The following is a 72089-nucleotide window of genomic DNA, read 5'->3' as shown; positions in this document are numbered from 1 at the left end:
CACCAGAAATGTTCTATGGGGTTTAAGTCAGGTGACTGTGATGGCCACTCTCAGGACTTCTTCTGCAATCAAGCCTTGGTTGAATTTGAGGTATGCTTGAGATCATTGTCCTGTTGGAAAGTCCAATGAAACCCAAATTTCAGCTTCCTTACAGACGGCATGACATTTGCTCCTAGGATTTCCTGATACTTCAATTAATTTATCTTGCCTTCCACATGCTGCAGGTTTCCAGTGCCAGAGGATGCAAAGCAGCCCAAAGCATCACCATGCCACCACCATGCTTAACTACATGCAGAGTGTTCTTTTCAAAATATGCTTCATTCTTCCTCTTCCTGGCATACCACTGATCCATTGGGCCAAAAAGTTCCAGTTTTGTTTCATCTCTCTACAGAACAGAATCCCCAAACTTCTGTGGCTTATTTATATGATTTTGAGCATATTGGAGCCATCTTTTCTTGTGCTTTTGGGTCAGTAGTGGTGTACGTCTTGGAGTTTTGTCATGGAAACCTTCTACATTTAGTATGCGCCTTACTGTGCAAACTGAAACCTCAGTGTCTGTTGCCACCAAGTCTTGCTGCAGGTCTTTTGCAGTCACTCAAGGATTTTTCTCAACCTGCCTTCTCAGAAATCTGTTTGCAGCCATTGATAGCTTCCTTTTTCTGCCCCGTCCAGGTAGTGTTACCACTGTTCCTTTAACTTGCAAATTATGCTTCCAATGGTGTCTCTAGGAACATTCAGTGACTTTGCTATTTTTTTGTATCATGTTCCTTGTTTGTGAAGGGCGATGATCTCTTCTCTTAACTTTTTAGACCATTCTTTTGACTTAGTCATGTTTCTAACATGCAGTCAAACGTGACACTCAACAAACCCCTAGTCAGTTCAGGTATTTCATGTGTTCTAGCTCAAGCACGTCTAGTGCAACCATGATTAGTTGCATCAGGTGTGCTTGAAACAACACCTGTTTTGCATATTTTATATTTGTGCGGTTGTGAGGGATTATTTACGTTAAATAATTTTGAGACTGCATAATTCATTAAAAGTTGCATTCTCACTTGAATTTAAGGATTTATATATATACAGTATATGTATATGTATATATATATATATATATATATATATATATACAGTAAAGGTATAGGTAGACATTGTACCTACATACCATTGCACCAAAATACCATTCATAAATATGTATTTATGAATAAGTAGAACATATTCTTTTATGTGAAAAACATTGGAATGTGAAATTTTCATATTTCATGCAGGGTTAGCGCACTAGAGAAAATGCTATCGGGTTTGCGCTCAAGTAAGACTGTTTATTCTTTCACCCACTTTTCACACTCCACTGAAGTCTATGTAGGAATACATTAACACAGTCATGATATTTTTATTTCAGCTTTTTGCATGGGTCGGGTTAGCACTCATGTGAAAACATTTTACTGTCAACTTGTAATAAGCCTGATATGATATCTGGTCGCATGCAAAAATCCTCCGTTTAACAAAGTAAATGCACAAGCGAGAGTGCAAAGTAAATCTCCACTCGTAATCTAGCTCAATATGGGTATCTTGTCCCTATTTTAGGGTCAAAGCATCTTCCTATCTCAGTAATGTCTTTTTTAAGCTCAGGCAATTCAGATTTAATGAAGGACTTTAATTCTTCAATATCAGATTTAGAAGGAAGTCTGTCAATGTAGGATTGAATATGAGACATCTGCTTCTTTGGAAAGAGTGGAGAACCTTCTCCCTTTTTAGTGCCATATTATCTGTTTCTGCAGAGGGGTCCGTTCCCTCCTCAGGATTTTCAGTTAAGTGAAAATAGGAAGGTGGTGCCCCAGAGGATAATTTAGCTGCTTCATCAGATATAGTTAGTCTTCTTGCAGCCATATATACTGTATATAGCAAAATAGTAGCTATCTTTAGCAGGATTGTGCTGCCTTTCTGTGCTGGTTGGTAGTCCTGCCCCTCTATGTGACATACCATTAATCTCTGACATACTTTTCTCTGTATGAACATAGCTTTTTCTTGAAACATCTGTGTTCATACAGTGAAATGTACATTGGATATTAACGGCACATCACAAAGAGGGTGGGACTACCAATAGGGATGGGCGAATGTTTTGCAACATTCGAAAACCGACACGAATTTTAACACATTTGTTCGTTCTAATCGAATTTCGAATGTTTACATAACATTCTAACATTCGATTTTCGAATGTTCGGTTTTGAATTTTACGATTACATTCGAAAATATTCTTTTCAAAAAATTCGAATTTAGATTGTAATAGTGTTTCTAATGCTTTTTCTTTAAATGTAATATTCGAATTATGCAATACGTGTATTCGAATTTGAAAAATTTGAATTTAGATTGTAATAGTATTTATAATGCTTTTTCTTTAAATGTAATATTCGAATTATGCAATATTCGAATTCGAAAAATTCTAATTTAGATTGTAATAGTATTTCTAATGCTTTTTCTTTAAATGTAATATTCGAATTATGCAATATTCGAATTCGAAAAATTCGAATTTATATTCGAATTCGAAAAATTCGAATTTATATTCGAATTCGAAAAATTCGAATTTATATGTTTGTAATAGTATTTCTAATGCTTTCTTTAAATGTAATATTCAAATTATGCAATATTCTATATGGAAACATTCGAAATGATATATTTGTATCTATTATGTATCAATTTACTAGATTCCCGCCCTACCACATGAACTATTGAACTTCTGAATAGTATTTGTTAAATAGAATGTTAAATTCGAAATTTCGAATGTGGACATTCAATATAATTATAAACGTTCGAATTAGAAAGTGACATTCGAAAACTGTAAATAACATTCGATTTTCGAATTTTTAAGAATATTCGTTCTTATCGACATTCGGATTTAGAATTTGAATTTCGGTAATAACATTCGTTCTACATTCGAAATTCGAAAATGACAGGCAGCATTTTTGGTGAACTGTTTGCAATAGATTAATGTGATACTATCACTTCTTTGTAATCCTCTGTCACCTTTGCCTAAGTCCATGGTTTAGACCCTGACACAATTGCCTTGTTTTTAAACTATGTTTTTATTATTTAGAGCCATTTACACCTAGAGCTGGTCTTAGCTCTGTTAAATGTGAGTAGTGTACTTTACTTAACATATTATTAAGATCACCTCATATATACAGTTTAACACTATGAGATTGGTGTTCTCTTTTCTGTGTTTTATTTGAGGAACTTGTGAAAACTGACCTACTACAATCTAATCGGATACACATGAGAAACTATTACCTATAAGTATACATTTGCCCTCTACCATCTTTTCACAAAGTGGAGAGTTTTTTCACATATTTTGACACATTATTTTTGTTTTGTTGTATTCACTATTTTTTATTTATATACATGTATGTATCTTTATGTTAAAACAATTTGCATGCCTTTTTCTTCTAAGCCCTGAAACATATCTTTTGAGCCCTTATAACTTTTTATGAAATTTTTAAAATAATTTGTATTAGACAGTGTTAATATGAGTGTAACTGTGCTTTTAAGTGTATTATTTGTCTTGCGTAACAGTTGATCAGAGCGATATCACTCACGTGCAATACTCGTAATCCAGCCCTTAAATGGCAAATCTTGGCATGCTAAGCAGCCACAAGATGCTTTCAAAAACAAATTCAGATGGATTGATAATACTGAGGGATATTAAATTAAAATGTATTGAACTAAAAAGTATATATATATATATATATATATATATATATATATATATATATATAAGTTTGATAGTTTAAGATCAATAAAGTATATCCTGGCTTCCTTTTTTAAATCATTGCTTGTTAATGTATATACCAATCATATATACAGTTATCCTGTAAGATCAATCAATGTTAAGTAAAAAGTGTTTGCACAGTTGAGTTGTTGTCTCAGGAAAGCTCCTAATTAATAAAGTAAAGGTTCATTTTATGTGTGTTTCCTTAAAATAAAACAAAAAAACACCTTCATAGTGTAATACATTTTAATAGAATTGAATCTATAAATATCTCAAGAGCTCAGGTTAGATAATCACCTGTCTGAATCCTATTCATAAGAAGCATGGCCACTCATAAAAACAAAACAAAACATATATTATAATGTATAAATACATTTTAAAACATAATTAAAAAGTATAGTCTTTGCATATCACAGAAAAACAATGATTTTATTTACTGTACACATTTCTTAGATGGAATATCATATATGAATTATAACAGTAGAAATAATATTATAAATATAGAAAATAAATAATAATGCATAGCAAATTCAATAAAATTGTTTTCCAATTATGAAAATTCATGATTGCCTTTAATATTATTCTGCCAATTTTAAACAATGAAGAATGCAGAAAAATATATGCATGAAAGGAAAACGTACATGAACCATTGAAAAAGAAATGAGTCTTCTAATCTATAACTTCATAAAAAAGTACTTTCTCAATATAATCAACTCAGTCACATAAAACATTTATAAATAGAAACTAGGAACATGAGTTAAATATCTGCATATACAAGAAATCCAAAGCCGAATCAAGACATGGAAAAGCATCAAGTCAATGATTATCATAAACATGAACTGTCCATATATACAAAAACAGCCTATATTTGAAAATGAAAAGCACAATACTCCTGTTTTCTTGTTACAGGTTGACACCAGTATCTTCATACAAAGAAAACAGAAAGAGATATAAACAAATCAGCCAGAACAGTAAAATGTGCAGTACCAGAAATGGCTAAGACATCTAGAAACAAGGTTGAGTTTATGAAATATTTCTGCCATATTTTACATCTCCTTAAATTTGTGTTGAATGAAAGATTTCATCTCAAATTAATCTCTGAGACTGTGTGTGTTGAAATAGTCCAATCATTGAAATACATCAAATATTATTTGTACCACTAAGGTTGAGGAATATTGGTCAAAAAAGAGGCCCAGGATTATCACCTGATCAAGAGGCAAGATGTTAGGATGAAAAAAAGTTCTGATTTACAGCAACAACTCAGAACCATGTTTAGACAACATTTAGAAAAATAGCTTTTCTGGGACAAAGATAAATGTAAGTGTAGGTGTATCCCAGCGCCAACTAAACCTTGTATGCCCGGAGTGGTGGTACCTAGCTACCACCTAAGAGAATCAAGTGTAAGTAGTGTATCCAGGCGCCAACAATGGAGGCTAAGGTTAAAAGTATTTATTAATATCCGTGACAAATTCTTATAGTCTCTAATGATAATTAAAAACGTTAACAATAGTTTAGAACAATAAAATCTAGCAGAAAAGAATGGATCCACGCTAAAATTACGCTAAAATTACATAAAAACAATAAACCTGGACTGTTACAGGGTTGGTTATAAAAAATTATAACAATGGTATATTGTGCAGACTTGGTGCAGTGGTGTGTGTGAGAGCAACCGCTCCACACTATGTGAATACAAGAAAGTCCAGGTGGTGGTGGAAGTGGTTAATATAAATAAATAAAAAAGTCAATCCTGTGGAATAAAAATTATGTGTAACTTAAAAATTAATTTAAAAAGTCACTCCTGTGAGAACAAAGGTTCACTCCTGTGTGAAAAAAATGGCTCACTCCTGTTGGAAAAAATGGATGTCAATCCTGTGACCCAATAGTGTCCAATACTTGCTGTGCATTGTTATTTATGTCCCTTTGGTGCTATGTTCCAGAAAAAAAAATGTGACATATGTTGCAAGTTGTAGAAAAGTAAATGGTGAAAGACTTCTTCTGAGTCTTGATAAAGGCCTAGGAAAGGCCGAAACGCGTAGACCTGGTAAGCCTTATTTCATTAGGAGGGTATATTTGAGAAGTTTCTACACATTGTGTTTATTTTCTTTTCCACAGGTTTTCATTTGGCAGCACTTGTTTGTTATTCCTTGTTTCTTGTTTAGTCCTCTCTGGAGGGCATTTTTTTCACATATTTTTCCTGCATATTTTTTCTTTACGCACTTTTTTTGCTTTCACCATTTACTTTTCTACAACTTGCAACATATGTCACATTTTTTTTTCTGGAACATAGCACCAAAGGGACAAAAATAACAACGCACAGCAAGTATTGGACACTATTGGGTCACAGGATTGACATCCATTTTTTCCAACAGGAGTGAGCCATTTTTTTCACACAGGAGTGAACCTTTGTTCTCACAGGAGTGACTTTTTAAATTAATTTTTAAGTTACACATAATTTTTATTCCACAGGATTGACTTTTTTTATTTATTTATATTAACCACTTCCACCACCACCTGGACTTTCTTGTATTCACATAGTGTGGAGCGGTTGCTCTCACACACACCACTGCACCAAGTCTGCACAATATACCATTGTTATAATTTTTTATAACCAACCCTGTAACAGTCCAGGTTTATTGTTTTTATGTCATTTTAGCGTAATTTTAGCGTGGATCCATGCTTTTCTGCTAGATTTTATTGTCCTAAACTATTGTTACCATTTTTAATTATCATTAGAGACTATAAGAATTTGTCACGGATATTAATAAATACTTTTAACCTTAGCCTCCATTGTTGGCGCCTGGATACACTACTTACACAAAGATAAATGTAAAAAAGGGTCTCAAATTTAAATTATTCCCAAGACGTCTCAAATCTTATCTTTAGAAACATTGAGCTAAGCAGGAGAGCCTGAACATGTCCACTTTTAACAGATGCTCTATCCAACACTACCATTATATACATATATATATATTCCCTATAATTAGCTCATGAAATGAACTGATAAAGAAATACTTTTGCATGAGAAAGGGAAATTGTAGAATTGCATAGTCAATCACTAAGAAATTAATTTTCAATGAGCTGTAGATTTTTTTCTGACAAATTTCAAAATGTACGTCAGTTTGCCAGCCATCTATATCATATGACAGCTATCAGCCAATCACAGACTCATTTACGTATATGCTGTGATCTCTTGCACATGCTCATTAGTAGCTGGTGCCTCAGAAAGATTGTGCATGATAAGATAATAGAAGTAAAATGGAAAGACTCCTAAAACTGCTTGCTTCAATGTTCCATTGATATAAGAAAATTGCAATACTAAATTATTTTGCTATACTGAAAAAAAACATGAATTTAAATAAAAATAGTTAAAGAATTCAATGAAGTATTTAAAAGAATTGCCTGCGAGCCTGCAACCAAGAGTTAAGTCTTAAGGTTTAGTTAGAGGTTGAGTACGTCAGAAAGCCCAGGATAACTAATAAGCCTGAGTGCATAAGGTTGCAAGGAGGCAGGGTTATTATCTTGATGAGAACCTTGTCCGTATGAAGCTTAATAAATGGGGGCCTATGTACACCACAAACAAGCACTCTTGGGAAAAAATACAAGCATTTACCCTGGACCTCTTTATGCAGCAAAAACAGATTCAAATTTTGATTTGAAATCGTATTAAGTGAAAAGTTGAAAATGTTCATAATGTAACCACTCAGTGGTGGCTGGTGAATTTTTAGGATGGGGGTGCACAAGACCCTGCCCCTATTAGAAAGCCACGCCCCTTTGAAAAAAGCACGCCCCTTTTTAAAAGCCACACTCATTTTTAAAAGCCACACCCATTTGCAAAAGTCACGCCCATCAAATGGCCCCACCCATTTGAACCAGCAGTGTTTTTGATCATCGTCTTCTTGATTTATCCAGCTCCGGCCTGGGGGTAACTTCAACTGAAGTTTGTGACTGATTCCTCAACATTATTCTCAAGTGTCTGCTGATATTGAGTGGAATCCATGAGACCCTCAACAATATTCCCAGTAGTACAGGTCTTTGGAGGTGGTCTGTGGGCTGTTTTTGACCGTTCTTATCATCCTTTGCCTATCCGATATTTTACTTGGCCTGCCACTTCTGGCCTTAACAAGAACTGTGCCTGTGGTCTTCCATATCCTCACCATGCTGACTATGTTCCTCACAGTGCACCTGTCTAATTTTGTTTTGATGCATATTGCACATTTTCTGTTAATCCAATAAACCTAATTTCACTACTGAATTTTTACTGTGTCCTTCATTTATTTGATAGATCAAAATGAAATTACTGATCCAAACAGCCAATTATTTATAACTGAAAATCATGGAAATTGTCAGAGGTGCCTAAACTTTTGCATACAACTGTATATGATTTCATGCACTCAAACTGTATTAAAGTAATGTACTCAGATATGAAATATATTTTTATGAAATGTAACATCAATTATATATAAATACTATGCTCCAATACAGCTCATAGGCAGGATATCTAAAAAATATACAAAGGGAACATTTGTTAAAGTTTAAGCTTCAAAAGATTCTTTACTTCATCGCTTAATGAGATTAGATCTCTACAAACAAGATAACCATGTTACCTCTCTGGGGTGACAGAGAAACAATTCTGTACTTTAGTTCAGATATGCTCAATCTTCAGGAAAGTAAGTAATTATCCCTTGTATGATATACAAATTATGAGACTAACAATACTTTTGAAGGTGTGAATCCACATATACGTCTGGAAAGGTTTTCTAGCTCAGAATCGATGTAAGCATATAGAAGACAAAATTTCATATGAAATGACTTGTACCTAATTTTCATATAGTTTTATATACTCCTATACTTTATTAAGGAATGACTTCAAATATGAATATATTTATATTAAAGTGGGATAATAAGGAAATATAAATATTGTTACAATAAATTAATCACTACAGAATTCTAATTAAATGCAATGTAATATCAGAATATGAAATGATTAATCAATTGATTTGAAATAGTTAATAGTATAGCTGATTATTAGTATCATACTAACTAAGTATTAAATTACAATCCTTTTAAGTCTCCCAATATTTAATGAATCATCGCGTTCATCATGTCCTCTAAGTGAAAGCTCAAATGCGCCGGAAAATAGAATACAATTCATAATTTTGGAAAGAACATAACGATTTGTGGTTACTTGATCATTGTGTTTTTTAACATTCAAACAATATGAACTGACAAGTTGTTGGCGAATATAAATCCTTCATAGCAAATTAAACTCTAATGGGGAGTATAAATGTGATTAATAGCAATTATTTATATTTTTGGAGTTAAATGTGATAAATCGGCGACACCATAACTCACCCAACTTGAATCACCACTTTGTTTTTCAAACAGGAGACAATAAAAACAAGATCCTGTTTGCAAAATGACTATTAAGTTAATCTCTTAAGATATTATCAGTAGGAAGTATATATATATATATATATATATATATATATATATATATATATATATATATATATATTTATATATATATATATATATATATATATATATATTTATAATATTTAATATTATGACCATGTCTAATATTTAAATTAATATACAAGAATCCATACTCTTCAGTATACCCATGTTTAGTCTTAAAATATACATGCTCAGTTAAATTATATAATAACATATATATTAACCAAATGTTTAATCAAAGTTGCGAAATAATAAGTATCTTGAATGTACATATATGAAAATATATATATTCCTGGATTTAAAGAACCTTCCACTTTATAGAGAAATAAAACCACATCTCAATTATTGTTGCCCTAGCCCCCAGTGTTCGATATTAGGCAATGCAGCCAAAGGCCGTGGCAACATTAAGATAAATACACCAACATTTTACTTTCTACAAAAGAAGATTATTTCAATTACACTAGTGCTTAATAATTAACTTCAAAGGTAAAGATTAGAACAGAATGTTGATAACTCAAGTACAATTTTTGTAAATTAAGTCAATCCGCCTGTCTTTTTTTGAGGCAAATAAATCAATAACATTTTCAGTGAATGTAGGCATGTCATTGATCAATTGTTTTTCAATTGTGAGCATGGCTAGAGCAGTCAGTCTTTCTTCAGTCATGGTGCTCCTTAGAAATGTCTTAACTCGTTTTAAAGTTGAGAAACATCTCTCAGCCTCAGCAGTTGTCACGGGAATAGTCGAAATAATTTGCAACAGTTTGTAGGTCTCCAAGAAAGTACTGTCCAAGTTATTTTCTATTGCAAACTGTAGAAGACTGATGGCACCATTCATATTTCAGAAATCTGGTCTTCTGTAAATTACTCCTAGTTCAGTTTTCAGGCGATCTTTCTGTAATATGTCATAAACAGCTGATGTTTGTTCAAGAAGCTGATTTGGAAAAATTTTCTCGTAATCTGCAAATTTTTCAGCTTGGAGGAGAGAAACACCTGAGTAGTGAGTTATAAAAGAAAATCTATCTTTTACTTGATTTGTGATAACATCGCATATCTCTTTAGCTGCCACAGTCTGAGTAATGTGAATATTTTCTCTCTTCCTTTTCCTTGATGTTTCCTTTGTTTCTGATATCGTCATGATCACTGTGTCCATTCTTTTCCTTTCGTTTTCCATTGTCTGCTGGAAAGTGTTAACACGTTTTCGAATAAGTGCTGCGTCTGTTAGTGTTTTCTGAAGTTGGTTGTATAACACATCTACATGTGGCATAATATTGTGAAAAACTGAAAGCCAAAACACAAATACAGAGTCTTGTAACATACGCCAAATAGCCCCTGCTTGATATATTGCTATTTCTTTTTTCAATGTTGACTGAATTTTTTCCATACATTCAATTAACTGTTCCCTGTTTTCAAACACTGTATTGACGGTTCGACTCTTGAAATTCCACCTGGTGGCTGAACCATGAGGTATCCTTCTTCTAACAGTTTCATCTAGAATAGCTATCCTTTGTGGCGAGTTACTAAAAAAGTTAGTAATGTCACTTAGGTTAGAAAAAAATACTCAAACTTGTTGATTCTGACTGCTTGCTTGGCTGACAATCAAATTGAGTTGATGTGCGTAGCAATGCACAAAATGTGCATTCTTGTAGGTACGTTTAATTATAGCCTGAACACCTTCATGCTGACCATTCATCACGCTTGCACCGTCGTAACTCTGGGATATCAATTTTTCAGGGTTGTCTATAACTTTTTCCAAAGTATTTTGGATACATGTAGCTATAGATTCTGCATCATGTTCAGCTGGATTAGTGAATTCCCAGAATCTCTCAACCGGTTGACCGTTACCTATAATGTATCGAAAAACAACAACCAATTGGAAGGCAGATGAAACATCAGTAGTTTCATCTGCTATCACTGCTACAAAACTTGCTTTTGAGATTTCCTTTTTTACTTGGTTCTGGCAAACAGTAAGCATACAGTCTAATAAATCATTTTTGAATTTCTTTTGACGTTCCTTTAAAAACAGTGGCACTAGCGAGATGTTCTTTTAGAGATGAATCAAGTTCTGCTGAGAAGTTTATAAGACCTCTGAAAATGCCTGGATTTAATGAATCCTCGCATTCGTCATGTCCTCGAAGTGCAAGTTCAAATGTGCCACAAATAAAATACAATTAATTATTTTCGAAAGAACATAACAATTTTTCGTTACTTGCTCATTATGTTTTTTAATATTTAAACGATATGCACTGTCAAGTTGTTGTCGAATATCAACCCTTCCTAGCAAATTATTTGTAAACAATTATGTTTATTTTTTTTTTATTTAAATGTGATAAATCGGCACCAGAACTCACCCAGCTTCACCACTTTGTTTTGCAAACAGGAGACAATAAAAACAAAAGAGTCTGTTAGATAATTCACAGCCACAAATCCATGGATATTTATCATATACCTCGGGTTTGAATTCTCTTTTGAAATCTCTAGTTTTACATTTTGTCACCTGGATAAGGTTAAGCCTAGGTGTTGGCCTGAGCATTTTAATTTCAATTTTTCTTTCCATGGGTAACGTTGAAAAATGTAATTGCTTTAGCTCAGACACACTGTTTTTACTAAGTGCCATCTTAACTGTTAGTTTACACACAAAGAACAGTCCTTTGCTGTTATAAAAAAATATAACTTTAACTAGGTAAGTTGCCTTGCGGCTCTTATAAAATATATAACTTGTAGGTTAGTAGTTTTGCTGTTATAATATAGATATATATATATATATATATAACTTTGAGACAAGTAGTTTTGCTGTTATAATATATATATAACCTTTAGACAAGTAGTATTGCTGTTATAAAATATAAAACTTGACTTAATAGGCAAGTAGTTTCGCGGTTGTTATCAAATATATAACTTGTAGGTAATTAGCTTTGCAGCTGTTATAAATTATACAACTTGTAGGTAAGTAGCTGTGAAGCTGTTATACAATATATAATTGTTTTAAAAACTCTGAGACTCTCTGCAATCTGCTAATAATTCTAAACTAAAATAGTGTTTTAACTAGTATAATTACAGCAGGCAGCAGCCGTGACAGCCGTCAACGGGCAAGGTGAACTACAGTCTAAAACTAGTAGGCAAGTAGTTTTGCGGTTGTTCTAAAATGTATAACTTGTAGGACTGTAGGTAAGTAGCTGTGAAGCTGTTATAAAATATATAATTGTTTTAAAAACTCTGAGACTCTCTGCAATCTGCTAATAATTCTAAACTAAAATAGTGTTTTAAACTTTTAACTAGTATAATTAATTTACAGCAGGCAGCAGCCGTGACAGCCATCAACGGGCAAGGTGAACTACAGTCTAAAACTAGTAGGCAAGTAGTTTTGCGGTTGTTCTAAAATATATAACTTGTAGGACTGTAGGTAAGTAGCTGTGAAGCTTTTATAAAATATATAATTGTTTTAAAAACTCTGAGACTCTCTGCAATCTGCTAATAATTCTAAACTAAAATAGTGTTTTAACTAGTATAATTACAGCAGGCAGCAGCTGTGACTTTTGTAACTTGTAGGTAAATAGCTGTGAAGCTGCTATAAAATATATAATTTTTTTAAAAACTCTGAGACTCTCTGCAAACTGCTAATAATTCTAAACTAAAATAGTGTTTTAACTAGTATAATTACAGCAGGCAGCAGCCGTGACAGCCGTCAACGGTCAAGGTCAACTACTGTCTAAAACTAGTAGGCAATAAGGCAAGTCGTTTTGCGGGTGTTATGAAATATATAACTTGTAGGTAAATAGCTGTGAAGCTGTTAAAAAATATACACTTGTGGTAATATAACTAATATAATTTATATTTTATAATAAATTATACAGTTAATATAGCAGCACAGCAACTTTTATTTTTTTTTGCAAAACTTGCAATCTACTAATGCAAAACTTGCAATCTAATTAATGATCTGCTAAATAAAATACTTAAAATATAAGAATAAATAAAGGCAATCAAATTGTTTTAAAAGTAAGTAGCACTCCCTAGTCCTACTCTAGTCTAATGATTCTAATCTAAGTATCTGGCTGCTGCTAATTCAAAAAGTAAAGGTATTTTTCTGAGTCAGTGTCAGTCACTACACTGACAGACTGACTCAATCTGACTAACTGTTCTGTTCAGGGGACAGGGCCCCAGGCAAGAACTAAGAAGCCTCTCTCAAATTATGTCCACCGTCCAGCAGGAGGGGAGCTAGTTTTTTTAAAAAAAATTCTGCCCAAGCAGCCCAAGTGAGTCAGTGAAAGTTCCTCCGGCTCCACTAACTTTCCCTCTCTACTAGTCTCTAGGCTCTAAATAACAGTCAGCAGACAGCAGTAAGTAGTAAGTGCTGTGTAACTGTAATTCAATAACAGCAGTTACAGCACAGCACACAGGTCAGTATTGTAAATAATTCAATTTTTGGGATCGTTAACTTCGCTCAGTTCACTCCTCTCCGCTCAACAGCAAACTCAACACTGATTTTTTTGCGCCGTTGATGCGGGGGAGGAGCCGGTGATGACGTCACCGGCATCATGGTGCAGCCTATCAGAGGGCACAGGCTGAACTTGGCTAGAACGCCTGTTGATGCGGGGGAGGAGCCGGTGATGACGTATCCGGCATCACCATGCAGGCTATCAGAGCACAGCTGAACTTGGCTCCTTGAACATGTCCCTCCCCACTCGCACAGTTCAGCTTGTGCGATCAGGCATCTATATAGAATCGCTTTGAGGCTGGCCCAGATGCCTGCAGTGAACATAGACATCACTGACAGGCAGGGTATAGGGCTCTATCACACGTGCGATTTTTTTAAAGACACACACACCAAAACATTTTCTTTTACTTTTATTTAAAAAAAAACATCAGAATTTTATTTTTGGGGGTTAAAAATAAAATATAATTTTTCCAATAGGGGGCTATTGGAAAAATTATATTTTATTCAGCATAATTTTTTTTTCTCAGCATCTGACAGGGGGGCACGTGCGCGAGTGCACAAATGAAGGAGCCTCCAAACCACTTAAAGGGACAGTCTACAGAATGTTTATTGTTCAAAAAGATAGATAATCCCTTTATTGCCCATTCTCCAGTTTTGCATAACTAACACGGTTATATTAAAGGGACAGTCTACTCCAGAATTTGTATGGTTTAAAAAGATAAATAGAAATAATGTTTCTCTGGGACACCGGATCCACATAAATGTCTTAATGTGCCCACTCCCCATACTTTACTTAATTATATGCAAGACACAAAAGACAACACTTACCTTCTGTCAACAAACACCTTTTACCACTTTAGGCCATCACGCCCTAGACCTGGATGATAGCATTAGATGATATCATACGAAGGCACTAGACATATTGTTTAGCTAAAGCTATGTGTACACTTAGATTTTGACCAAAAAAACATGGAAACCATAATTGTTCACTGTTTATCAGTTTTGTTTATTGTAAAAGAAAAATGTTCTTCTTTTCTGGAAATGGATGGCCCAGGTTGTAAGGGACTTTACATGCTTACTGGAGGGTGGAGCCCTTAAACCAGCATTCTCTTGAACTTTCATATGGACTCACTCTAATATGTTGCAAATGGACTTCATGTGAATAATAACCATGTTTCCAGATATGTTACTGTTTATTCCATGTCTGACTCATGTATGTTATAAGCTGAAATAAGCAATTTTTCTTTAAAAAAAAAAAAAAGAAGATAAATAATCCCTTTATTACCTATTCCCCAGTTTTGCATAACCAACAGAGTTATATAAATACACTTTTTACTTTTGTGATTACCTTGTATCTAAACCTCTGCAAACTGCCCCTTATTTCAATTCTTTTGTCAGACTTGCAATTTAGCCAATCAGTGCTGGCTCCTAGGTAACTTGAAGTGCGTGAGCACAGTGTTATCTATGAACTAATGAACTAATGCCCTCTAGTGGTGAAAAACTGTCAAAATGCATTCAGAAAAGAGGCGGTCTTCAAGGTCTAAGAAATCAGCATACAAGCCTTCCTAGGTTTAGCTTTCAAATAATAATACCAAGAGAACAAAGCAAAATTGGTGCTAAAAGTAAATTGGAAAGTTGTTTAAAATTACATGTCCTATCTGAATCATGAAAGTTTATTTTGGACTAGACCGTCCCTTTAATATACTTGTTACCTCTCAGATTACCTTGTTTTTAATCCTCTGCAGCATGGGCCCTTATTTCAGTTCTTTTGACAGATATTGTATTTTAGCCAATCAGTGTTAACTCATAAATAATTTCACGGGAGTGAGCACAATGTTATCTGTATGGCACACATGAACTAGCGCTGTCTAGCTGTGAAAAACTGTCAAAATTGTAAAGATAAGAGATGGCTTTCAAGGGCTCAGAAATTAGCATATGAGCCTACCAAGGTTTAGCTTTCAACAAAGAATACCAAGAGAACAAAGAGAATTTAATTATAAAAGTAAATTGGAAAGTTGTTTAAAATTGCAGGCCCTATCTGAATCATGAAAGTTTAATTTTGCAGAAAATTGGATATACAATGAATTCAGTATAAAGTAGTGCAGATAGCAAATATAAATATGTTAAATGTTATTAAAGAAAAAAAGAGGGCCAAATAACCTTATCACCACCAATGGCGTGAAATAGACAACAGATGCAATAAATCTGGGGAGAGATCAACCCATAACTCACTGTGTTGTCAGACTCAAAGTACTGAAGATTCATAGATTGTTGATTATGCTATTTACTTAAAGGGACATTAAACACCTCACCTCAATATATTAATATAAATAGTTTAATTACATGTAGTAAAACAACTTTACAATATACTTTCATTATTCATTTAGTTCTCCTTTCCTGTTATTTAATTCTGAATATTGTCGGCTTTCCAATTCATGTTAAACTTGGAAGTGCAGACATAGTCATAGGCTGCACACTCTAGTAAGCCATATACAGGGAGTGCAGAATTATTAGGCAAATTAGTATTTTGACCACATCATCCTCTTTATGCATGTTGTCTTACTCCAAGCTGTATAGGCTTGAAAGCCTACTACCAATTAAGCATATTAGGCGATGTCCATCTCTGTAATGAGAAGGGGTGTGGTCTAATGACATCAACACTCTATATCAGGTGTGTATAATTATTAGGCAACTTCCTTTCCTTTGGCAAAATGGGTCAAAAGAAGGACTTGACAGGCTCAGAAAAGTCAAAAATAGTGAGATATCTTGCAGAGGGATGCAGCACTCTTAAAATTGTAAAGCTTCTAAAGCGTGATCATCGAACAATCAAGCGTTTCATTCAAAATAGTCAACAGGGTCGCAAGAAGCGTGTGGAAAAACCAAGGCGCAAAATAACTGCCCATGAACTGAGAAAAGTCAAGCGTGCAGCTGCCAAGATGCCACTTGCCACCAGTTTGGCCATATTTCAGAGCTGCAACATCACTGGAGTGCCCAAAAGCACAAGGTGTGCAATACTCAGAGACATGGCCAAGGTAAGAAAGGCTGAAAGACGACCACCACTGAACAAGACACACAAGCTGAAACGTCAAGACTGGGCCAAGAAATATCTCAAGACTGATTTTTCTAAGGTTTTATGGACTGATGAAATGAGAGTGAGTCTTGATGGGCCAGATGGATGGGCCCGTGGCTGGATTGGTTAAGGGCAGAGAGCTCCAGTCCGACTCAGACGCCAGCAAGGTGGAGGTGGAGTACTGGTTTGGGCTGGTATCATCAAAGATGAGCTTGTGGGGCCTTTTCGGGTTGAGGATGGAGTCAAGCTCAACTCCCAGTCCTACTGCCAGTTTCTGGAAGACACCTTCTTCAAGCAGTGGTACAGGAAGAAGTCTGCATCCTTCAAGAAAAACATGATTTTCATGCAGGACAATGCTCCATCACATGCGTCCAAGTACTCCACAGCGTGGCTGGCAAGAAAGGGTATAAAAGAAGAAAATCTAATGACATGGCCTCCTTGTTCACCTGATCTGAACCCCATTGAGAACCTGTGGTCTATCATCAAATGTGAGATTTACAAGGAGGGAAAACAGTACACCTCTCTGAACAGTGTCTGGGAGGCTGTGGTTGCTGCTGCACGCAATGTTGATAGTGAACAGATCAAAACACTGACAGAATCCATGGATGGCAGGCTTTTGAGTGTCATTGCAAAGAAAGGTGGCTATATTGGTCACTGATTTGTTTTTGTTTTGTTTTTGAATGTCAGAAATGTATATTTGTGAATGTTGAGATGTTATATTGGTTTCACTGGTAAAAATAAATCATTGAAATGGGTATATATTTGTTTTTTGTTAAGTTGCCTAATAATTATGCACAGTAATAGTCACCTGCACACACAGATATCCTCCTAAAATAGCTATAACTAAAAACAAACTAAAAACTACTTCCAAAACTATTCAGCTTTGATATTAATGAGTTTTTTGTGTTCATTGAGAACATGGTTGTTGTTCAATAATAAAATTAATCCTCAAAAATACAACTTGCCTAATAATTCTGCACTCCCTGTATAACCATTCCTAATAAGCCTCAGTGTAACCTAGGTTACAATATGGCTCCGCCCACTGCTTTATGAACATTGTTTACCCTTATTTTTTCAATATTTAAACAACTAATATAATTTTTAAAAATACACATACAAATCATTATCAGGCTAATCTTTGCTCTGAATACATTATTCAAGCAATGGTTTATTTACTGTTTAATGTCCCTTTAATACTATTAATTATTTACATTGTTACTGGTTATTTTGAGGTTTTATTTAGTTATTGTATACACATCTGATAGTTTGCTAGACTGTTCTGTTTTTCTGTACTTGTAATTTTAGATTTTTGGAATTAATTTCTTTGAAACCAAGCATTATTTTATGCATCCCTGTAAGTCGAAAATCTAATGGGAGATTGGTTAAATACTTTGGAGTTATTAAAGGGACATTAAACCCTTTGAGATGGTAATATAAATTGATAAATTATATATGTAAGTCTGCAATATACTTTCATTATTTATTTTGTCCCCATTTACTGTAATTCTATTCTGTTAATTGTGAGCATTTAAGTTCCTGTTAGAAATGGAAGTGCATACATATACTGTACATATACACACACTACACATTCATACTACAGTACATTATACTACACATTTGCACATGACATACTACAATACATGCAATCTATTTATACTATACTCACACTTCAAATACACTACACACACACATGCTTACTACTCTCACACATCACACACAGCATACACTCATAGGGGCCTATTTATTAATGTGCGAACAGACATGATCTGATATTGCGGATCATGTACGCTACACATCAATAAATGCCTACAGCATACGCTCTCTGCATTTATCATTGCACCAGCAGTTCTGGTGAACTGCTGGTGCAATACCGCCCCTTGCAGAGCAGGGGGTGTCAATCAACCCAATCGTATTCAATCAGGTTGATGTCTGTCCGCTGCATCATAGCAGGTGGACAGTTTATGGAGCAGTGGTCTTTAGATCACTGCTTCATAACTTCTGTTTCCGGAAACACGGGGCATCAAGCTCCATACGGAACTTGATAAATATGCCTCATACAATCCAATCACAGTACATACACAAGCATTTTAAATAAAGAAAAAAAAGCAAAGTATAAAAGTTGCTGTATTTTCCCCCAACTTAAAGGGTATATGGCTCTTGTACTATCTTTTCTCTACAACACCAATTAATCTGATAACCCCTCCCATGTTGACACATTCCTGAGAGATCATCAGCTTTCCATTTCAATTCCCCTTCCTAGACCTGTATATTATAGCCATTTCATATGAGCAATGTTAAGAATAACTCTGTTCCTAAGTTTTTTTGATATATTTATTTAATATGTTCATCTTCCTTTTTAAAGCACACCTCTCTATAAACATCTTAAGGTCTCTAATTACAATTATAACAGGTCTGCTGCATGTATATTTGCAAAAAAATATAATATTATTTCTCTGCAATACTATTGTGGTTGAATATCCCTAGCACACATTAAATATATATGCCTGCTATTAGATGTACAATGTTTCTTTACAACGAAGATGGCAGTATGGGAGGAATTTTTAGAGTATTGCATTGGGATTTCAGCACACAATGCCCATTAACAATAATTGTGAGCATAACTCCCTATGCTCCACTTGCAAAATGTGCCCCTATGTGTCATTATAGCTCATTTACCATTTAGTATGTACATTTTAGCAGATGTGTGTACCGTTTATGAGCTACCTCCTTTCTTACAACAGAGAGTCTTTTCTGAAATAGGCATAAACAAAATGTGATTTCTCATTTTAATTTCTCTAACATAAAACACTGACAGACAAATGTGCTGTTTGTGTTGCCAACTGCAAGCACAGTAAGTACAATTACTATACTTTCCACTTCACTATAAAATCACAAAGGAAATTCTGAAAAGTTACTTAATCTGTTTTAAAGTATCTATGCTTGCTATAACCTATATGAGACTGATTTTTGTAAATAATCACAGAAGAATTTGTTGGCATTAATGGAATGGCACCCATTTCACTCCATTCGAGTTTGCTTTGTGAAACTTCTTATTTAAATCTTGAGAAAAGCCCATTTCTTTTGTTTTTGTTTCTTTACCGAATCTGAGTCTAAGAAAAACAAATTTCTTTGTTAAACTGAATATGTAATTTAGGCACCTTAAAGGGATACAAAAAGCAAACTTTCTAGAAGTATTATGTATTGTTTCAAACACCACTGCCATATTATGTTTAAGACATTTACACACTTCTGAGCCTACCTAGGTATTCTGTCATGAAAAAGTTTCAAAAATGATACTAAGAGATAGAATTTTGATAACAGAGGTAAAAGTTTTCAAATTTGCTGTTTTTTACTTATTGAAACCGCCACCCATAAATAACATTTAAATACTTAAGTATTGTGTCTGTGTATATAGAGAGTGTCATAGGATAATTAGGTCTGCTTTGTAGACTCAGCCCATTTGAATGGACATTTTATAGAGAACAATGGGTAGTTTTTTCACTTAGCAAAATCAGCTATTTCAAATATAAAACATAACCTAAAGAAACAGTTTGCCATATATTTGATATTCAGCAGACGGTATAAGACATTGGAAACACATTAAGCCTAAACATATTGCAGCAGAATGTAATTTTAAAGACTAAGAGCTACATTGTATTTTGGAGATTTAAATGGACATTAAACACCTTTTGTTTTTGTGTAAGTTATACCCTGTCCTACTCTTCCTATGAAGCCCAGAAAACAAAATATATAACCTAAGTTTTCAAAATGCAAGATGGTGTTTGACGTTCTATTAATGGTCTCAGATAAATGATTAAAGGGACATACCACCCACATTTTTTCTTTTATGATTTAGAAAGAGAATGCAATTTTATACATCTTTCTAATTTACTTATATTATCTAATTTGTTTTATTCTCGTGATATTCTTTGATGAAAAGCATATCTAGATATGCTCACTGGCTGCTGATTGGTTGCTGCACATAGAAGCCTCGTGTGATTGGCTCACACATGTGCATTGCTTTTTCTTCAACTAAGGATATTTAAAAAATGAACACAAGCAACTATTTCACGTACAAAACCTCCCTCTCCCTCATACTCCCCACTGGGAGATCAATCAGTGCTATTGCCTTCTATTTACATAATATTTCTAGATAGAAAACATTTGTTACTCTATATTTTCAGTATAAGTGGGGATACAACAGGCAGTAGCTGTTTCATCAAATAAATAAAGGGAAATTAGCAGTTTGCTAGCAATTAAATAAACTCAACCAGGTAAAATGGACCATTAAAGGAGTTACATTTATAGGTGCAATGCAGGGGTTAAGTAGAGTGGGAACGCATGGGAACAGAGTTCCTGCACTATTTTTGCTGGTGGAACTAAGTTCCCCCTGGAAAGAGAACAGAAACACTTCAGTAAACACTGCTGCTGCTGATGGGAGGAGCTGGATCACAGTCTGGTTAGAGGGATAGTGAGATCCTCTAGTAATGGGCAGTAACACTTCCTACAATACACTAAATTAAAGCCTGTCAGCAGTAATGCTGTGTGATCACCCTGCACTGTGTGAAACACATGGTTCTTACATTTCTGTGTGGCTTGCTCTCTGATATTTAGCTCCCCTCAGCAGAAATAGGACTATTGCACCTTAAATGGGTGAGACTCTGTGAAAGTGGAAGAGTCTCAGGCTCAAAGGCAACAATTCAACCCTTCATTAGCTTTAATTTGCTTTCATTAACCAAAGTGTATAGATTATATACATACAAATATAGTGTGTGTTTGTGTGTGTGTATATGTATATGTAAGAGTGTGTGTGTGTTTTTGTATAAAACAATATTAATTGTGAGGGGGTGAAAGTCTTGGTGAGTTCCCACACTTTCTTTTGTAGGACTTGACCCCTGGTACAATGTATCTTTAAAAGTTACACCTTTTAAATTTGTTTGCAGAAAAAAATATATTTTAAAACTTGTCCATTGACCTGTGATAAAAAAAAATCCAGGTTGAACCTCCATTTAAAGGTACATTCTACTTCAAAATTTGTATTGTTTAAAAATAGAGAGAATCCCTTTATTACCCATTCCCCCAACACAGTTATATTAATATACTTTTTACCTCTGTTATTAACTTGTATCTAAGTCTCTTCAGCTTTTTCCTTATTTCAGTTATTTGACAAACCTGTATTTTAGTTAGATATTAGCATATGAGCCTTCCTATGTTTAGTTTTCAACTAAGAATACAAAGAGAACAAAGCAAATTTGATGATAAAAGTGAAATAGAAAGTTGTTTAAAATTGTATGCCCTATCTGAATCATGAAAGTTTAACTTTCCCATTGACTGTAAATCCATTTAAAAAAAGAATTGACAACTTTAGTACAGATAGACAGGTGTTTACTCATTTGGGCAATTTTGGCTTAGGGTCACTGTGTTTACAAATATTCAGATGAGCAAACCTGGGGAGTTTTTATGAGTAAACTCATCACATAATGTTGATTTAAGCCTTTTAGCTACATTGCTTAATTAGGAATTTTTAATCATTCTATTTAAACATCTCTTCCTTACTAATGCAAATTCTAATTCATACTGTGATTGGCAACAAATCTGTTTTGTTTTGCTGTCTCACAGAAGTCACAGGACATAACTTATGTAAAAGCCTGTTCTGTTTGTGGTGTGTTCACAATATATACAAATGAACTGCTATACAGACCACATAAATCTTTTGTATCATATTGCAGGGGTACACATCTGAACCCACCAGAATCTGCTCAGTACTCTCAGGGTGGGGGAATCACATAATATGCAGAGTTAAATTACATGAAAATGGCTATTGTAAATATTGCCTAGCTTTTTAGAATGCTAGATTTAACATGTTATTAATCTTAAAAAAAACCACTTTTTTTTCTTTTATAATTAAGATAGAGCATAAAATTCATTTCCAATTTTATTACAAGTCCGGAGACTAATATTTTGCTTTCTTTCTTATACTACTTTCAATGCAGTTTTAAAAGTACACAGAAAATAAAGACAAATAACTGACAATATTTGAAAATGACAGCATACATCAAAACACAGACCAGTGACCAATAAAAAGGGAAGACTGGTTAAAATAGAACAAACTGACCAATCAGCTCAAACATCTTGACCATAAACTGTCCAATGTCAAACATCAAATCCTCTTTCTTTTACTGCTTGAAGGAGATTAGTATTGTGTTTTACACTCTCTAATAAATTTATATTATTGTTCTATAATTGGTTATTAATTAGTTTGTTTTTTTCTGTATTTATTTTTCTAGTAAGTTTTTGTTTATTTTCTGTTCTATATTTTTCCTTTATCTCCATTTTTATACTTCTTTAATTTTTTCTTTATTCTTTATTTTTTGGGTCATGTTTATTAATATTTACCCTCCGGTTTTTATTCTTATTACTTTTTTCCCATTTGTAGCTCCTATACCTTGTTTTTTGTGTGGTCTGTGTTTTTCCTCCTTGTCGCATCCATTTGCTTTCAAACCCGGTCTGGAGCGCATGCGCAGTAGATTCCATTTTCTAACTGCGTAGTTAGTATCGCCCTCTTATTTCCCGCCCTGTTCTTACCTCATATCGGCTTGTTTCTCCATATTGAGTACTCTGACCGCAATTGTGTTGCAAAGTGTCTCCAAAATGGTTATTTTCACTTTCGGTTATATATTTTTTTAACTTTATGGTATTTGTCTGCATCAAGTGACCATTTATTTTAGTTAATTTATTTATTTTGCATTACACTTTTGTTAATTTTATTATACAATTCTTATATAACATTTTCTAGTGTCATTACATTATATCCTTTTGCTCTTATACATATTTTATTTTATTTTCATTATTAACACTTTCACAAGGGTCTTTCCTTAAATAATTATATTAGATTAATTTAGTATATTAATTGTTAGAAGAAAAGTTTTATTTATAAAAAATTTTAACGTCTCAAATTTCTGAAGTTAACCCATCCCTCACTTCTGAGGGTGTTCAAAAAATGATAGATGTCTCAATTAATAAATTGTTCGGAAAAAATACTTTTTTAATTAATAAATCTAATGTTAAAAAGAGCAAGAGACCTGTCTCTAGTGCCATTAAGGCAAGTAAAAAGTTGGTTAAAAAATCTCACCAGCTTGTTTCTGGCTCTCATGTTCCTTGCAGGAAAGGAAGAAAACCCCCTGCTAAATCCTCTACTCCCAAAAGGTTACTGATAGGAGAGGCAATAGCAATAGCCAGTAAACTGACTTTGAATTTTTCTTCCTCCTCTGAATTTAATTCTGACAATTCTTCTTTTGAGTCAGATAATTCAGACAATTATATTACTCAACCTTCATCTGAGGATTCTACTGCCTCGCCAAAGGTTAAAAGATTTAAAAAATGTTTAAAAAAGACTAAACATCTTTATTCAGAGGAAGGAAACTTTTTTGATTGCTTGGGAAGTCAAAGATTTGATGCTGATGAGTTACACCATCCCAGATCAGCTGAATGGTGTCCTTCCATAGATATTGCTGATTTTATTGATTATCAGTTACGCAAACCCTTAAAAAGAGACTCACGTAATAAAATAAGGGCAGAATGCCCCAGGCCTATCCTTCCCAATAATGCTGGATGTACCCAGGAGGTTGACCCAAAACTTTTAGAGTTCAAAGGTACTACGGGTTTAAACTTAAAAAGGAATGGATAGGGCATGGAAAATATGCTAGGATAAAATGTTGGACACTGTAGGTCCTTTATCTAAACTTTCTGAGCTATCAGAGCAAGCCATTTTTGACAATTCTTTTTTAGATCCAGTCATTGTTAGAGAATGGCTCCAAAGAATGCTTAGTTTTTTTAGGTAATGCTAATTCACCTATGTATACTGAGTGTAGACGTTATATTCTTAGAAGGATTGACCCAAGGGTTTGTGACTTTGCAGTCAATGAGATCCATCCTGACACCAATGGTTTACTGTTTGGAGACACTTTTATTAAGGAATTAAATAATTATGTTAATACGTTTTCCAACCTTAATAAAGTAAGAACATCTATGAAGAAAATCTTCTATAAAGATCATTTTTTTGAAAGGAAGAGGCCATTTTCCCAGCCGTGCATCTTACCCAAATCGGTCTCAATTCACAAATCAACAATATCAATTTCAACAACAAAGACAGTTCCAGAATCCAGCCACCTCAGGTTTTTTTCCCTTCCAGACGGAGACCCTGGAATCCAGATTTCAATGTTTGAGGCAAAGATCTCGGGCCCCTCAGGGTAAATCTTCTTTTTTCTTCCCTCTCATGTTTCTTCCCAAATCATAATAGGAGACAGAATCACACTTTTTGCTCACAATTGGAACCTTATAACCACAGATAAATGGGTTCTTCGAACTGTTTCAGGTCTTTATATAGATTTTATTTCTATTCCAATCCAAATTTCACTTCCTCATACAATAACATTTTCAGATTCGGATAGAATTCTTGTTCAAAATTAAATTTCAGGCCTTTTATTAAAACAAGCCATAGAACCGGCAATAAATTCTCAAAATTGTTTTTTAAGCAACCTTTTTAATGTAAAAAAGAAAAATGGCCAGTTTCGGCCAGTAATAAATTTAAGATCTTTAAATGCCTTCGTTGTCTATCAACATTTCAAAATGGAAGGCATTCATCGTCTCAGAGATTGCCTTTTAGACAATTATTTTTTTCTGACCTGAAGGCAAGAAATGGAGTTATACTTGTATAACTTTCGGTCTTTCCTTGGCACCCTGGATTTTCACCAAATTAATGAAACCTATAATTACTTGGCTTCGTTTACGGGGAGTCCATCTTATTAAGTCCATCTTATTATTTATTTAGACAATATTTTGATTATGAATCAGAATTCTGTTACTTTAAAATCTCAACTCCATCTTATTATTCACATTCTAGAGAATTTAGGCTTTTTAGTAAACAAAAATATGTTTTTTCCCCAAAAAAATCTTTAATCTTTTTGGGTTTTCTCATAGACGCCTCGAACTCTACCCACAGTCTTCCCAGGGAGAAAATTGTGAATATGAAGAAATACATTTCCAAACTCTTTCTTTATATATGATTACCATCAGGACTATAGCCAGAATAGCTGGGTTACTCTCATCCTCTATTCAGGCTATTTTTCCTGCTCCTCTGCATTACAGGGAACTAAAAAATGTTCATCTTCAGAACGGTCTATCGTATTCTCATCTTATTCCTCTATCTCAAGAAGCCAAAGAAGACCTTTCCTGGTGGCTCTCCCATATAGAAGCTTGGAATGGGAGAGCCATTTTTGGGAAATCTCCAGATTTAATTATAGAATCTGATGCCAGTCTTTCGGGTTTGGGCGCTCATTGTGGTCCCTCGTTTATGGGCAGAAAATGGTCTTCAGAAAAAAGATTTCATATAAACTGCTTAGAACTTTTGGCAGGCTCTTTTGCAGTCAAGAGTCTTGTCAAAGCTTCTCCTGTGTCCATTTTACTCAGAATGGACAATATTTCTGCAGTATGCTATTTGAATCGTCTCGGTGGTAAGAAATCTAGAGATTTATCCATTATTACGAAAGATTTCATTCACCTTTGCTTGGACAGAAATATTTCTGTCAAAGCAGAATATATCCCAGGACTATCCAATATTGCAGCTGATTGGGGGTCTCGTTATCTGACAGATTCAAGCGAATGGAAACTACACATTCAAGTCTTTCATTCGCTTCAGTCTCTCAGAGGTCCCTTTTCAATGGATCTTTTTGCTTCGATACTGAATTTTCAAATTCGCCCTTACTTCAGTTGGCATCCAGATCCAGAAGCATTGGCGATCGATGCATTTCTCCATCCTTGGCCTCATCAGACAGCTTATGTGTTTCCTCTGTTCTCCATGATTCAGAGAACAATCTTGGTAGTCCGACGGGATCTCCTATCAATTCTTCTCATCACTCCCATTTGGCCATCTTGTTGGTATATTACTGGGTTACAGAATTATTATTTACTTTATTTATCTTAGCAGTAACCTCCAAGAAATGTTGGTGTACTTATCTCAGCAGTTGCCAACCAATAAAAATGTATATACGTGACAATATATTTATTGAAAATCAATATTTATTCCTTAGTTCTTGATTAGTTAGCTTTATAGACACCTTGAATTATATTTATGTAGAAACTAGATTATGAATCAATTATGCATGCATATTCCATTACAATATTCATACAACAGATCATAAAAATATATCTCCAAAATTAACCTTACTCACAATAAATCGCATTAAAATATCACAATAAAAGCACTAGAATATGGACCGCTAACTTAACAGTGTTTAGTTAAACAATATAACAAGATACTTCACACAAATCTTACTAAATCTCAATAGATTTAAGATAACTTCCAGACAAGTATAATTAAACTATTTAGCTCACAAATGGTTCTATATAACCTCAATTAAAACAGCAGAAATTATATATATTATTAATGCAACAGCCAATTTATATGCCAATATGTCTGTCCTGGAATAACCTCTTATTCAGCCACAATAAAATAAATTCTAAAATATAAATAGCAATAGCTGTAATTAACTTATGATATTAAAATACAAAAAATAAAATAACCAGTATGAGAATTCAGCTTCTGGGGTTTCTTGTAGGTCATATAAGAAGGTTTTATCCACTATTCGCAAGGGTACAGGCCTCAAATTATTACCTTTCTTCTCCTAAGAAAGTGTTCCAAAATTGCAGAGAAGATACTTGGCACAAAATCTGTGTGTTTCTCTCTCAGTCAAAGTTATTCTGCTTGTTTGAGTCTGTCATTTGTCTAGTGTGTGTGGCAAAATGTATCCCAGTTAAACCACTACTTCTTTTCTTAAATCATTCCCACAAGAATTTGATAGGCCCTTACCGAAGCTTGTCTTTTTGATAGGCCCTCTGAAGCTGAAAATCTCATTGGCCCTCGGAGAGGCTGCAATACCATTTCTGAACCATTGGTGGCAGCAGACACTGTCAAACATTTCACTATTAAATACTGCTAGTTTAGTATTTGATTTAAAGTGTTCATTAAATACATTGATAATTTCCAGTATTAATAAATGATATGTCCAATATGTGTGGGACCATATAATACAATTTAAACTGAGTATTTTCATACTAAACATGAGTATATTACTTATATTATTTTAAAAATTTGTTTAAAGGTCAATTTTCTATGAAAGGATTATAATACTTTTAGCATGGATCTAATTAATCTTTTTTCAGTTTACAATTGTTATCCTTTCCAGTTATTTTAATATTTAGTGCATAACTATATGATATGACTCATGGCACATCATACAGGCAATCCTGCATCAGCATCTATTAGCCCCATCCGGAGCCCAATTTGACCCTCAGATGTCTGGAATTTTAAATGGGATTATTACAATTGTTTAAATTTTAAATCTTCAAGACTTTTATGCTTTCAAAGAACACATGCTTTAAAATATTTTTCTTAGCTACCTTGGCCTCATTAATATATCAAAAATAAGGTTATTAGACGATAAGTCTAGGTTTCTGTGTATTCAACTCAGGGTGGGGTAATTAACTTTTGCATGCAAAGCGGTTTATTTCCATGAAAACCTGTTTTTTGTGCATACACTTGTGCTTCAAAGAGCTGAATATTGTAGACTGACTTCATGTACAGAATTTTTGTCTCTGTCAACCCAGGGGGCATCCTGGATTATGTAATTATCAGGGCAATGTTTACCTTCCCTGTAAAGCTTTGGGCTTCAAAGGTTTAGTGATCTATCTTCACTAACTGAACAATTGCATCATCCCTTTTGCTCTCTTAGATGTCTTGAGCAGCAAGGGGGGTTGATGCCACCCGCTTTAGTGTCATTCACAGTGCAGCTAAATCAATTCATAGTAGAAATTAGCTAAATGAGATATTAAATTATGTGATATCCAATGCCACTCAGCCATACCCTGACAATCTCAACCATGATACCCATCTCTCCTAGAGTTATCTGTCGACCATCCTATTCTTCTTCCTCTTTTCTCTCTTCTTCTGTCAGACCCAGAAGGTTTTCCTCATGATTTAATCATTTACGGGTCTCTTTGTCTCATAGCTTGGACAAACTTCATCTCTCCAAGGCTTATCACAACAAGCTAAGTCACTCTCTGGCCCCTGGTACCAAAAATGCTATTTTTCCGCATTGTTCAGATGGTCTTGCTGGTGCTTGGAGAGATGTTTGGATCCCCTTTCAGTTGTTTTAACCGCTATTATTAATTTCCTTACTTCCCTTTTTGATTTTGGTTTAGCGTATAGGACTATCAATTTCTCTAGATCAGCTATTTCTGCTAAACATTCTTTTATTTATAATTTCCCTGTAGGTCAACATCCTTTAGTTTGTAAATTAATGAAAGCCATTAAACTTAAAAGACCTCCTGCTCCTAAATACTCTTCCTTTTGGGATGTTGATCTTATTTTTTATCTTTTTAAATCTTGGCCTTCTAATGATTCTTTATCCTTGAAACAAATTTCTGTATCTGATGTTAGAGCATTCAATTTTAACTCAAATGTTTTAATCCTGAAGGTGTTACTTTCTTTATTTTTAAAATAACTAAATCTTTTTCCACTTCTATATTTTATCCTTATTTACCTTCTGAACCTTCTCTCTGTGTGGTTTTATGTCTCAAAGAATATGAACTTAGAACCTCTTCTTTTCGTACTTCTTCTAATCAACTTTTGTTATCGTTTGCTCCTCCTCATTATCCTGTGTCTTCTACCTATATTGCCAGGTGGGTAAAAGAGGATATGCTGGTATTGATTTATCTTTTTCTGCTTACTCTGTTAGAGGATCAGCCGCTTCTAAAGCATTTTTGATAGCTGCTACCCTTCAACAAATTTTGGATGCAGCTGACTGGTCTTTAGATTATATTTTTAAACTATTTTATTTTAAACCAATTGAACATGCCTCTTTAATATTATTTTGTTAGATTGCTTTAAACTAGCAAAATATGAGTCTCTTGTCTTGTAATAAAATTCAGATTATCCTAACTTGTGAAGGTATAGTCTCTGTGTCTTTAATAAAAGCTAGATTATACCTTCACAAGTTAATAATAATGATAATAATTAATAATCCAAATTTACTTCTATTATAAATTTTGCTTTATTCTCATCATAGTATCATTTGTTGAAGGAGCAGCAATGCACTGCTGGGATTTAACTGAGCACATCAGTAAGCCTATGATAAGAGGTATATATATATATATATATATATATATATATATATATAGATATATATATGTGTGTGTGTGTGTGTGTGCAGAAATCAGCAGCTCCTGAGCCTTACCCATGTATGCTTTTCAACAAAGGATGCCAAAAGAATGAAGCACATTTGATAGTAGAAGTATATTGGAAAGTTGTTTGAAATTGTATGCTCTATCTTAGTCATGAAAGAAAATGTTTGGATTTCACATTGCTTTACAGTTACTTGACTTAAACCTTGTACAGGTATGTTAGGTATCTTATCTTATTTTGTTATATGACCTGTACAGTTTTATAAGGTATTGGGGAAGTTCATAAAGAGCTCTGATGATATTGATAGATAATCAGTAAAACAGACCAATAACAAATGAAATATTTTCCATCAGACTTTACAATCATACCCTGAATTATGATTTTAAAGGAATATTGTGGTTTTAAATAAACACATTTACACAATTTTCTGTAGTGAATCTTCTTCCTGGAGCTGGCAAGTCGTTCCAAAGGAGGACCTAGTGGTTACAAAGTATTATTGTCTTTCTTTCTCATAGACTAACATTCAGCTTCATTCTCCATCTCTATCACTGTCTTTCTAGCTTTGTGTTCTCTTAAAGGCACATTTTTTATGACTCAGAGAATACAATTTTAAACAACTTTCCAGTTTGTTCCTGTTTTCAAATTTGCTTAATTCTTATCATTGATGGAATAGCAATACACCACTGGGAGCTAGATGAACACATTGGGTGAGTAAGAGACAAGAGGCGTACATTTGCATCCACCAATCAGCAGCTATCTCCTAGTAGTGCATTGCTACCCCTGTACCTACCAAAGTATGCTTTTCAACAAAGGATACCAACTGAATTAAGCAAGTTAGATTAAATAAATAAATTGGATAGTTGTTTGAAATTATATACTCTATCTGAATCATAAAAATAAAGGTTTGGGTTTTATGTCCCTTTAAGGTGGATTATTAATGTAGAGTTTCATAACACATAAAAACATTATTTGCAATAACAGTGAGCCTCTTAGATGGTTTAGTTATGTATTTTATTAAAGGACACATACAGAAATCAGCAATATTTGCTTGTGTAATAGCTCCTGGGTAGAAGTCTGCATTTCCAAACCTATGGAATGTGAGCTTGTAACAATATGAATGTATGGGTTAGTTTAAGATAAGCGTCAAGTTGTTATCCTTTAGCTCCCTCACAGGTAATCTTCCCTATGATTACCACTTTATAGTACAAACAAAAATCAATTATTAAAGTTTTTTAGCGCAATTTAATAATTTATTTTTGTTTGAACAATATGAATGTGTCATGTATATATAAGAATACAAATATGTGTATACAAATATATTTATATTTAGCTATATAGTGGTAATTAGAAACATGTATTAAATATGAAATATGTTTTATGACACTGCATGTGTTGTGGTTGTAGTGGGTTCTTTTGTAATGTAAGTCAGGGAAAAATGTAAAAAAAAAAAACATGACAACAAAATAAATAAAAAATATATACACATTTGACAAAAGCTGTATTATTAATTGCAAAATGCTTCTCAAGCATGAAGCTGCAGCTTCCAATTTATAGGGACAGTAAATTAAAAAAAAATTGATAGTTTTTTGTTATGAAGCTTGTCAATGTCCCCCAATAGATATTCAGAGTTTACTTTATGATGCAGTGAGCTACGGTAATGCAGACCAGCAATACACATCCTGTTATTTTCACAATCACAAGCTTTAACTTAAAGAGTCAGTAAAGACAAAATAGCAGATAGCAGAACATGCTATCTTAAACAACTTCCCAATTTACTTCTATTATCTCATTTTCTTTGTTCTCTTTATATCCTTTGTTGAAAATCCTACCTAGGTAGAATTTGGGAGCAGCAATGCACTTCTAGCTGATGATTAGTGGCTTCACATATATGCCTCTTGTCATTGCTTCTTTGTATATGTTAAGATAGCTCCCATTAGAGCATTGCTTTTCCTTTAACAAAGGTTACCAAGAGAATGATGCAATTTTGATAAAAAAAAAAAAAAAAAAGTAAATGGGAAAGTTGTTTAAAATTGTTTACTCTCTCTGAATCATGAAAAAACATTTTGGGCTTCATGTCTTAATATTTTTAAAACATACATGATAGAAGTTTGTTGATGTTAAAGTGAATGTAAATTTTAAAGCTAAAGTGCCCGGTTTTTAAAAATTCGATTAAAAACAGGGGTACTTTAATTAATCAAAACTTACATTTCGCGTGTGTTTTAAAAAATACTTACCTTTTAAACTTGACAGCAGCTCCAGCTTCCTCCGGTTGTCGCAAGCTATTTCTGACGTCAGAAATGATGGATAGGTCATCCTCCAATCACAGCTTCCCCCCCCAGGGGAATCAGTGTCTGATTCAACGGCGTGATTGGAGGAAGCCGGATTCCTCATTTTAGACCCAGGAAGAGGCTTTGCGACGGGTGGAGGAAGCTGGGGTGGCTGTCAAGATTAAAAGGTGAGTATTTTTTTCACAACACAAGTGAAATGTAAATTTTGATGAATTAAAGTGCCCCTGTTTTTAAATCAAATTTTTAAAAACCGGGCACTTTAGCATCAAAATTTACATTCACTTTAATGTTTCATTAAGATTTTTGATTCCACCATTAAAATATTCTAGAACATACATGATACATAAGAAGGTGATCTAGATCTGAGCTGCAAATCTTCTTAGCAAAAACCTTATGTGATGCACTACTTGAGGTATCAATGTTTTTAAAGGATTATGGAAATGTGTTATGAGCTCAGATTAATGTGTATTATAAAATAAAAATACATAAGTTAAATGTTTTTCTCAAAATTTGTTACACGCATGTATTATCCTCATTGTTGTCCTTATATAATGTTATATCATCAAGAGAATGTGTCCTTTCTGCTGATGACAGAATATTGGTATGACATCATTGCTTTACAATGCATTCCTACATCCACTTGTTTACATCTGAGTGTGCATGGCGATAGAACATTACTGGAGGTATGATTACGAGAACAGAAAGAAGAACAAATTGTGAATTTCAAACTATGGGGTTGATCACAATCTGTTTATCCCAAGCATTTGTTTTTTATTTTTATTTTTTTGGTGAAAATGGTCATATACTTGACATGTGCTAGTCCTGTTTTGTTGAACATAAAACAAATTCTCAATTCTTAATGACACATTTGCAAGACATTTTTCACTTATCTAATTCAAAAGCTAAAAGGACTTGATCAACTCCAGAAAAAACTTTTTGTCTTTTTACTCATTACCCACAAAGTTTACAAATAAAACAATGGTTTTCAGTATGGGGAAAACATAACAAAACCCTCCATCTTATTGGCTGACATTAGGAACCATTACCAAACAGACACAAACACTACCTGTTCAATATAGTAATGTTAAAATAAAAATAAAAACCTCTTTTACACTAATGAAAATTAACTAAATTGATAAAACAACAGAGACACATGGCAGTATACCTATAATATCCTGTTCATATCCCTTTTAGACATTTCAGAGATGTAGCAGCACTAAGAGTATATTACAAAATTTAACTGAAGGAAATACATACAGAGGCAATGTGTCGGGATTTCTCCCTTAGTTTTTCCATATTCACATATCTCCACTTATTTATACCACAATATGAATTGTGTAACAGCGTTACCTATGGTTCATGCAAAAGTATGCTAGAGAGTTCCTGCATTTAAATTACAAAAATTACATAAAAATATATACTAAAAAGTCCAATCCACAATTTATATCAATTTACAAAAAACTAAACCTAATTCATAAGTACACTGACATATCAAAAACTCTCTTAATTCCATGTGGTTCCAAAGTATTTAATGAAAATATTGAAAATGCTTCACGTTGTTTAAGGCGTTACTTCCCCTTCTTAACCTGGGGACACAATCAATCACTTGGAACTGTAACTGACTAATGGAGTGACAATAGTATTAGTATGGATACTGCTCTTATGTTCTATAATTCTGTCACTTATCTTCAATGTAGTCTCTCTTATATAGGCCTCCCCATATGGGCATTTGATCATATATATAACATAACTTGGCCTACATTTCTTGCCTGTTATCATGTTATTGCAAAAATAACAACCATGGCAAGGAAAACAACCAGGATTCTTCCTAGTTATATACGGATGACTCATCCATTTAATATGGCCCAAATCAGTTTTAAATAGCCTTGACATTCTTGCCCCTTCTATATGATGGCACTGGCAAAGTGTGGAATTCAGGAATTTGGGGATTGCATGTTCTTAAAACCTCCCAATGCTTCCGAACACTATTTTAGATTTCTTTACTTTGGGAATTAAAATGGGAAGCAAAAAGTAACCAATTTGATTAATCCTTCCTTGATTTTTTTTTTTTTTTTTAAGCTATGATTCCCGAGGGATTTTCAAAACTTTATTTCTTTCTTTAAAGATGTGCATTCATCTACTTTGGGAGCTAATGAATAGGGAAGAAGGTGGCTACAAGTTGCATTTAGCTCTTTTCAAGATCTTAGTGTGTTGCACTTTTACAAGAATAAATCCGGCTCCTAAAAGAGCTGAATGCGGCTTGTGCCACCTTCTTACGCATTTGTTCACTCCCAAAGTGCACTAATGCCAATATCTACTCCACATACATGCCCTTCAATCTGTGATTTCCCAACTTTGTTGTTAATCTTGCATATTTAGTTTTTTTATTATGAAATTGTGAGCTTAATTTTCTAGATAACATTTGTTTTCTGAGAGGTAATGATTTTTAACTTCAGGAGTATTAATAGCAGATGCATTTTGGGATTGTGGTCACTATAAAAACACACAGACAATATCAGCCAAAATTCAGAAATTTTTATCTGCCAGAAAGCGCAAGATTGTGTTCAAATCCTATATCTTTCTAGTCCCCTTCTGAGAAAACATGGGAAGAAAATAATAAAAATTGGACTTTTCATGGGTGATGTATGTTTGTGAATCAATAAAGCCAGGTGAAGATTAAGCTCACCCGAATTCTGAACATCATTTAGAGATCTTTAAATAGTAGACAGCTGTCTTTGCAAACATAAACTAAATTACAATCAACTGTACAATTTCTTTTAAACCATGAATATACACTTGGCAATGCCATAAATCCCATGCCAGTGATAGTGTGGGAATTTTCTTCCTTTTTATCATCCTAAGCAATGTAACCTTTAAAAAAAAAAATGTATTCACAAATAAATTTTACTTCAATATGAATCAATTAAAAAAACTCTAACACATTGAGATAATTTTCCAGGCAAAAAGAAAAATAGAATGTTAATAAGTTTTTTTTTATAAGAACAGATGAACTGATGAACTGGATTTCTGTCTCCATAGATGTAACAGTAAGTGGTCTCCAACCAACAGATTTCTTAATCCCATCACATTGTTGTTGTTATTAATATTATGCAGTACTGAGTACATGATTACAAAAGTATACAATACATTGCAATTTGACTTAACAATAAGGGAGGTGAAGGCTCCTTTCAAAATAATTTATAGTAAGTATGGGAACATATCATTTGAATTGGTTAGTGATTACAGTAACAAAATTTACAAAATGACAATTATATAAATATATAATTGTAAAGCTCTTTCCATTAGTTAAAATTAGTGATGTCGCGAATTGTTCGCCGGCGAACATAGCTTGTTCGCGTTCGCCGCGGCAGGCGAACATATGTGATGTTCGATCCGCCCCCTATTTGTCATCATTGAGTAAACTTTGACCCTGTATCTCACAGTCTGCAGACACATTCCAGCCAATCAGCAGCAGACACTCCCTCCCAGACCCTCCCAGCTCCTGGACAGCAGCCATTTTAGATTAATTCGGAAGCTGCATTCTTAGTGAGAGGAGGGACAGTGTAGCTGCTGGTGATTTTATAGGGAATTGATAGCTAGGCTAGTGTAATCAGTGTCCATTACAGTCCTGAAGGACTCATCTGATCTCTGCTGTAAGGACAGCACCCCAAAAAGCCCTTTTTAGGGCTAGAACATCATTTTTTTCCCTGTGTAATCTAATTGCAGTTGCTTGCCTGCCAAGCCACTTGCCCAGTGCCACCACTCATATCTGGTGTAAAAGTAGTGTAAATAATTTAAACAAAAACAACTTTTTTGACTGTGAAACATCAGTCTGCTAGTGTAATCTAATTGCAGTTGCCTGCCTGCTAGCGTGTGTGCCAGGCCCACTTGCCCAGTGCCACCACTCATATCTGGTGTAACAGTAGTGTAAATAATTAAAAAAACAAAAACTTTTTTGACTGTGAAACATCAGTCTGCTAGTGTAATCTAATTGAAGTTGCCTGCCTGCCAGTGTGTGTGCCAGGCCCACTTGCCCAGTGCCACCACTCATATCTGGTGTAACAGTAGTGTAAATAATAAAAAAAAAAAAAAACTTTTTTGACTGTGAAACAACAGTCTGCTAGTATAATCTAATTGCAGTTGCCTGCCTGCTAGCGTGTGTGCCAGGCCCACTTGCCCAGTACCACCACTCATATCTGGTGTAACAGTAGTGTAAATAATAAAAAAAAAAAAAACTTTTTTGACTGTGAAACATCAGTCTGCTAGTGTAATCTAATTGCAGTTGCCTGCCAGCGTGTGTGCCAGGCCCACTTTCCCAGTGCCACCACTCATATCTGGTGTAACAGTAGTGTAAATAATTTAAAAAAAAATATTTTTTGACTGTGAAACATCAGTCTGCTAGTGTAATCTAATTGCAGTTGCCTGCCTGCTAACGCATGTGCCAGGCCCACTTGCCCAGTGCCACCACTCATATCTGGTGTAACAGTAGTGTAAATAATTAAAAAAAAAATCCAAATTTTTCTGGCCTCTGGTGCTGCACTGTGGCTTCAAAAACCACACCACTCATATCTGGTGGCACAGTAGATTGCACGCGCAGTGCCCCAAATTTGAAGTAGGAGGACCGACCAAGCATCTTTTTCCATCTCCCGGTTCCTAAAATCCATGCCATATACACGTCCCCTGATAGGGGACGTAACAGGGATTAAACTGATCAGAATAGTACTACTTAACACACCATTCATATCTGGTGGCACAGTAGATTGCACGCGCAGTGCCCCAAATTTGAAGTAGGAGGACCGACCAAGCATCTTTTTCCATCTCCCGGTTCCTAAAATCCATGCCATATACACGTCCCCTGGCGCCGCAACTGCCTCTGGGAACCTTACCATGGGTCCCAGACGCACGTCTTGTAATTCTCTGTCTGGGAAATTATCTATCTATCAAATCTATCTATTTATCTATCAAATCTATCTATCGTATCTATAAAATGTATATTGCATCTATTGATCTATCTATCTAATATATGTATCTATGTATCTATCAAATCTATCTATCTCATGGTTGTGCAAATGGACTGTTTGCGGTTGTTTGCGGTGCATTAAACGGGGAGTTTGGTCTGTCACTGTGAAGCGGGCGTAACCCTTACACTACCTGATCGATACAACATCATATCTGATGTTTTAAAGCATGTTATTCCAAACAATTTAGGAATGTTAGGTGATTTATGCCCTTTATGGATTAAAACCAGACTCTGCATCAACTATGTAATTTTCCGTGGGAGTTTTGCCATGGATCCCCCTCCGACATGCCACAGTCCAGGTGTTAGTCCCCTTGAAACAACTTTTCCATCACTATTGTGGCCAGAAAGAGTCCCTGTGGGTTTTAAAATTCGCCTGCCTATTGAAGTCAATGGCGGTTCGCCCGTTCACGAACAGTTGTGGATGTTCGCGTTCGCAGTTCGCGAACTGAAAATTTTCAGTTTGCGACATCACTAGTTAAAATTTGGTCAATGTGGTCTACAGGAGTGGAGGCCTCATGAACTTACCTTCTGAAGAAAAAAAAAAAAAAGAATAGTTGTGATAAAATATGAAGCAGTGAGTGATTGCAGGTGTGAGATTACAGACATTTCAAATGAGAAAAAACAGTGGGACTTCCCTGATTCAGCTCAAATAATAGGTAGTGGTATTTTTATTTGAAAAGCAGGAATGTACGCTTAAGAAACGTCCCATTTTTGTTTCAGCACCCTGAGTAGCTCATGTTGATTGGTGACTACAATTACAGGTTCTGAACCAAAAATAGCCAGCTCCTAAGCTTACAGTATTGCTTTTCAAACAAAGAAACCAAGAGAATGAAGAAATGTTGAAAATAGGAGTAAATTAGAAAGTTGGTTAAAATTCCATGCTCTATCTGAATCACTAAAAAGTCATATTTCTTCTTGTCTCTGCTTTGGGTTGCAACTTTTCACTAGCTCTATGTAGTTACTGCGTGTGAATCTATATACTCCTAAGTCCCTTCAGGTTTTAAGAGAAAGAAGGTTAAAATTACATGATAATGATTAAAATAGAACATGCAATTTTAAACATCTTTCCAATTTACTTTTGTTATCTAATTTAATTGATTTCCCTTGTATCTTTTATTGAAAAGAAAATCTAGGTTGGCTCAGGAGCAGCAATGCACTACTGGGAGCTAGCTAGTGATTGGTGGCTGCACATATATGTGCTTCTTGTCATTGGTTCAACCAATATGATCATCTAGCTCCCAGTAGTGCATTGCTGCTCCTTCAAAAAAGGATACCAATATAATGAAACAAATGCTAGCAGGAGTAAATTGTGTATCCTACCATCTGAATCATGAAAGATACATTTTGGGTTTCATCTCCCTTTAAAGATGCTTTTCTGGACTGGAAAACCAAAATGGGATGAATGTATATTATCTGTAAATTCTATCAACTGCCCCATTGTTTATGATGCATCCCTGACTGGTGCTTCTCCAGAACTTTATCTCACACTTGTTTTTTCCAGATCTTTTAATACAATCATCTGTCAAGATCATTTGCATGCTGTCTTCAGAGTATAACTCTTATAAATTATATTATTTTGGGGACCACCCATACCATGAAAGAAGCCACTGGGAAATTGTACCTCATATAATCCACAGAATCCATGTGACTCTCTATTAAATTAAATTAAATTGAGCATCTTACCATTAAACTTTTGGCACTTAGAATGAGCTTTACAGTGAAAAAAATAAAGGCATCACTTAATGCCTCCAAAACATTACATGACAAATCAGTTCAAATAGGAATAAATTGCCCTTCATAAAACAGTAAATTTTATGATATCTATACTATAATCGCGTTTGTAACACGTCTGTCAGTGTCGCCAGTTGCGCATGCATCCTCAAAGGAATGTTGACTGTGAAAAGAATCCACCTGGATGCAGCAAAGCTACATCCCATTGAATTCCGAAAATGTCAGGGTGGATTCTTTCACCACCCTGCCATTTTTGGAATCCACCTGGATGCAGCGTAGGCAAACCCAAAGCCCTAAAAAAAAAAAAAAAACACCCCCGCATGAAATAACAAAAAACATGTAACCACCCGCAAGAAATATAAATAAAAACACATAACAGCATGTACAAAGTATATATATATATATATATATATATAAATATATATATATATATATATATATATATAAAAAACTCCCACATGAAGTATTAACAAACACCTAAACCGTCAACCCCCACATCCCAAAACAAACCCCTAATCCGCATATAACATAATTCAAATATTAACCCTCTAACCGTCAACCACCCACATCGCAATAAACCTAATTAACCCAATAAACCTAATTAACCTATTAACCCCAAAACAGTCACCCCCTACATCGCAATAAAACTAATTAACCCACTAACCCCTAAACCGGCAAACATCCACATCGCAATCAACCAAATTAACCTATTAACCTCAAATTAACCTATTAACCCCCCCACAACGCAAATAACTAATTTAATTACTAAGCCACCTAGCCTAACACCCCCTAAATTAACCCCAATTACTACTACATTATAATTAAAATAAAAAAAAACCTAACATTAAATTACAAAAAATTAAAAAGTCTAACATTACAGAAAATAATAAACAAAATTATTAAATATAATTTTTTTTAAAAACCTAATCCCTATGAAAATAAAAACACCCCCTAAACTAAACTACCAATAGCCCTTAACAGGGCCTTTTGTAGGGCATTGCCCTAAGTTAAACAGCTCTTTTACCTCTAAAAAATACTAAGTCCCCCCTAACGGTAAAAAAAAATAAAAAAAAATAAAAAAAACCACTAAAAAAAACTAAACTATCCATTGCCCCTAGGGCATTAAGCTCTTTTACTGCCTTTAAAAGGGCAATCAGCTCTTTTTCAAGCCCAAAAATCCCCTAATCTAAAAAAAAAAAAGCCAAAACCCCAAATAGGTACTCACTGTTCCTGAAGTCCAGCGGAGAAGGTCTTCTTCCAGGCTGTTCCATCATCTTCTATCTTCATCCGGAGCGAAGGCAGCGCAGAGCGGAGGTGCAGAGCTGTCTTCCTGATGCCTGTATCCTCAGCGGCGGTCCTCAGCGGCGGAGGTCCTTGGTGGTGGTGGTTCTCAGCGGCTTGTAGGCTCCTCTTCATGCGATCGTCCGTAGCACACTGAAGATTGAATGCAAGGTACCCCATATTTATTGGGGTACCTTGTATTCCTATTGGCTGACATTTTGAAATCAGTCAATAGGATGAGAGCTACTGAAATCTTATTTGTTGATTTGAACAGCCAATAGTATTTCAGTAGCTCTAATCCTATTGGTTGATTTCAAAATCTCAGCCAATAGGAATGCAAGGTACCCCACATTGATTGTGGTACCTTGCATTCAATCTTTAGTGTACGACGGACATCGGATGAAGAGGAGCCTCCTTGCCACCGAGGACCACCACAGTTGAGGACCGACGCTGAGGATCCACGCGTCGGGGAATACAGCTCTGCACCGCAGTTGAGGACCGCCACTGAGGATGCACAGCTCCACACCTTCGCTCCATGCCGCTTTCGATCCAGATGAAGATAGAAGATGATGGAGCCGCCTGGAAGAAGATCTTCTCCGCTGGACTTCAGGAATGGTGAGTACCTATTTGGGGCTTAGTGTTAGGATTTTTTTTAATTTTTGTTTTTGTTATTTTTAAGGTTAGGGATTTAATAGGCTGGAAAAGAGCTGATTGCCCTTTTAAGGGCAGTAAAAGAGCTGAATGCCCTTTTAAGGGCAATGCCCATACAAATGCCCCTTTAGGGGCAATGGTTAGTTTAGGTTTTTTTAGTGTTAGTTTTTTTTATTTGGGGGGTTTGGTGGGAAGATTTTTTATACTGTTAGGGGGTTATTGGTAATTTATTTAGGTAAAAAAGCTGTTAAACTTAGGACAATGCCCTACAAAAGCCCTTTTAAGGGCTATTGGTAGTTTAGTATTAGATTAGGGGGTGTTTTTATTTTGGGGAGATTTACATTTTTTATTTTGGATAGCTTTGATTATTTTTTTCTGTAATTTAACATTTTTTATTTTTTGTAATTTTAGCTTTGGGGGTTGTAGTTTTTTTTAAAATAGACTGCCCTCTGGGCAGGCTTATCGCCTAGTACATAAAATCAAACATAAAAAAATATAAAAGAAAAATTAGACAACCTTGTTAGCTTTTAAAAAGTGAAGCACAATAAAACACTTCCCATTGGAAATAGTCTTTATGAATTCTGTATGTTTAGCATTAGTGTAGGTAAAAAATCCAGACCACACGGAGAACAGCCCTGAATACAAGATAATGTCAGCATTTAGCCAAGACACCTCTCATTCAATTACAAAACAGACATGCAAATATTTCTTACTTTAAACAATTTCAATCAATTGTGTTTTAATCAGGTTTCCAAAGCTGATGTGTTTGTAATTGTATTATATGCTTAGTGATAGAATAGAATTTTTTTCATGCGCAACGTGTCATCTGTTGGGTAATGCAACTATAGGTGTCAGGAACACCCACTAATGACTCTGCAGGAAAATATTGGTAAAATGATGTTCAACAAATATGAAACATGATCTCACCTTCACAGTGAAGACTCTTAGCACCTCACACATATCTAACAATCCATACATATATACAGTATATATATATATATATATATATATATGTATATATAAATACAGTACTGTGGAAAAGCCTTAGGCCACCATTAGATTGTTGTTTTAGCAAAGTTTTAATGACCAGCTATATTAATTTTTCGGTCTCTTTATTAAGATACAAACAGAAGATACAGGAAATATGTACACTAAATATATAAACAAAATACAATTTTCACAACAAAATGGCTTCTTCAGGCTGAATACAGTATTTAGTGTGACCTCCCTTGGCGCTAAGCACATCTTGAACTCTTTTGCGGAGACTGTCCTGAAGTTTTCTGAAGTAATCTCCTGATATATTATGCCAGGCTTCTTTCAGCACTTCCCAGAGTTCTTCTTCAGATTTAGGTTGTCTTTTATTTCTTTCTCTGTCCAGGTGATCCCATAATGCCTGTATAATATTAAGGTCTGGACTCTGTGGAGGCTAGTCCATGACTGTCAGTGTTATATCAGCTGTTTTTCTCTCCAAATATGATTTCACTGCATCAACAGTGTGTTTGGGATCGCTATCATGCTGAAAAATAAAATAATTCCCAATCAGGCGCTTTCCATAAGGACTGGCATGATGAATTAAAACCTGTCTGTACTTTTCCGCATTCATGATCCCATCAATTCAGACAATATCATCAATTCTACTGGCAGAAATTCAGTCCCAAACCAGGACAGACCCTCCACCATGTTTCACTGAAGGTTGCAAGCACCCAATCTTCCATCGCTCTTTAACTCATATATTGTTGACGATTGGACCCAAAAATTTCAAACTTGGATTTGTCACTCCCTAATACTCTTTTCCAGTGATCTTTTTTCCAATCTTTGGGAGCTTTAGCGTATCTTACGCCCTGATTTTCAAACCTTCTCCACTCAGGTGAGATATTGTAAAATGATCCTCCAGCATTGCAAGATCCCTAGTGAAATATTCAAAAGGCAGATTTTGCTTTGTGAAGAAGAGGCAAGCCCAGTACAATATAGCATTGCATGACATGAGAGTTCTGCTGCATTCACACTTGCTTTCTATTTTATATCAATTTACCCTTCAGATTACAATTTTATTACATTTAAACTTTGCACTTTCTATTTTGTATTTTATTTTATATACAGCACTGCATTTAGGATTGTTATTTTTCAAATTCTGATTATGCCTTCACAGTTTCTGTGTAACTTTAACAAATTAGGCTCACACTTAGTGTGTGTGTGTATGTATATATATATATATATATATATATATATATATATATATATATATATATATATATATATATATGTATATATATATATATATTTATATATATATATATATATACACACACACATAGAAAAAATTAAACAGAATGGCCGGCACTTGCTTCGGTTAAAAAGTCCAACATTATTCAAATTTTTTTAAAAGGAAATGCTGCAACAAGCAGTTAGCAGCAAACAGCAAAAATCAATTATCTTTTATAGTATATTTTATAAATTAGATTGTATTTTGCACGTCTTTATTTAAATTAAAACTGAAAAACTCTCAGCTTCAGTGTCCCCAAGAGTTTCATTACTTTCAATGGTCTAAATAATCAAAGATTATCTAGTTTGAGAGATTTTATACAGGCAGAACTCACTGAATCTTCTAAGAAAAGGGGAGAAACCTGTAAATCCCAGTGAGATGAGAGATGCTTTCTATAGAGAGCAATGAATCTGTCTGGGATGCAAAATTTCACATGGGCAAGAGAAGGTAACCGGAGAACCCCTGGGGCTGATATAAAGGCTCAGTATGCAGCAATTTCAAATTAAACTGAAATGTTTTGACTACAATTTATCTTGCCTTTTGTCTATATTTTAGTATATATTACTTTTATGTTAGTTAAAATAAGTGTATTGTGAATTTTGAGCAAACTTCACCTGCATACAGCTGGTGAGACAAATCGGTGAGTCCAGCTTGTTTAAAATGCTTAGAAATTTTCACAAGACTTGTGAGAGAGTTTTAGACACCCTGGGAACTCCCCTGTTCAGCCCAGGGAACTGCCCTCTCCTTCCCACTTTCTGAAACTGTTAGTTTACAATGGAGAGAATACAAAGTGCAGTGTAGTTTTATACAAAATATGATCCTAAGTTATTGAAGTAACACAGAAACTTTCAAAGCATAATCAAAATGTGTAAAATCACTGCTAGATCAAAATTTAAGGGCTTGATTACAAGTGAAGAACTAAACTATTGCACACAAGCAAATGGGAAAATGTGCTCATTTGTGGGCCCTCGAAAATTAAACAGCCATTACAAGTGGCTGGTTATTGCTATTGTGAGCTTGTGGTAACAATTAGCGCTTGTAAAATTAACCAGATATCAAATCTCTGATTAATTTTATAAATGTGCCCCAAATGCCCCCAAAATACTGTGTAGTGTATTTTGGCGGGGGTGCTTTTACATAACGGTCTATGGGAACTGTGTGTTCCCAGTAAATATATATGTATATGCTTATTTACATATATTTATGTGTTAATATGATTATACACATTTTAACACATAAATAGATATGCATATAGTCATATACATATATATTTATATTTGCTGCCATCACTGCGCTACTTACTCCCTTAGCTGCACTTATGTTCTGTGCCGTCTCTGACAGCATCAGAACTAGGCTCCCATTGGCGCCTATGGAAGCACGCTCTGGTGACAATTTGTCATCTACATTAGTGTGCGTTAGTATTACTCAATAGAGCACAAATATCGCTTTCCTGAAATAGATATTTCGGGAAAGTGATATTTAGCGCTGTCAGAAAAAAACCAGTGCATAGTTATACATAATCACTACTACCAGTGTATCTAAAAACATTCACAAGCTGATAATAATTGGCCGTGCAGCTTGCACACTATACATACAAATATCTAATCTAAAACAACAGATGGTTTAAAATTAAATACAGCGTAACCAATCAGGGCTATAGAATCATGTGCACAGAGTTACCATCTATACCCCTACGGTATAAAGGTAACCCCTGTGCCATCCTATTATCCATAACTTATAGCAACAAGCTAAGGTGCACTTATTCCAAGAGTACACCAAACCAAGGATTATATGCTTAAAACTGCATGACACAAGGAGTAGGTAGAAACTCAGCAGATGACTCCCACTGTTCATCACTATGGTTTATAGCAACAACCAAAGTCAATATTTTTATTTAGTCCTCGGGGGGTAACCGTGTCAAGGTTGAAAATCTATTGGGCTTCCAAACGTAATAAGGCTTGTGCCCTATTACCAACACGTCTGGGCCGAGGAACATGATCAATGAGCATTGTTCTGAGGAATGAAACTGCATGTCCCACGGCCAGAAAATGCTGAGCCACCGGCTGGTCTGAGCGACCCTTATCTAGCCCTTGCCGTATGGCTGTTTTATGGTTGGCCAGTCGTTCCCTAAAGGATGTCACAGTCTTTCCAATGTAATAAAGGAAACATGGGCAAATTATAGCATATAAAACAAATTCAGAGGTGCATGTTAGTCGGTGTTTAATGGTAAAGCGCTTGTTAGTGTGCGGATGATGGAATGTATTACCAGTGATTAAACTGTTGCAAGTCACACAGTTCCCGCAACGAAAGCACCCTAGCTTGCCTTTAGGTAGCCACATTCCCTGCTCATAGCAGTGTACCGGGTCATTCAGCACCAAAAGATCCTTCAGATTGCTTGCTCACTTATACACCATCTGTGGTGACGGAGAGTCATAGAACGGAAGACTGGTATCCGTGGATAACACCATCCAATTCTTTTTGCTGGTTGAAGCTAGAAATTCAGACCCCGGAGTATAGGTGGTAATAAAATTCAACCAGTTAGAGTCCGTACTAGGTGATTTCCTAGTCATTAGTGCCTCCTGTGTCCACTCTTCCACTTTAGTACATTGTTGTTTAATCAATGATTGTGGATACCCCTGTTTTTGTGACATCTCAAGTAATTGGTTGTTCTTACGGGAATCATCTGTATTGTTGCGTACGACCCGCAGGAGCTGAGAGGAACTGACCCCATCTTTTTGAAACTTAGGATGAAAACTACTATAATGTAATATAAAGTTTTTATCAGTAGCTTTTGATATAAAGTAGTCTGCAGACTAAACACATTCTTCAAAGAGATCTTAAACATTTCTAAATCCAGAAAGTGTATCTTATACAGATGAAATTCTATTTTGAATCTGATAGTAGAATCAAGTATGTTTAGAGTGTTAACCCACTCCAACAGAGCTTCTGGGGTATCACTACAAATCATAAACACATTGTCTATGTACTGACAATAAAACGTTATGGGGTTTTGCTCATAGAAGATGTTACACTGCTCATACATAGCCATGTAAATATTGGCGTATGATGGGGCCATATTCGACCTCATCGCAGTTCCCATGGTTTGCAGAAACGTAAAAAAAGTTCTTCTGTAAGCAGAATTCCATAAGATGAAGCAAAAACTCTATAGGAGGTCCTGTGTAGTGTATATTATTAATAAGCATCTGTCTGACCATCTCAATGCTATGTGCGTGGGGTATGACTGTATACAGACTTACAACATCCATAGTGACAAGGATGTCTGTGTCCTGTACCTGTTCCATAGTTTTCAACAAATTGATTAGCTCAAAGGAAACTTTTAGATGAGATTTGGTATTCTGGACCACTGTTTGCAAGAAAAAGTCTATAAACTTCACCAAGGGCTGTAAGAGCGACCCCCTAGAAGAAACAATCTATCTACCAGGGGGATTCACCAATGACTTATGAATCTTTGGTAAAAGATACAAAATAGGGCATATCGGATGGTCCACAGTCAAGTACCCAAGTGCATCATCATCAATAACATTTGCCACATGTGCAAACCCTAAGAACTCATCAATTTGTTTTTTAAAAGTCCAAGTCGGGTTAACAGACAGTTTACGATAAGTACTCTCATCCAAGAGTCGTCTCTGTGCTTCAAGTTTATACTGGGCGTAGTTAAGAACTACCATGGCACCACCCTTATCCGTAGGCCTGATGACTATATCTCTGTCCGTAGCAAGAGATTTAATAGTCTGTCTCTCGGCTCTGCTCAAATTATCCCTACTAGGGGGAATTACCTTTTGTATCTCAGTAAGCAATGAGGTGCATATTTGATGGAATGTCTTAATAGATGTGTGCGTGTTGGTGGGTTCAAAGACACTTGAAGGCTTGAAGGGTTTAGAAATATAATCCCCTTTATCCTTAAAAAATCTTTAAGTTTCAGTTGTCCACATTTAGATCAAACAAGTCACATTTCGGTTTAGGAACAAATGACAACCCTCTGTTGTGTACCTTAAGCTCATCAGTCGTCAGAGGGCGGGAGCTTAAACTATACACTATTGTTTGTTCTTTTTCTGTGTGTTCTTTCTTTTTGTATTTATTCCCCCTCCCTCCTGAGGCATCTGTGTCCGGACCCTGGGATAAAGGGGGCTTTTGTGCAGCTCTTGTACTCATGCCATTTTGGGGTTGTACTTGTGCCACTGTCTGTATGTCACTATCGGAGGAATCTCCTCCACTACTATCAACAGTAGAAAAATGTATCCGTCTAGATCTATTAAAGGGTTTTTTATTACCAAAACCAAGGGTTATTATCTTTCGCATAGACAGTTAAACGAAAAAGATGTATATCCTGTGCAGATGACAGAAGGGAAAGGGGATAGGGGATACCTCTAGCTCTCCTCAGCGGGTCCCTAGTGTACCCAATATAAAATAGAAAATAGAAGGGGGTGGAGGTGAGCGCCAAAAAAAGGCTGAGGTACGGAATGGGGACACCTGTTAGGCTGATAGAGAGGTGCCCGCTATGTGGGTTCTCTTGATGACGATGGTGGAGTAGATGTACAAATAGTCTAATAACTATAAATTGGTTACGTAAACTTTAAAATGTATATCAATGTTTAATCCACACAAAATGTTAAAATATCTGTGATCTTCTTAAAAACATACACAATCATAAACATAAAAATAAAAATAACAGTCATATAAAATCATGGATCCATGTTACAATAAGATAAATTCAAAAAAATGGGAATGCACAATAAAACCTTTTAACAAAGATTGATCTGATAGACCAAGTGTCCTAATTAGGCTAGTACATTTAGGAACAGTCCAGATGGTGATGAATGTTCTTATGGTTATGTTTATCCAATTAAATCGCAATATGGCAAAAAAAAAAAAATATTAATATCTTTGTCAGTGACCAATTCTGAAAAAATTCCAAAGCAGTGTGTGCCCTGTGCCTGAAAAAGTGAAAAATGAGAAAATACTAAAAATGTGAAAAATAATGTGATCACTTGATGTGAAAAAAATGGAGAAAAAATTGTAGAAAAAATTAGAAAAATATGAAAAAAATAATAATATGTGACCTTGCAAAAGATGTGAAAATCCTCAAGTTAATGTGGCAAAAAGTAAGTCTTTCAAAGGTGGTTAAAAAAGTGTCCAATGTGATATAGTGATTTCTGTGCAATGAAGTTGTCGCTCAGTTTGATGCAATAAAAAACAAGTAACACTGTGCAAAAACCTGTAAAGAAAACAAACAATACTATAATATATACAAACTGTTAAGTGGGTATATCAGTATTATGCTTACTCAAATCAGTCGACGCGTTTCGGCCATGTACTCCTGGCCTTTATCAAGACTAACATTGTGAGTAAGCTGAGAGAATTTATAGGAGCTGTTGCTAATGTTTGGGCGCCAAAAAGCTAGTAGGCCACGCCCCCTTCCTGTTAGGTGCATTGTGGGTATGGGCAAGAGTTTCGTTTTAAATTGTGCTGTTAAAAAGTTAAAATATTAATTTATGATTCTTAGCTATTATTGTGTTCTTAGGGCCATTCCTATTTGGGCTATTTCCTTTGCCTGTGTGCCCTTAGTTGACATACTTAGGATGATAGATTTGTATACCACCTACACTTCCGGTTTCGCTAGTGTTTATTGTGTTTACTTCCGGTTTTTCTTTTTGTTTACTAATAATGTCATACTTCGATAGTTCTCTATTTATTTGTTAACCTAACTCCCTTTGTATGTCATATGGCGGCTACTGTTGTCATTTAGCTGAAGCTTCCGGTCTTTACTTTCATTCTTTCTCTACGTTACTTCTGTTAAGCACATATTTTTACTTCCGGTTAGCGCATATTAGCACTTCCGGTTTCGCTATGTCATAGCACTTCCGGTTTCTGTTGTTTCCGGTATCATGGTTGTCTAATACTTCCGGTTTCGATGGTTACATGTTTACACTACTACACAGAGACTAGTGTAAGAATTAATCTAAGCTGCCTTTAGATGAATACTGGATGTATAGCGATATATGTTAAGTACACGAGTGAATATTGTGATGTTCACCAAATTCAAGTACATATCTTACTGTACTCGATGTAATGCATATGGAATACATATAGAGTTATTGTTTGGGGGCAGGGTGTATCAACTACTGATATGGCATGTGTCACCATACTCAGACTTATATAAATTAGTACAACAATTTAAAATAATTTAGAATAATTTAGTTTAAAATACCGTCCGCCAAAAATATAGTTCTCTCTTCTATCCATCTTACCCAGAAGCATAAATCCTATCAGTTCTTCCCCATCTAACAAGTGTAGGCATATTGAAAGCATGGATTCCCTTCTGTAAGACTGGTTTACTTACCTATGTGCTTAATAGAAAAGAGACCTCCACTGTCTTCTCAGTCCTCACCCAATATTGGAGCATCCCATACAGTGGCCCCATCCAGTATCTACATTATATGGTCCTATCTTGTTTTATAATCATGTTATATTTATAATTTTAATTTTTTAAAGAAAATACAAAGAGGATTTTATTAATTCCAAAATTCTGAAGATTTTTTGAATTTTTTAAAAGAATTTTTTAAAATAATTTTTTTAAGAATTTTTTGAGGGATTCTTTTAAACAAATCTAAAAGATTTTAGAAAAGCTTGGGGTATTTTAAGATATTTTAAGATATTTTAAGATGTTTGAACTCATTTTTATTGGAAACCACATTACCTGGTCATGATCTGGCACTATGTTTAAACATGAGCTTGAGCAGTTACTTGTACTATTGTCACTCTGATTCTAGGAGGTATTCAATGTGTATCAGCCAGTATTATATGGCAAGATGGCACTTTATTAGTATCAGCTTTATCCCGATTTTATTTTATTTTATGTTATCCTATTGTATTTTTAATGAACTATATTTTTGGCGGACGGTATTTTAAACTAAATTATTCTAAATTATTTTAAATTGTTGTACTAATTTATATAAGTCTGAGTATGGTGACACATGCCATATCAGTAGTTGATACACCCTACCCCCAAACAATAACTCTATATGTATTCCATATGCATTACATCGAGTACAGTAAGATATGTACTTGAATTTGGTGAACATCACAATATTCACTCGTGTACTTAACATATATCGCTATACATCCAGTATTCATCTAAAGGCAGCTTAGATTAATTCTTACACTAGTCTCTGTGTAGTAGTGTAAACATGTAACCATCGAAACCGGAAGTATTAGACAACCATGATACCGGAAACAACAGAAACCGGAAGTGCTATGACATAGTGAAACCGGAAGTGCTAATATGCGCTAACCGGAAGTAAAGATATGTGCTTAACAGAAGTAACGTAGAGAAAGAATGAAAGTAAAGACCGGAAGCCTCAGCTAAATGACAACAGTAGCCGCCATATGACATACAAAGGGAGTTAGGTTAACAAATAAATAGAGAACTATCGAAGTATGACGTTATTAGTAAACAAAAAGAAAAACCGGAAGTAAACACAATAAACACTAGCGAAACCGGAAGTGTAGGTGGTATACAAATCTATCATCCTAAGTATGTCAACTAAGGGCACACAGGCAAAGGAAATAGCCCAAATAGGAATGGCCCTAAGAACACAATAATAGCTAAGAATCATAAATTAATATTTTAACTTTTTAACAGCACAATTTAAAACGAAACTCTTGCCCATACCCACAATGCACCTAACAGGAAGGGGGCGTGGCCTACTAGCTTTTTGGCGCCCAAACATTAGCAACAGCTCCTATAAATTCTCTCAGCTTACTCACAATGTTAGTCTTGATAAAGGCCAGGAGTACATGGCCGAAACGCGTCGACTGATTTGAGTAAGCATAATACTGATATACCCCCTTAACAGTTTGTATATATTATAGTATTGTTTGTTTTCTTTACAGGTTTTTGCACAGTGTTACTTGTTTTTTATTGCATCAAACTGAGCGACAACTTCATTGCACAGAAATCACTATATCACATTGGACACTTTTTTAACCACCTTTGAAAGACTTACTTTTTGCCACATTAACTTGAGGATTCTCACATCTTTTGCAAGGTCACATATTATTATTTTTTTCATATTTTTCTAATTTTTTCTACAATTTTTTCTCCATTTTTTTCACATCAAGTGATCACATTATTTTTTACATTTTTAGTATTTTCTCATTTTTCACTTTTTCAGGCACAGGACACACACTGCTTTGGAATTTTTTCAGAATTGGTCACTGACAAAGATATTAATATTTTTTTTTTTTTTTGCCATATTGTGATTTAATTGGATAAACATAACCATAAGAACATTCATCACCATCTGGACTGTTCCTAAATGTACTAGCCTAATTAGGACACTTGGTCTATCAGATCAATCTTTGTTAAAAGGTTTTATTGTGCATTCCCATTTTTTTGAATTTATCTTATTGTAACATGGATCCATGATTTTATATGACTGTTATTTTTATTTTTATGTTTATGATTGTGTATGTTTTTAAGAAGATCACAGATATTTTAACATTTTGTGTGGATTAAACATTGATATACATTTTAAAGTTTACGTAACCAATTTATAGTTATTAGACTATTTGTACATCTACTCCACCATCGTCATCAAGAGAACCCACATAGCGGGCACCTCTCTATCAGCCTAACAGGTGTCCCCATTCCCTACCTCAGCCTTTTTTGGCGCTCACCTCCACCCCCTTCTATTTTCTATTTTATATTGGGTACACTAGGGACCCGCTGAGGAGAGCTAGAGGTATCCCCTATCCCCTTTCCCTTCTGTCATCTGCGCAGGATATACATCTTTTTCGTTTAACTGTTTATTCACCTAGTTAGTATACCCAGCAGCAGAACAGATTCTATCCTTTCTAGCCCATCTAATCCAAACATGGAAGATTTACACATATTAAGAAGAGAAATAAGTTTAGATATCCGTACTGATACGGACAGCTCACCTGACACAGACCCAGATCGAATAGACATGCTTTCAATATTCAGAGACTTAGAGAAATCTTTAGTCGCTGAAGTAAGATATAAAGCAGAAATCTCATTTTTGAAAAAATGTATAGAACTAGACCTCATCCCCCGAGGTCTGAGGATACATAAAGATTGTGCTTTCCCAATATCAGATCCATTATATGTAGAGAAATGGACAAATATTCTCTTGGAGGCATCTAGGAATCTAATTAAGCTTATCATAGAATATAGAAGCTCTCTTTTAACAAACTTAGACCTAGATATTAAAGATGATGAAACAATGCTAAACAACATTGAGGTTACAGAGGCAGAAGGAAAAGAGATTACTGAAAGAAAGAATACGATGTTCAAGAAAGTCACTAAAGTGAGGGAAGACATAATTGCAAAGAAGATGAAAAAGCTAAATAGAGAATTGGAGGGTACTAAGAGAACAGATCCCACTGAAGCCCAGTCAGACACACCATCTCAGATTGTAAAATCGAAGGAGACTACATCACACCAAGCAGGAAATAATGTGGACAACGACATAGAAAATGGATGGAATGTAGTGAAATACGGCAAGAAACAACCGTATAAGCATAATAAATCGAATACGAATTATCAAGAACCTAACCGACATAAGACAAGGAAAGATTCATATAATGTACAATTTCAAGAAAGAAACCATGAAAATTGGGACAGACCCGCCTGGCAATATGAGAGACGTGGCCACTATCAGAACACCTATGGCCACAACCAGTATTACCAAAAGAGGAGGGATAATGGATATTATCCATATTATGAAAATAAACAAAATTATTATTCAAATTCCTATTATCGTCCAGATCACTATAGAGGAAATCAACACACACCATACCATGTGAATCGCTATCAATATGAAGAAAGAGAATCTGATATACCCAGATTCCAACCAAGGTATGAAGAGGATAGGAGAAACCTTTACCCGGAAGATAGAGATGATGTGTTTGACCACAGGAGAAGAGACTTTGACCAGAGAGAACCGAGAGTGAATTTCGGCTACAACCACCGGAACAGAAGTACAGATCACAGCAGGAATAGAAAAGGAGGATACCATGACATTGCAGATCAGAGAGACCATCACCGAGACAAAGAAAGAAGGATGTCTAGGATGTATGGCCCAAAATTACAAGAAGAAAAAAACAAAGGTTCAAAATCACAAGAAGGATACGACACAGTGACATATACTACAAAAGTAGGAAACATGCCAGCCTCTACCTCAGAGTCAGCTTTTTTAGGGGAAAACCCCTTACCACCAAGAGTAAAAGAAAAAACACAGAGAAAGAGGAAAAACACAGATTCGGAAGACCAGGAATCTACCACACAACTAAAAAGAAGACCCGCAGAGGAAAGAGAAGCGGTACAGCACTAAAGAAACTAAAAATAACAAAATCAACGGAAGAAACGGAAGAAACGAGCACACACAAAGTGATTCCTCACACATCGCATACTGACCCTCCAGTCACAAAGAAGGTGACCAAGGGTATATATAATCTAAGTTCGAGAGAATTAACCAGACAAGAAGAAGCAATTTTATCTCATGGCCTAAGTTTCGCACCAACTAATTGCCTGAACAAATTTCAGGCGTTCATTAGCACAAAAGAATTCGTGAGGAAGTTAACACTGAAACGTTACTTCCTCAAGTCTCCAATTGAACGCAATTACACAGCTTCAGTTGAAAATGACCAATTCTTACACACAGGTCTAAGACCGAAATCCACCTTTTATCCGGTAGGAAGCAAAGGGACTGCGATTGAAACCTTTGAAACGAATGTCTGTAACGACATCAGGAAATTAAGTGAGAATAGACTTAAAAAAGTACGTTTCAATCTATCCAGATCCCAGATGAGCACTATTAAAAAGCTTGAGAAAGACCATCAACTAACCATTAAACCTGCCGATAAAGGTGGAGCTATTGTTGTGATCGATAAGAGCAAATATGAGGAAGAGTGCAATAGAATTCTGAGTGATTCCAAGACATACAAGAGGTTACTAAGTGACCCAATCGGTAAATTCACAAAGGACTTGGAAGACTTGACCACCAAAGCGAAAACACTGGGGATACTTAATCAGAAAGAATATAACTACATTATGGTCAAATACCCCATTACGCCAGTGTTTTACCAACTTCCCAAGATACATAAATCGGTGGTCAACCCTCCAGGAAGACCGATTATTTCAGGAATTGGGTCAATATCAAGTAACATGTCAGAATATGTAGACAAGATCCTTCAAAAACAGGTCACCAATCTTCCATCCTATATGAGGGATTCCACACAGATTCTGACAATACTGGAAAATCTGAAATGGGAAGAATCGTTTATTATGGCAACCTGCGATGTAGTTTCGCTATACACGAGTATACCACACGAAGGAGGCATCGAAGCTGTAAAGTTCTTTCTCTCTAAAGATTCATGTATTCCTGAAGCACAATGCACTTTTGTTTTAGACAGTATTTATTACATTTTAACCCACAACTATTTTAATCATGACAAGAAGTTTTATCATCAACAATGTGGAACAGCGATGGGGACCAGGTTCGCGCCAAGTTATGCTAATCTCTACATGGGCCAGTGGGAGCAAATCTTCTGGGAATCCTGCCCAGCTAGCGCGGACCTGGTCCTCTACGTAAGATACATTGATGACATTTTTCTCATTTGGAAGGGTTCTATGGAGGATCTGCATTACACCATAGAAGTTATGAATATGAATACAAAAAATCTGAAATTCACCTACGAATGCAATAGAAAGTCTATACACTTCCTGGATCTCAAGATAGATATAGAGAATGGTCAATTTGTTACTTCGACCTTCTTCAAGGAGGTCGACTGTAACAATTACATTCATAACGAAAGCTGCCATCACAAAGCTTGGAAGGAAAACATCCCCAAGGGGCAACTCTTGAGGCTTAAAAAGAACTGCTCGGATCCGATAAAGTGGGAAGAACAAACCCAGGTACTAAAACAAAGATTTATCGATAGAGGATATAAAGAGACATTACTGGAAGAAAAAATCGAAGAAGTCAAAGCCATTGATAGGAAAACCCTCCTAAAATATAAAACCAGAGAGAGGACAGTGACATCAGAAGACAGTATAGATGTCCCACTCATCACAGAATACTGTGAAAACAAACACATCATAGAGAAGATCTACAGAAAGCACTGGCCACTTTTAAAAGACGATGATGTCTTGGGAGAATTACTAACGCCACACCCGAAATTTATCTACAGGAAAACGAACAATTTAAAGAATAGACTGGCACCGAGTGTTCCTAAACAGAAAATGGGTGCAGTGGTAGGTCAACACAACAAGAAGATAAAAGGTTTTTTCCCGTGCCCGAATTGTAAAGCGTGCAGAAACGGCTGGAAAACAACCTTATTCTCATCTGTACATACGAAAGAAAAATTTATGATTAACGACTTAATAAGATGTGGGGATCATAATGTCATATACCTTATTGAATGTCCATGCAAATTACAATATGTAGGACAAACTTCCAGACAACTGAAAGACAGAATGAGGGAGCACATATTATGTATAGAGAAAAAAAGAATAGATACAGCACTATACAAACACTTTACAATTAAACATGGAGGAAACATCAGAGATATGAAATTCTGCGGAATAGAGATAGTGAGAAAAAATTGGAGAGGGGGGAACCACGAACATAAATTACTCTTACACGAGTCCAAATTGATTTTTTCACTGAACAGCCTGTACCCAAAGGGTCTGAACATTAGAGAAGACCTCTCGCACTTATTTAGCCTCACAAAATAGAGTTCAACCATTGATTAATAGAGGCACCTATCCCCCTATCCTCCATCAAATCACATCTCTCTTCTATCCATCTTACCCAGAAGCATAAATCCTATCAGTTCTTCCCCATCTAACAAGTGTAGGCATATTGAAAGCATGGATTCCCTTCTGTAAGACTGGTTTACTTACCTATGTGCTTAATAGAAAAGAGACCTCCACTGTCTTCTCAGTCCTCACCCAATATTGGAGCATCCCATACAGTGGCCCCATCCAGTATCTACATTATATGGTCCTATCTGGTTTTATAATCATGTTATATTTATAATTTAAATTTTTTAAAGAAAATACAAAGAGGATTTTATTAATTCCAAAATTCTGAAGATTTTTTGAATTTTTTAAAAGAATTTTTTAAAAGAATTTTTTAAAGAATTTTTTGAGGGATTCTTTTAAACAAATCTAAAAGATTTTAGAAAAGCTTGGGGTATTTTAAGATATTTTAAGATGTTTGAACTCATTTTTATTGGAAACCACATTACCTGGTCATGATCTGGCACTATGTTTAAACATGAGCTTGAGCAGTTACTTGTACTATTGTCACTCTGATTCTAGGAGGTATTCAATGTGTATCAGCCAGTATTATATGGCAAGATGGCACTTTATTAGTATCAGCTTTATCCCGATTTTATTTTATTTTATGTTATCCTATTGTATTTTTAATGAACTATATTTTTGGCGGACGGTATTTTAAACTAAATTATTCTAAATTATTTTAAATTGTTGTACTAATTTATATAAGTCTGAGTATGGTGACACATGCCATATCAGTAGTTGATACACCCTGCCCCCAAACAATAACTCTATATGTATTCCATATGCATTACATCGAGTACAGTAAGATATGTACTTGAATTTGGTGAACATCACAATATTCACTCGTGTACTTAACATATATCGCTATACATCCAGTATTCATCTAAAGGCAGCTTAGATTAATTCTTACACTAGTCTCTGTGTAGTAGTGTAAACATGTAACCATCGAAACCGGAAGTATTAGACAACCATGATACCGGAAACAACAGAAACCGGAAGTGCTATGACATAGCGAAACCGGAAGTGCTAATATGCGCTAACCGGAAGTAAAAATATGTGCTTAACAGAAGTAACGTAGAGAAAAAATGAAAGTAAAGACCGGAAGCCTCAGCTAAATGACAACAGTAGCCGCCATATGACATACAAAGGGAGCTATCGAAGTATGACACTATTAGTAAACAAAAAGAAAAACCGGAAGTAAACACAATAAACACTAGCGAAACCGGAAGTGTAGGTGGTATACAAATCTATCATCCTAAGTATGTCAACTAAGGGCACACAGGCAAAGGAAATAGCCCAAATAGGAATGGCCCTAAGAACACAATAATAGCTAAGAATCATAAATTAATATTTTAACTTTTTAACAGCACAATTTAAAACGAAACTCTTGCCCATACCCACAATGCACCTAACAGGAAGGGGGCGTGGCCTACTAGCTTTTTGGCGCCCAAACATTAGCAACAGCTCCTATAAATTCTCTCAGCTTACTCACAATGTTAGTCTTGATAAAGGCCAGGAGTACATGGCCGAAACGCGTCGACTGATTTGAGTAAGCATAATACTGATATACCCACTTAACAGTTTGTATATATTATAGTATTGTTTGTTTTCTTTACAGGTTTTTGCACAGTGTTACTTGTTTTTTATTGCATCAAACTGAGCGACAACTTCATTGCACAGAAATCACTATATCACATTGGACACTTTTTTAACCACCTTTGAAAGACTTACTTTTTGCCACATTAACTTGAGGATTCTCACATCTTTTGCAAGGTCACATATTATTATTTTTTTCATATTTTTCTAATTTTTTCTACAATTTTTTCTCCATTTTTTTCACATCAAGTGATCACATTATTTTTTACATTTTTAGTATTTTCTCATTTTTCACTTTTTCAGGCACAGGACACACACTGCTTTGGAATTTTTTCAGAATTGGTCACTGACAAAGATATTAATATTTTTTTTTTTTTTTTGCCATATTGCGATTTAATTGGATAAACATAACCATAAGAACATTCATCACCATCTGGACTGTTCCTAAATGTACTAGCCTAATTAGGACACTTGGTCTATCAGATCAATCTTTGTTAAAAGGTTTTATTGTGCATTCCCATTTTTTTGAATTTATCTTATTGTAATGGATCCATGATTTTATATGACTGTTATTTTTATTTTTATGTTTATGATTGTGTATGTTTTTAAGAAGATCACAGATATTTTAACATTTTGTGTGGATTAAACATTGATATACATTTTAAAGTTTACGTAACCAATTTATAGTTATTAGACTATTTGTACATCTACTCCACCATCGTCATCAAGAGAACCCACATAGCGGGCACCTCTCTATCAGCCTAACAGGTGTCCCCATTCCCTACCTCAGCCTTTTTTGGCGCTCACCTCCACCCCCTTCCATCTTTCGCATAGAGCCATCTTTAGACTTTTTATCTCTATAATCATTTTCAACAGTTGTAAATTTTTTATTCTTAAATGCCAGTAGGTCATGTTTGTATTTGTCAATTTGTGTTTTAAGTTTTGAAACCCAGTCAGTAGTCGAGTCAGAGTTGAGCACAGTCATTAAGGTTTCTTTAACAGTATCAATTTCTCTTTACTGATATTTTTAGCCTAGAGACCTCTTCAATGACAAGGAGCATGAGGTCATGAGAGCATTTGCTCAGAATTCCACACTACCTTCTACAAAAATCAATATTATTACATCCCAATGTAGGAATATTCTTGACTCGAAACCCCCTAGGAATAAACTTTAGCTTATGATATTTAGACAAATATACAGCGTGTAGATAAAAATCTATCTCCTTCTTTTCCAAATGTAATAACTTGTGGAAAATATTAATTGGGGTCTCACATCTAGTCGCCTGCAGCTCCTGCAGGTCAGCATCAAAATGAATACAAGCAGCATCCTCTTCCGTAAATGCAAAGTCCTCTATGTTGTCAAAAGGATCCTCAGGTTGTTTCACTTCTTGAGTGTTACAGGGCGGTTCCATCTCCCCTGTTTCACACACAAATAATAGTTGAGCTGTATTCTGAAGTAAATAAGAACAATATCAAGACTAGAGTCCTGAACAGTACTCCTCCATTAGTATACCCCTCCTAGGGCAAATAGAGTTCATATATGCAAATATGATTAAAGTCATGTTTGGAAAATCCTGTTTGTGCCTTCTCTTTTGATAGCCCTGGAGACACGGATGCCAACCATGGGGATTATCTGATTATCTGATATATATATATATATATATATACGTTGATTGGGGTAGCCGTGTTAGTCCAGAGATTTATATATCAAAATAACAAGAGTATTGCATTGAGCAATGATACTTTTTTTATTGGACTAACTATACATTTATAAGTTGACAAGCTTTCGGAAGAGTTCCTTCCTTTATCAAGTCTGAAGCAATACTGACCAATTCAATGGAATTTACAGATTGTATCTTAAAACACAGAATAGCCAAGAAGACAGAAAGTGCAGGGAGAGGAGGAGGTGTCGTAAAAATCATGAGGGGGGCTTAGGTAACAGGCAGACAGTGTCCAGTGTAGGAGAACAGACAGGGGAAATATATAGCTTTACATGGAGCATATACTGACATAAAGTTATATATCAACATTGAATCAATATCTATAAATATGTAAAATTGTATATGCAGGGGGAATACAAAAGTTAAAAAAAGACACATTGTATTGTATATTACATTACATTGTATATTCCACATTCTTTATACATAGGTACACAGGTAAGCCTATGTCCACACTTTTGTCTTTTTTTAACTTTTGTATTCCCCCTGTATATAGAATTTCACATATTTATAGATATTGATTCAATGTTGATATATAACTTTATGTCAGTATATGCTCCATGTAAAGCTATATATTTCCCCTGTCTGTTCTCCTACACTGGACACTGTCTGCCTGTTACATAAGCCCCCCTCATGATTTTTACGACACCTCCTCCTCTCTCTGCACTTTCTGTCTTCTTGGCTATTCTGTGTTTTAAGATACAATCTGTAAATTCCATTGAATTGGTCAGTATTGCTTCAGACTTGATAAAGGAAGGAACTCTTCCGAAAGCTTGTCAACTTATAAATGTATAGTTAGTCCAATAAAAATGTATCATTGCTCAATGCAATACTCTTGTTATTTTGATATCTCTCTCTCTCTCTCTCTCTCTCTCTCTCTCTCTCTCTCTCTCTATATATATATATATATATATATATATATATATATATATAGTTATATAGGTTACTCTGAATGAAGATACAGACAAATGCAGCAACAAAGTATACTTCAGAATCTCAAGTGGAGTGGAAAAAGTGAATTTTTCAGGTTTAAAAAACACATGAGAAGCAAACAATGACAATAAATTGCAAAGTAATTTCATTATGCATAATATATATATATATATATATATATATATATATAAATATATAGCAGTTTGTTAAAACGCACTAATTTAGACAATTCACAACTACCGGGGAGCTCAATGTAGAGGAATATGTAGACAATATTGCGGAGATAGACACAGCACTCACTAGATTTTTTTTAAAAAGTTTAAAATTTCACCTTTAATTAATATGATTAAAATCCATAGAATCCAGGCATTTTGGTGTCCATACTGACATCTTTATCAATGGCTCTATGAACAAAGCAGAGACAGCAATGTCCCATGTACAAATCCTAACAACTATTTATACACAATTACCAGTGACCTCATATCCGTTGCATTAACATCGGCTGCGTCAAACACGTCATGCATAAACCAAAACACACAGGCTCATGGCTTATTTGCATAGCCAATCATCAAAAGCCATGTGACACATCACACATAAACAAAAACTCTGTGAGTGGAATAACCGATCGTACGAATGGAACGAGGTAACTGATCTAGTGTGTGGGCCACAAAAGTTAAAATACAGAAAAATCACTATTGTTACATATTAAAAGCAGTGTTAAATGAACTAATAGCCCTCAACTTTGTACCACTTGTAGAATAATAGAAACTTGATGAAAAAAGTAAAGCAAAAGTCCCAATGTAGTGGTATCTTCAAAATCCATTCAGTATGGGTATTATAACAAGATGCTATAGTCCAACATATATGTTAAATATACAATAAAAACTATTACAAATTATCCTTTTTAGGCCCTATACATGGGCCATGAATGTGTCATGTTTTAAAAAATAACCTTGTTAAATTAGAATGTTTTCAATGTTTTTGACATTCAAATTAAGTACAAGATTACATTTTACCGCTCTTTAAATAATTCTAATTTACGATTACAGGAAGATACTTTACATTCAGATCATTAACTGCACATGAAATTAGAATAAAATTCACAAATGTTGCATTCTTTAAACAAAATTATTTCTTACGAATTCAGTACAGAAAATCTCAAAAGACATGTCCAACTAATCACAAAGCAAAAAAATGTAGTACACATTGCTAAACACAGATGCTTATTGAGAATGCAGCACTGAGTAGTACACATTGGCTTTGCTCTCTGCCTTTAGTTTGTACAGAAAAGCTACAGTATGAATCATTCATAGTTTCCCAGCTGAGAAGGGCTTCAAAGGGGGTGATTCTGATTGGAGGTCCTATGTGTATTGCCACGCTTCAGAATCCCTACACCCCGAGCACTGGAGGGCTGAGGAACTACTTTCATCTGTGCCTCCAAAGCGTTTCAGGTCACAGTTCACCAGGAGATAACGATGTAGATGTACATTCAGAATTAGCTGCAGAGATACCTGTGTAGTGCAGTGTAGAAAACTGAGCCAGCTATATCCCTTGTGGATGCTAAGAATCAATTACTGTATGCTGAATACAAGGTTGGCTGCAGGGGATAAACAGATGTCAGAAAATGTTTCCCTAATAAGACCCTTGCAATAGAGGAACACTGTCACTTTCATTTTGCATTAAGAAGATAATTTCCTCTTTATAAGACCGGTTTCATTACACATTCAAAGATATTATATGTAGTTCTTTAAAAAGTATGAATTAAACTAGCAAAGCTTTCATAAATACAGAACAAATGTAGCATATAATATTATAAAATGATTAAGCATCTGCTGAAAAAAAATCATATTTTTCAAAGATTTATATATAAATGTAGAGTAATATTACAGATCCAAATAATACAATTAATCAGGCTACTGATGCATAGTTTAACTTTCTGAAGTATCTATTACTGAAGACAAGTGATTTAATTGTCATGGCAGGAATCACATATTAAGGGACAATTTAATATTGCGAATAGTTCACCCTGAGTGAATCTTTTTTGTATTGCTACAAATTATGTTAATCAATGTAAGTATCCTAATATTGGTACTAGAATAGCCTTAAAATAAATGGTTTAGAGACATGATCCATCCCCCCCCCCCCCCTGGTAACACTGTATAATTATGATTTGCTGAATTTAAAACATTGGTTATAAGTAATAAAAAGATTGATAATAAATTAGGTTTAAGTTGCTGAAGAATATATATAAAACGATCTGCAACTTCAAGACCCTTAAAGGGACATGAAACACAATTTTTTTCATTATTAAGATAGAGAATACAACTTTTTTTCCAATTTACTTCAATTATCAAATTTACTTTGTTCGCATGTTATTCTTTGTTGAAGAGAGACCTAAGTAGGTAGAGTGAACATGCCTGTAGCACTACCTGACAGGAAATAGTGCTACCATCTAGTGTTAATGTATTACATTGTTGCAAAACTACTGCCATATAGTACTGGAGACACGTACACACTCCTGAGCTTTTCAGCAAAACATAACAAAAAATGAAACAAAATGATAATGGAAGGTAATTGGAAAGTTGTTTGAAATGTTATACTCTATCTGAATCATGAACGAAAAATATGGGTTTTATGTCCCTTTAATGAGTATTACCATGACTTATTATAATACAACTTCTTGACATTTAAGACAACTATCGTAATTAATGGAAGTTCAGGAAATCAGTGGAATTGAGCATTAATGCTAGAGCCTGTCTAATGCTAATCGTTATATATGTGTTAGAGGGATAAAGCATATTTTATCTGCTAATATGATACTAGATAATACATTCTTAACATATTCAACAAATATTTTATAGAAGAATTTAAAATCCAAATTTAGAAATGAATCTTAGAAAATGAGTAAGTTGGAGGTACCATCTCTCTAGGGATACCAATTATGTGGATGATGTTGAAATTATGTTACATAATGCATGTGCTCATTAGTCTAATGTAATTGAATGTTATAGTAAGAGTTTCTTCTACATTTTCTCAGTCCAGACAATAATTCCTGTAATATTAATACAATATTTAAATGGTGAAAATACATTTTGGCAACAAATATGAAATAGGTTCTTGTTAGATTTTGCCACTGTCCAGACAGAGTTGTTAGGTGTATTTCAATTCTCACCATTGCTTTAAACATACATTTCTTGTATTCCTGATATTCCTTAAAGGGAAAGTCTAGTCAAAATTAAACTTACATGATTCAGATCGGGCATGCAATTTTAAACAACTTTCCTATTTACTTTTATCGTCAAATTTGCTTTGTTTTTTTTTTTTGGTATTCTTTGTTTAAAGCTAAACCTAGGAATGGCTCATAAACTGATTTCTAAGCCGTTGAAGGCCGCCTCTTATCTCAGTGCATTTCAACAGTTTTTAACAGTGAGACAGTGGTGGTAGTTCATGTGTGTCTTGTGGAAAACACTGTGCTCACTCCTGTGGAGAAATTTATGAGTCAGCACTGATTGGCTAAAATGCAAGTGCGTCAAAAGAACTTTGATAAGGGGGCAGTTTGCAGGGGGGTAGATAAAATGTAAACACAGATGTAAAAAGTATATTAATATAACAGTGTTGGTTATGCAAAACTGGGGAATGGGTAATAAAGGGATTATCTATCTTTTTAAACAGCAAACATTTTCAAGTAGACTGACCGTTTAATGTATTTATCTCTAACACCTTTATCTATAAGTTATATTTATTATCATTTGAATAATGTAAATTTGTAATAATCCTATATAATAAAAAGCCAAGTAAGTTTGTCCGATGCAGTCATGCGCAGTAGAGACTGCATGAAGACAAATATATATGGCCTTTAGGATCTGACAGCAGAGCAGAGAGGGTATGTGGAAGCAGCCATTGCGGGGCGTGGTCGGGCAGAGTGGGCGTGATGAGGGGGTGTTCCCGGTGGGAGTGCCGTGATGGGACGTGGCCACCGGGAATGGGTCGGGTGGGGCATGGTCGCGCGGAGCGGCCGTGATGAGGGGGAGTGGCTGACGGGAGTGCCGTGATGGGCGTGAGCAGATGGGAATGGATCAATTGGGCGGGGTTGGGCGGGAGTGGGCATGGCCTGAGAGAGCGCAAAAGAGAGGGAGAGAGCACAAAAGAGGGGGAGAGAGAGAGAGAGCAAAAGAGGGGGGAGAGACAGCGCAAAAGAGAGGGGAGAGAGAGCAAAATGAAGGGGAGAGAGAGAAAAAGAGAGGGGGAGAGCAAAATAGAGGGAGGAGAGAGAGAGCAAAAGAGAGGGGGAGAGAGAGAGAGCAAAAGAGAGGGTGAAGAGAGCAAAAGAGAGGGAGGGAGAGAAAGCAAAAGAGAGGGGAGAGGGAGAGAAAGGGGGGAGAAAGAGAGCAAAAGAGAGGGGGAAAGAGCAAAAGAGAGGGGGGAGAACAAGAGAGCAAAAGAGAGGGGGGAGAGGGAGAGAGAGGGGGGAGAGAAAGAGAGCAAAAGAGAGGGGAGAGAGAGAGCAAAAAAAAGGGGGGAGAGAGGGAAAAATAGAGGGGGAGAGAGAGCAAAAGAGAGGGGGGAGAAAGAGAGAGCAAAAGAGAGGGGGAAAGAGAGAGAGGAAAAGAGAGGGGAGAGAGAGAGAGCAAAAGAGAGGTGGGAGAGACAGAGCAAAGGGGGGGAGAGAGAGCAAAAGAGAGGAGGGAGAGAGGGAAAAAAAGGGGGGAGAGCAAAATAGAGGGAAGAGAGAGAGAGAGCAAAATAGAGGGGAGAGAGAGAGAGAGAGGAAAAGAGAGTGAGGGAGAGAGGGCAAAAGAAAGGGGGAGAGAGAGCGCGCAAAAAAGAGGGGGAAAGAGAGCGCATAAGAGAGGGGGAGAGAGAGCGCATAAGAGAGGGGAGAGAGAGAGAGATAGCAAAAGAGAGGGGGAGAGAGAGCAAGGGGTGGGACCGCTGTACTACAAAAAATGGGTAAGGGATTTTGTTATAGATACAACACTCAACTCAAAAAGCAATTCCCAAAGGGTAAGTGTACCTCCTAACAACAAACCAAGGTAAATAGAGAACAAGGGGATAAGGGAACGCGCTAAAAAAGCGTATGAGATAAGTTATATAAATGTGAACAATAATGCAACAAGCGATGAAAATGGAAATAAATTGTATTTAAACAGTTAATAATAAAAACAATAAATATTAAAATAAAAACAATAAATATTAAATATTAAATATTAAAAACAATAAATATTAATAATAAATATTAAATATTAAATATTAAATATTTAATATACAAAAAATGGCCTGTGTACACAGACTTTAGGACTAGTAATAATAATAATACATTTCCTAGTGTTTATTAAGACCTTATGATTATCTATAATAAATGTAAGAGCGTAAACTCATGACTTTTAGCATGTCTGATCCTTTTTTTTGTGCTTATTTCAGTACCATGTGAAATGTATATGCATTATGCACTTGAGATCTGAATTCAAATTATTTTCCCAAGAGGCACCTGTGCTAGTGTTAATAAAAAGATAAAATAACTAGTTGCTGTGTTAGATCTACAAGTGGGTACTGATATAAAGAATCCTTTAAAATTATAAGATCCTGCTATAACTTATTCAACATCACTTTTGTTAAATTTAGATAATCTTTAATCTTTAACAAGTTAAAGGTACATTTTTAGAGAGATAGAGCATACAAATTTAAAGAGACTTTTCAATTTACTCCTGTTATCTAAATTACTTTTTTCTTTTGGTATCATTTGTTGAAAAGCATACTTAGGTAGCCTCAGGCATAGCAATGCAATAATGGGAGCAAGCTGGTGATTGGTGGCTACACAAATATGCCTCTTTTTATTGACTCACAAGAGGTCTGGAGCTAATTTTATAAAGATAAGTCTTCCCATTTGCAGGTCATCTTCTCTGATGAGTGCAGTTTTCAACCTTGTCCAACACGTGATTGTCTAATGGGTAGACAGAGACATGGAGAGGCGTACAAGCCACTGTGTCTTGCACTTACTGTGAAATTTAGTAGTGGATCAATGATGATCTGGGGGTGCTTCAGCAAGGCTGGAATTAGGCAGATTTATCTTTGTGAAGGACACATGAATCAATCCACGTACAAGGTTATCCTGGAAGAAAACTTGCTTTTTTCTTCTTTGACATTGCTCCCAAATGCTGAGGATTGTTTTTTTCCAGTTGGACAATACTCCATGCCACAAAGCTAGGTCAATCAAGGTGTGGATGGAGGACCACCAGATCAAGACCCTGTCATGGCAACCCAATCTGCAGACGTGAACCCTATTGAAAACTTTTGGGATGTTATCAAGAGGAAGATTGATGGTGTGGTATAAAGTCAGCCAACAGCAATGTGAAAGACTGGTGGAGAGCATGCCAAGACGCATGAAAGCTACTATTAAAATCAGGGTTATTCCACCAAATATTGATTTCTGAACTCTTGCTAAGTTAAAACATTAGTTTTGCGTTGTTTAATATTGAACATGAACTTGTTTTCTTTGGATTATTCTAGGTCTTAAAAGACTGCATCTTCTTTGTTATTGTGACCATTTGTCATTTTCTGCATATTTTTTATTTGGGAGAAATATTGGCCTAGATTTGGAGTTTGGCGGTAGCCGTGAAAACCAGCGTTAGAGGCTCCTAACGCTGGTTTCTTACGGACTCCGGTATTTAGAGTTCAGTTACCGACACTCAAAAATCACCCAATGCTCAAATCTCTACCGACAGCTCAAACCCAGTAGTTAACATATACCGACAAAATAAACATCCACGAATCACAAAACAAATATTACACAAAGTACACTTACACTCATACAAACACTACACTATATTTATTTTTCAGATTTAATAATTTTTCATCAAAATACAAAGGATCAAAGTTGCGAGATCTCGGGTGTTAGAAAAAAACCAACACAAATCCATTTTGCCATTGACTTACATTGACACACGGGAAAAGACCCTCATATAGCTACATCTAACTAATAAGATTATCACAAACATACACTCATCGATGCATACAAACAATATACACCACATTACATACACAAAAAAGTGATTTATTACAAAATGAACACGATTTAGTTATTTTTTCACACAAGCTCATGACGTCACTCACTTTACGAGGAAAACCAGTCTTTGAAAAAAAAATTTACCAAAATTTTGAGCCTCCATTGACTTCTATGGGGAAGACGTGCTCGTGCACGTGAAACACAGATTTCCCTAACGCACGCAAATAGCGTAGACAAAAAAACTCCAAATACCAGCGCTAGAAATAGGAAAAAAATACATGCTTTTCTGCGTTAGACCCAGCTATGATAAATAGATCAAGAAATGACTATTTCCCTATGGTGGACTTATGGATTGTACTTATTGAATATTCACAACAGCATTAAATTGTTTCATACTTTTACATTACATCAACTACAAATCAACATCACTAGTAACAAACATTTTTATCAAAAAAATCAAATTTAAACGGACACAAAAATAATTAAAACATTTCAGGATTCACAAACAGTACACAATGGGAAACATCTCTCATTTACCTTTATTATTGCATTTCATTTATTCAACTCCTATGCTTGCAGCAACTGCATATCTACATAGGCTTAGCACATGATCAGTCATGGATGCACATACTTTACTTTTACCATACACTCATACATGTGAATTCAAATGATGGGGGAAAAACACATTACATTCTCTCTAGGAATCACAAAACAGAACATATGGATTTTACTGTACTTTTAACATCATGATTCCATCACAAGAAACCATTAGGAATTACGTACAAGAAGAACATTATTACACCAGATTACAGATGTCACTTTATGGGAAGGAACAACAATGCCAGACCGCTATATAGAAGTCAGCATATGTGGGACACAATCACAATATATATGTACATGTACATAACACGCATCACCCATCACGCAACCACAAAGCACACATTTAGATTCTATTCAGCACACAATAACAATGTAGCACAATACAACAACACAATGAGGATTTCAGAACTACATAGGCAGGTTAATAATATGATGATGTCATTAGAAGATTCAACCATACACATTACAGATTCACGACTGTACCGCCCCTTTCTGAACTTTAACACTCAATACTACAATACAACATATACGTAAATAACAGTTTGGAACAGCATTATTAGGGCGATTTCAATGGGACAATTAATAAATATTGTCAGATCGCAAATCACTTATATATATATATAATACTACAGATGACAGCCGGAAGTTATTCAGTATTAGTGCCTTTTGAATGGGACGCCTACAATATTGACAGCTCGGCAATCACTTATATATACAATACTACAGATGGCAGATGGGAAGTTCTGAATTATTATTGCGATTTGAAAGGGACGCATACAATATTGACTGCTCGGCAATCACTTATATATATACAATACTACAGATGGCAGACGGGAAGTTCTGAATTGTTATTGCTATTTTAATGGGACGCATACAATATTGACATCTCGGCAATCACTTATATATACACAATACTACAGATGACAGCCGGAAGTTCTTCAGTATTAGTGCCATTTTAATGGGACGCATACAATATTGACAGCTCGGCAATCACTTATATATACAATAACAGATGACAGCCGGAAGTTATTCAGTATTATTGAGATTTGAAAGGGACGCGTACAATATTGACAGCTCGGCAATCACTTATATATACAATACTACAGATGGCAGACGGGAAGTTCTGAATTATTATTGAGATTTGAATGGGACGCATACAATATTGACTGCTCAGCAATCACTTATATACACAATACTACAGATGGCAGACGGGAAGTTCTGAATTATTATTGAGATTTGAATGGGACGCATACAATATTGACAGCTCGGCAATCACTTATATATACAATACTACAGATGACAGCCGGAAGTTATTCAGTATTATTGAGATTTGAATGGGACGCATACAATATTGACTGCTCGGCAATCACTTATATATACAATACTACAGATGACAGCCGGAAGTTATTCAGTATTATTGAGATTTGAAAGGGACGCATACAATATTGACTGCTCGGCAATCACTTATATATACAATACTACAGATGGAAGACGGGAAGTTCTGAATTATTATTGCGATTTGAAAGGGTCGCATACAATATTGACTGCTCGGCAATCACTTATATATACAATACTACAGATGGCAGATGTTACTTTATCGTTTACAAACAATATTGCAGCAACATTGATAGATCACATTCGATGCACATTATACACAACTATGCACTTTCATTCATGTTAGCCTGGACGTGTGCTTGTTACTATAAGATCGCGTTTAAGAAATATTGATTACGCATATGATCAAACATTACAAACATGCACTGTATGTGTGATATTTTACACTTTCACATTGAGATTCATTGTTGGAAAACAACATTTCAGCAAACAACAAAAAAATGCCCACTGTGAAAGCATTCGCGCCGCTCACATACAAACAAGTGAATACAATCAGCAATCATTACAAACTCAATACCATTGGACTAATTGTACTATAAATCACCCAAACAACATAGCCAATGCATCACTTGTGATCCACATCAGATCAAGTGCATACCTTGTTACGCTGTTTTGAAAGATGGATGACGATGACATGGTAGACACTGCTGGTGCTGCTATTGGCGAACTAGCTGTTGATCGAATCAGGCAGCCTCGGCGGCTCAGACTGAGACGAAGGGGTCGTCTGGTTCGAGGTCCTCGTGTCTACAGGGTGAGACCCACCTTGGAAAACATGAGCGACTTTGAGGTTTATGATAAGTATCGGCTCAATCGCGAACAGCTCATTGGCCTTTACGATCTTCTTAAACCTCATTGGGAGCCACGTATAAGAATAAGGACTGCTGTTCCCGCCATGAGTAAGATGCTAAGTTGTCTATACGTCCTGGCCTCCGGGAGTTTTCAATCCGGAGAAATGTACATGCATGGCCTGGCTCAAGGTACATTCTCTGTGGTGTTTGATAACTTTCTGGACGCCATGGTACGTATCAGTAAGCAATACATAGGATTCCCACAGAATGATGGTGATTGGAGGCGCCTGAAGCGGGAATTCTTTGATATTGCTGAATTGCCCAATGTCTTGGGAGCCATAGATTGTACCCACATTGCGCTGCATGCTCCAATTGATGACTTGCCCTTCAGAAATCGCAAACATTTTCATAGCCTCAACGTGCAGTATGTTTGTGACGCAGAGATGAGGATTATGCATGTGTGTGCGAATTTTGGAGGAGCTTGTCATGATGCCCGCATCCTCGCTCAGTCGTCCCTGTGGAGACCGTTTGAGGAAAGACAAATGCCCCCTGGTTATCTCGTTGGTGAGTATTTGTGCACAACATGGTTAATTAGTTAGACAATTGCCACTATAGTTTTAAAATGTTAGCGTAATGTTCAGCTATAGGATGCAATTTAAACATTTTAAATTTTGTAAAGATAATGTCTAGTTTTAGTTCAATGCAGATATGTAGCATGTCTTGCCTTAAATGCTCAGATAGAGAATGCAATGTAACCATTTCGTTTCCATTTTACACAAGGTCTGGTTTAGGAGAAATACGCATATGTAGCATGTCTTAGCTGAAATGGGAAGATATTAGCTAATGCAATTTAACCATGTCATTGTCTCTTTCCGCTAATGTCTAGTTTTAGTGCAATGCAGATATGTAGCATGTCTTACCTTAAATGCTCAGATAGAGAATGCAATGTAACCATTTTGTTTCCATTTTACACAAGGTCTGGTTTAGGAGAAATACGCATATGTAGCATGTCAGCTGAAATGGGAAGATATTAGCTAATGCAATTTAACCATGTCATTGTCTCTTTCCGCTAATGTCTAGTTTTAGTGCAATGCAGATATGTAGCATGTCTTACCTTAAATGCTCAGATAGAGAATGCAATGTAACCATTTAGTTTCCATTTTACACAAGGTCTGGTTTAGGAGAAATACGCATATGTGGCATGTCTTAGCTGAAATGGGAAGATATTAGCTAATGCAATTTAACCATGTCATTGTCTCTTTCCGCTAATGTCTAGTTTTAGTGCAATGCAGATATGTAGCATGTCTTACCTTAAATGCTCAGATAGAGAATGCAATGTAACCATTTCGTTTCCATTTTACACAAGGTCTGGTTTAGGAGAAATACGCATATGTAGCATGTCTTAGCTGAAATGGGAAGATAGAGAATAATATTGAACTTGATTAATCTTTTTAAAAATAAACATTTGTTAGTGGATTATTGTGTACAAAAACATTTATTGGACTCAAAATACTATTTTGAGGATTCAGTTTGAATTATGTTCTGTTCATAATTTATAGGTGATTCTGGGTACATGAGCCGGCCTTGGCTTATTACCCCCTTGCGTAGCCCGACTGATGTGTCTGAGGAGCGCTACAATAGGGCTCATAAGAGAACCAGGGCGGTGGTTGAACGGATGTTCGGGCTCCTGAAGATGAGGTTCAGGTGCCTGGACAGGTCGGGAGGAGCCCTCCAGTACAACCCAAAGAAGGTGGCTAAGATCGTTGTAGCCTGTAGCGTCCTGCATAATATTGCACAGCGGGCTGGGATGCTGCAGGGCGTCCCGGCGCACCGAAACCTCCTCAGAGATGAGGAGGATGATCCTGTTCTAGAGGGGCCATTCCGGGACGAGGGGCTCGATGTCAGAGCAGACATCATCAACCGCCACTTTAGACAGTAAATAATAGAAGTTAGACTGGAGTATTGTCAATAGATGTGAACTCTAGGGAAATGACAAGTAGAGAATTGTGCAAACAT

Source organism: Bombina bombina, chromosome 3, assembly GCF_027579735.1.
Source record: "Bombina bombina isolate aBomBom1 chromosome 3, aBomBom1.pri, whole genome shotgun sequence".
Classification (NCBI taxonomy): domain Eukaryota; kingdom Metazoa; phylum Chordata; class Amphibia; order Anura; family Bombinatoridae; genus Bombina; species Bombina bombina.
The sequence above is the reverse complement of the archived record's forward strand: the minus strand, read 5'-3'. Positions refer to the sequence as shown.